The 72,089-nt window shown below is 46.8% G+C and overlaps 1 protein-coding gene across 3 annotated transcripts; it reads left to right on the forward strand.

Annotated features, from left to right (window-relative positions):
• The first annotated feature begins 6,007 nt into the window (after nucleotides 1-6,007).
• Nucleotides 6,008-56,525, forward strand: LOC119461322 (splicing factor, suppressor of white-apricot homolog). 3 transcript variants are annotated; one of them, XM_037722587.2, is made up of 13 exons: nucleotides 6,008-6,212; nucleotides 7,494-7,666; nucleotides 16,932-17,039; nucleotides 17,961-18,025; nucleotides 25,052-25,262; nucleotides 29,107-29,180; nucleotides 33,872-34,043; nucleotides 41,959-42,150; nucleotides 42,846-43,232; nucleotides 43,991-44,188; nucleotides 52,074-52,278; nucleotides 52,759-53,037; nucleotides 56,041-56,525. In XM_037722587.2, exons 1-13 carry the CDS (start codon nucleotides 6,028-6,030, stop codon nucleotides 56,120-56,122), a joined length of 2,331 nt encoding a protein of 776 aa, XP_037578515.1. In that variant the 5' UTR covers nucleotides 6,008-6,027; the 3' UTR covers nucleotides 56,123-56,525. The 3 variants fall into 3 exon arrangements, with proteins under 3 accessions (XP_037578515.1, XP_049528422.1, XP_049528423.1); XM_049672465.1 differs by having other exon boundaries at nucleotides 6,070-7,362; XM_049672466.1 differs by having other exon boundaries at nucleotides 6,070-6,274.
• The last annotated feature ends 15,564 nt before the right edge of the window (nucleotides 56,526-72,089 follow it).

A 72,089-nucleotide genomic window follows, 5' to 3' on the forward strand; every position in this document is an offset into this window, starting at 1 on the left:
ACGTCATAACATCGGCAGAAGAAATGGAGGCCTTTCTAGGAGTCAACCTCATTACGAGCTATTACGTCCTGCCAACTCAGAGAAGGTAACGTATACGAAGTGGACCGAAGGTGAAAAATGAAATACTGCCTTCGAGTGTTCTTTAAATTACTGGACGTTGGACTAAACAATGCCTACATTATGCACGTCAAACCGCAAGTTGTCGAGCCCACTATGCCCGCTTTGACCTCGCTGCAGTTCTGCCAAACAGCCACACGACGGTTTTCGAGCCGAGAGTGGATCACATGAACAGGCGCAAAAGAACATGCGCAGGGTAAGAAGCTGCCGCACAAAAACTTACAAGTGCTCCCACTAGAAAGAGTGCCGCTAATTGTGACAACTCAAAAGCTTGAAAACAGCACATTTACCCCCTGCAACATTTGCAATGTTAGCTTGTGCTTCCTTACCACAAGAAATCGTTTCATGGAATATCACGGTGAAAGCAACTAAGAATCCCACGTATCACGTCCTGAACCACGTTTTATCGAAGTGGAGAAATGCTATCGAAGTGAAAATAGGCTACTTCAGAAATAATTTGCCGCAAGAAGTACTTCAATGCGTTCGGTAGAAGCGGAGCTATTGGCAATCAAACACGGCCTCCGCTGTGCTCCCGTTATTTCTTCAATGCCTTGCACTGCGAAGGCTACGGCAGAGTGGGGCGTGCCCACAACCACGGCCACTCGATGAATGTGTTTTTCATCGAGCGGCCGTGCCACAACGCTCCGCCTTCTAAATCTCACCGTGGCGCGCAGTTCGAATTTCATTTTGGATGTTAACATGGACGCCTCGACTTTCGATTTTGGTGCCAACAATAAACACGGTTCTCCTCAGAGAGCCGCAGTGCGCTTAGCCAGTGGACTTGTAGCGACACCCCGCGGCGGTCGCGGTATCTACGCTGAGTAGCCGACCACACCTACGAATAGCAGCCGCGTATGGGAATGCGCTTTATTACGAAATAAAGCATCCAGAAGAGAGTGAGGAGCCGGCTCTTGTTTGAAAAGAGAGCGTTTGAGACAAAGGTGACTTCGGGCGCCGCTTGCGAGCTCCACGCACTGCGTACGACAGCAAAACTTGGCTGAGATGTTCACAGCGGCGTATGCTACCCGTGCACTATGTTATTTCACCAAGCCCAGGGGGGGGGGGTTCAGGGCCCCTTTGACCCATTAGGGACTAGCATGCATTTAAAAGTACAGTACCATTTTCATTTTTAAATAATTAAAGAAGAAATATACTGTGTTCCTTAGTACGCCATTTTGTTCAAAGGGGTCCTGCCAAGACGACCACATTGTAGTTCTTTTTGTCAGCTGCATGATGTATTTGATTTATTCATCACCAAACTTGGAGAAGTGCTGAACATGTGAGGTGCTGCTGTACATCCACCTTCTTTATTTTTTATCAAGCATATCATATGCTTCACGTTGCTGAGGTTTGTGTGGACGTTTTAGAAAAGAATGGCGTAAACAAAGCATGCATGACGTTCCATATACAATGCATATTTATAGCGTTGCGAGAAAATGAATGTAGGCGTACTTTGTGAAGTACACTTGGCCGATGTGTATGCTAGAGGGGTGGGCTTGTTCTCAAAGCACACACGGTGCCTTTCTTACCATTATTTTTTGCTTACAATTTTTTTCATATTTTCTTTTCTCACTACAAACAGTTCAATCACCATTGCAGGTAAAAATATATTAAGCATTACATCGAGATTGCTACTATTCCTCCTGGTTCCTTTCTTGCTGTCGAGAAAGATGACGATCTTATCATCAGAGTGAATAAAATAGCGAGCAGTGTTGCCTTAAATTTAGATAAATAAAAATGCATTTAGATATCATATGAACATTATTTACAACAGAAGAATATTTATGCAGGACTTTATTACAAATCGGAAAATAGGTGGGAGGAAACAGAAAACGACAAAGACGATCTATATTCCTCTGCCAATTGAGATGAGTTATGCAGTGAAAGTAGAGCAACCCGCATTAGGGAACTAGACGTAGATCCCATCTCTTGAAAGATCAGAAAATTCTAACAAAAATGTTGCCGACCAAATCATACAACAGGTCTGAAGTGCAAGAACAGACTGTAATTGGAGGAGATGCCACCAGGCTCTTGAATGTTTCAACTACCACTGAACCAAATGCTGAACACTTATATTTTGAAAACCTGCATTCATCGTAAGATATCACGTGTAGATCTGCATCAATAATATATTTTCATGCGCGCCTCTGAAAGCAACACCAAAGTCCTTCCCCGTGAAATCATGCTGCACACTTGAATAGCAAAAACACCTCCTAGCAAAAAATATTTTCCACTAAAATGCTCATTTTGCTACCGAGAAGGTTATGAAGGCTTACGCAAAGTTTTTTTCACTCTTCGCTGCAAGCCTATTTGTTTTTTGAAGCTCCAAAATATAGCATTTACATTTGGTGACCTACATCAGGTTTTGCTCCCGAAAAGGCCCAGCGGACTTTATAAAGTACACTATCCTAGCATTTCAAAGAATAAAGCGGCACTCATGAAACTTTCCCAATGTACTTGTAGTGTGAAAATATCATCTCACACGAAAAATCAGCAAAATGTAACTGGTATATTTTTCTTGGTCTTTAATGCGTTAAGGGGAGATGAGTGTCGAAAAACCAAGATTTCTTCCGAAAAAGACGATTTTGTGTTTTGTATTCCCCAAGCCTCCTCTATTATGAATTAAATAATCAAAGCTGAGAATCAACTATAGTAGGATACAACTTTTAAAAAAGCAGCAGTTGGCAACACACTCACACGGACCGCTCGGGGTTGTGTTAGCCCGTGTGCTTGCGTTGTAGTGCTCGCTTAAAGAACCCCAGGGCCCAGGTGGTCAAAATCACAACTGGTTTTGGCACGCGAAACCCCAGAAAGAAGAACTCCGCCAGCCAATCATCGAAGCAAACAAAATCGTCGTTATGCGACGTTTTCAAAATGGCGTCCGAGGCGTCGTACTAATTGATACGACTTGTCGTACTTCTACTATACCATACTTGTACGTTCCACTATAATAGACGAGTAAAAACGTATAAAATTACGTGTTTATAATTTCATTTTTGTGGTTACCGCCTTATTTAAGTAACAGGGAAAGTTTCAAGTACGAACTATTTGCGAACAGTGGCTGATGGTTATGAGGGCGTGAGCGGGTCTTCACTGCAGACTTAAGTTGTATCCGACTATAGAAGTCCGTAAAAAAATGCAAAAAGCACTCGCGGTGGCTCGCGAAAGTGCGAATTTAAATGAATTTCGCGCACGTGGCATTTCGCTCCGCGGCATTGCCTGCTCTTGAATTTTCGAGTGGATGTAGGCCTAACCCACGGTGCCTAACCCTTTTCTCCCAGAGCCCATTTCGGCAGCGCCGCATTTTTGCTGAAAATACAAAAAAAAAATTGTTTCCCCGCCGAAGTCTAGCGCCACGACTTTGTTTTTTTGCTTGTTTTTTCAACTTTCAAACGTGTTTTTCTCAGTTCCTCATTTTGTATCATTTTTCGAGTTTGTGCACTAACATTTGTGTACTTTATGTAGTCTCATCATAATGAAATCTGGCATGCTTATGCTTTAACATGTCCTGAATTCACAGAAACAATTTTCAGAGCTTTCCACAAGCATATTCACTAAGATAATTTCTAAAGTTTCTTTGTTGAGAATGGTAAAACAAACTCAGCGTTGGAATGTTTTTCTTGACTAAAAGACAAATGTTACACGATAACGTTTTTTTTTTCTTTTTTTTGCTTTACTGAAAACTACTATTCATTGGGAGCAATAAGAGCTATTTGTTGTGTTTTTTAAGCTTGCACTAAAATGCATTGCTTTTACAAATGCATGGTGCGCAAAAAATTAACGAAGTGAGCTATCAAGAAACTAAGAACGTTTCATTGAGCTGTCACAAATATTCCAGGAAAGCGTTTCCCGAGTGTTCAAAATTAAGTGTTACTGAATTTTTAGAAATCGCCAGTGGCAGGTAGCATAATTCCTATCATTGAGCGAGGTTATTCGATGAGGCGGACATTGGTAGCACGAGAAATCGAGGCACATATTCAACTATTAACAAAAATTCACTAATTATCAATTCTTAGTTAATTACTTTACGACACATATTGCAAGTTATGTAATGTAGCCAGTGAGCTTCTCAGGCGTATCCAGTTGGAATGGATTTCCAGAATGACAAAAGTTTGGAGATATGCGCCATCAAACTCGCCGTAAAAATGCACTGTTATTCCACTTTTTTACAAAAATGCTGTTTTATAGATTGAAGCACTAAAGTAACTGGAGCGTCCATGTATTTCGTCCCACACTTTGGGAAATAATAGCTTGAAACTGGTGTCATCCTAGAAATTCATTTCAAGTGAATGCGTCTTGCAAACTCACCGGCTACAATTCGTAAACTGCAATGTGTGTCGTAAAGTAATTAACTAAGAAGTTAATTAGTCAATTGTTGTTAATTAGTTGATTATGTGTTTCGATTTATCGTGTTACTAATGTCCGCCTCTCGGAATAACCCAGCTCAATGATAAGAATTATACTACCTGCCACGTGTGATTTTAAAAAATTCCGTAAAGCTTAAGTTTGAACACCTGGTATGTCCCAGAGAGTAACATGTAAGCTATAAGAAATATATTTTTGCAGAGTGTTCCATGATTGTTTGGCAGGACCAAATACAGAAAAAAATACACTACATCAATAATTTCTAGGCTCATTGGCTTATGTACAAGAGGAGGTATAACCCCTGCAGTAATAGGTCTTTCCAACGATTGCTGCGAGAGGGTTCCAAATACCGTGGATACCGGCGCTTGCATATTTTTCTGAATTAGAATGCTTGCCTTGTGACATCTATTCTTGAATCGTGTGACTTCAAAGTATAGAATACAAAATTGTGCGTGCGGTTCAAGGTGGTGGTTGGGGCGGAAGATTATGCTCGAGAACAAGTTAAGCTCGAGAACAAGTTAAGGACCGCACAAAGAGCGATGGAACGAAACATGTTAGGCCTAACGTTAAGAGACAGGAAGAGAGCGGTGTGGATCAGAGAGCAAACGGGGATAGCCGATATTCTAATTGACATTAAGAGAGAAAAAAATGGAGCTGGGCAGACCATGTAATGCAATGCGTAGGATGGATAACCGGTGGACCATTAGGGTTACAGAATGGATACCAAGAGAAGGGAAGCGCAGTCGAGGACGGCAGAAAACTAGGTGGGGTGATGAAGTTAGGAAAGTTGCAGGTACACTTGGAATCAGCTAGCGCAAGACAGTGGTAATTGGAAATCGCAGGGAGAGGCCCTCGTTAAAGTGTTCTACTTTACCTTCGTCCTGGAGTGGACATAAATATAGGCCGATGATGATACACGAAGTTAATATGTGCGGCGAATACTAATGCCAGTAAACGGATGGGTACGTGCACCTCCTCTTCTGCATATTAATAATTAAAAAAAAGTTCCTGCATTAAACCTTAACTTATAATGTCGGCTCATCGGTATCCCTAAAGCACACCGATTTCCTAATGGCATAACGCATTATATAATATATTCAATAGAACGTCTGGTTTGTACCTATGTACCTATGGCCCATTCTTGGTCAGTCGTGGTACAGAATTCTTAAATGCAGCAAGGTCTGTGTTGTACTTTTCCTTGCGTAAACATGTCCAGAGAGTAACAAATTCTTGTATATTGTTGTGGTTCTTGTATAATATAGTTCACCTCACTTTTTTTTTTTTTTTTTTTGCGAAACATATAAATCTAACGAAACCGAAACTGATCAACCTAATTTGTTTTTGTGACTCTGAGTGGTTTAGAAAACAACATGTGTATCATATTTTGTACATCTATAAAAATTACTTGATGGAATAATTATTATTTATTTTATCACTGAGAACTTTGATAAGCTACAAGTGACGGCGACGCTCCCAAGGCGCCACAGTTGACGCGATCAGCTTTGATAAAGCTGGCCAACATTGTGCGGAGCGTTACATATCAAAATGGCGGTCTCGTCTAATGGCCGTACGTGGGCCGCGAGCGGTGAACGCAGTGGAAAATCGGACGAGGACCTCTTAGTATTCGGTTACTCGTGCAAACTGTTCAGGGACGACGAAAAGGCGATGCATATTGACCGCGGCAAACATTTGATCCCGTGGATGGGCGACGACAGCCTAATGATTGACAGGTCCGTCTCCAAGCAAACAATGCCTCCCTTCACTTTCTGGATTTTTCAATCGAAGAGTGCAGGTTTTTACCGATGTTTTGACCTATCAGCATGCTTTTTTGCTTTTTCTTCAAGTCGCCGCTAACGAATCTGCCCTAGTTGTTCTAGCGTCCCGGCGGCGGCGCAGGATGTGGGAAGAAGCCAGCTATGGAGGCAGGAGCGAGCACTCCGGCGCTTCGAATCAGTTTGTTCTAACGAGGGCTGCGCCCTACTGGGTGCACTTTGCGCTGTGATTGTGTGGCTCGAATGTGTGTGGTGGCGTCCCGGCTTTGTGTGGGGACGAGAGAAAAAGGTATATACGACGTGCTGTTTTCTTGCACTTAGTGGATGTTTGTGATCGTTCTTCTTTCGAAACCTACCGCTGCCTGGCGAGGTGCGCAGTAAACTGTCCCGGGTTTTCCTGTTATGTTCACTACGTCCACTCTTCGGATTTCAAAGTTACTTTCTTTTTTTCGTGTTTGGGCCATCGTAGCTCAGTAAACGTTATTCAAAAGCACAAACACCGTTGAAAACGTGACAGGTAGGAATTAGGTGTCGAGCTGGTTCGCCACGGCTGTTTTGCTTTCGGTTGGGAAGGTCGCAGCTGGCCATGTTACGCGAAGTCAGGTCGAATACTGCGATAGAGTAGGGTACACGTTTTGAAGTTCCTTATAAGTAAACTGCTTCTGAGAACTTAAGCCAAAAAATTATTGCGAGTTTTTTAGCGTCGACGTGTTGGTTTTATTTTATCAGAGGATGCTTGTCACATCATATGGCAGTGCTCATTAGAATTATGTTTGCCGAGTGTAACGCAGATCGATGTGTGTTCATCTAGCTCAGCTGTGGAGAATATCGCACCCGTTTTCGTGTTTGACTTAGCCTTCAGCTTTCTTAGAGAACAGGCGCGCCAGTAGTTGAAAAGGCTCGTGACCAGTTTGCTGCAGTGAAGCGCGACCTTGTAGATACGCGAACTTTCCTGTAAGCCGAGGCCCAGCTTCAGTGCGTGAGCAAAACGAATCGGCATTGTCATTACTCAAACGAGCCGTGCAGCAGACAGAGGTGGCAGAAATTCCAGCACGATCCACACGATGTAGCATCAAAGTAACAGAATTCAGTTTGGGGGCCTTTGTTGGTAAGTCTGCCCAGATGTTGTTACCTATTAAGCAGAAAGCAACACTTGTTTTCGCTTAACAGTCTCCAGTTAGTCCGAGCTATGTGATGAAGTTCACAAACTAATTTGTATCCTTTGTGTGTGCTGGTCAGGTACGATGCAAGAGGCTACTTGCACAGCATCCACGAATACGAGCCGAAGCCTGGAGCAGCACTTCAGTACGCTGCCTCACTTACAGAAGAAGAGAAAGCCTTGGAAGAGCTGTGTGAAGAGGAGCGGTTCCTGGCACTCTTCAGGGACCTCCATGAAGAATCCATCTACCAAGGTGATGTTGCATTTCATTTACACAGCTGCAGCACTCCATGCCTCTTGCTTGTGTGCGTGCAACACAGCACATGTTCTGTGATTGGCCACAGCTGTGCAAATCAGTGTGTGATCCCCCACAGTTATAAGTGTTAATGCAGGTTAAATAATAGCACTTTTCCTAGAGAAAAATTAAAACCTTTCTTACAGAACTTTTAGTAGCAAGATCTTGTAGTCTTAAAGTCTGTGTCTAAAGCAAGTAGCGGCAACATTTCCTAGAAAGCAGTGAAAAACAAAGAATTCCTCCCCACTATCATGCAGGAGAGCTTGGGCATCAGTCATTTATGGCGATCTATTGTGCTTTGCCATGCTTTGCAGTCTATGTATACACGTCATCTTATAAGCGTCGAATAGCAGCACACTAATCCTTGCTTTTGGCCATTTGTGTGGACCTACTTTGGGGGCATGATGGCTGTACCTTTGCTCTCAAAAAAGACCCTCCTGTTGATTGTATTCCTACTTTCGGCTGCAAATATGAGGGCAAAGTGGTTCTGTACGTAGCGTTCCGGCGCCTGGGTTTGATGATTGTTATAGCTGCCATTTTCTTGTGACTGAGGCCCAAATTCTGAAGCCTTTCTCAACGTAGTAAAGACGCCTCCATTGCAGTTAGGCCAGCTTACATGAACTCTGAAAGCTTCGTTATAGAGCTTACTTACCTAGTGGAGGGTTCCTTGGTGCTCCCTTACCTTAAGACTCCTCCATGCCCTCTCCATGCTTCCTTTCTGCGTCTTTTTTTTTACTGTATCAGGGCTTCTTGACAATGCTTGCCCACGTGATTCTCTACGTGAGAGCACTTACTTTCTGCTGGCATACGGGAAGAAAATTGCAGCTGCATGCTGCATGTTTCACCAGACGGGAGTGCCCTCTATACAAAGTTCAAAGTATAAGCAAACTTCTGTGTCTGTGGACTCCAATGTAGCAGTGCAGTGCGCTTTGCATGCTGCATGCACCGCCAAATCTTAAGGCCATGCTCCGCAAATACAACCGCTCTTGATAAGCCTACAGCAATGAAAAATTGAAAACCAATCTGGAAGAACAGTGCCCAACTGTCACCAATACCTTGCTGTCGAAGCATCATGAGAGAAATCTAAAGCAAATTCAACAATCGGTTGAGAATGAAAGAGCGAAACAGCGCAGCATGGGATACACTAAAATCATCTGCAGATGCATTGTAAGCTTCGAGATTATTTTTCTATCAGTCACCCAAAGATGTGGAAGTCTTGGCCATGTTGTTGTGTAGGTCTACCGGGAACATCAATCAGTTTGAATTGTTCTCTCATTCTTGTTTGTGCTTCAATAGTTTGCTGCATGTTGTAGCACTGTAATGCACAAAGAAAGCTTCCCATAAATGGCTAATGCCGTAGAAAGCATTTGTTGCACACACAGATCAAAGCATTCAAAAACTTCGGTTGTTTTTTAACACCTGCTTGTTAATATTGCAGCCGCTTTTTAGGATTTCACTGTGTAGTGTTCGGCAAAGAAAGACCCATTGTCATAGCTGTAGTGGCAGTTAGTTTCATGTTCTAGCAAGAAACACCTATATAGAAATGACATCTGTTGAGTGCTCCTCTGTGTATTTTGCAGCATTCTGAAAGGCATTTATCATTTTGCTTTTCTGGTCCATGTGTTCCTTCTTGGACAGGAAATTTTATCATGCTAATGCGTGAAACTGTGATACCCCATGTCATATAATTTGGGATTATTTAATAATGTTTGTGGGGGACATATTATGTAACAACTCTTTTCATTTTAAATTCCTTTTTTGATCACACAAAGCCGCACCCCCAGTATAACTGGGATCAGCCGCATGGCTATTTGGTTGATGGTGAAAAACGCATACCTGCCAACTCCCGAATTTTATGTAAAATTTACCAAAAATAAATTTTGCCTGAAAAAAATTTAAATTGTCAGTCTCTGTCCATATGCTTGGAAGTCTTCTGATGGTGCAAGGATGCATTAGAAGTACTTGCTTCGAGCAAGTTTTGGCAGGCAGACAAGTTCCCAAAGCAGGCGAAATCAGCCACAGCAAAATCTCTGGAAAAGTCACTGCAATCTAACGACAATGTGTTATTTGTCTTTGCATTTCCAAGTTTGCTCCTGCTTATGTGCTATGTTTAAAGGTAAATCATTGTAAATAAAGTGCATGCATATCCCACAGAAGACGTGTGCGGAAGGCAAACTTCTAAGAAGAAATTTGTTGTGTTCCCTTCCTCCCCCCCCACCTCGGTGTTGTCTGTCTCTATGAAATATTTTTCAAAAGATAAAGTTCACAGGTTGGCTTGTATGGATATGTACAGAATCGAAGCAACATAACTCTTACAGAAAAAAAAAAACAGTTGAAGTGTTATGTCCGGATTATTACGAGCAATGTACTTGCAACACTGCATTCCAGACTTTACCGAATTAAGTGGCACGTGGACAAATGCTTCTGATGCCATGGAATGCTGCAGATGTTTGGACTAGGCTGCATGTCAAAATTATTCAATGTCCTGATACCGATTGAGGTAAAGAAAAAGCTGCAGGACACAGCAATAGCCTCAGTGCATGCGTAGAGAAACGTGAAGAAGCAACCAATCGAGGTTGTGAGCTTTCTTGTCTTAGGTGTTATGTTGTCATAAACTGCGATGGCCCTGTGATTTGCTCGTTGAAACCACCAGTGGTACGTGCTTATAATTTTGTATTGTAATCCTGTCCATTGAAATTAAATGCTTTGAAGTTGCTGAATGCTGCATTTCACACAGGAGTGAATTGCTGGATATAGGATAATAATAGACGAAATATTTCAAATTTTGAATATAAACAAACCCACTTATAACAATCCCAGATATAACAATCTATTGGTTATAACGACCACATTTCAGTGCTTTTATAATCGTCCGACCCTGATTATTGAAACTGCTTCTAGCTATAACGGACGTTTTTAATTCTTTCCCTATAGGTGCTTTTTGTAGGTTACGCCAAATCCTTTTTTCTAAAGGAACTACTGCACTGAATATTTTATGTAATACTTAAGCAAAAAGCAGGTTGGACGCACTTTTCATGCATAAAATATTTATTAACGAGATGTATGTCATAAAAAAGATTAGATGTATTGCCATCTAATAGGCACTGTCTCTGAAAAAATCGAAATTTTTCATTGAAGAGGTATACCGTTAAAAAAATTTAACTGCAAGCACTACAGTTGGGCATGCTGGGATGCGGCTGTCGATGTTCTGGGCTGGCTTGCGTCATCGCTCTCAGAGTCAAAGTCCTACTAAAAAGCAGCATCTTCAGACTTGCTGCTGCTTCATTCATTGATAAAATCAGCCGCAGACGCAGTGGAATCACAAGATCTGCAATATTTCGAAGCATGCACGCCGCTCTCGGAGGCGGCCATTTTTTCTTTCTACTTTGACGATTGTGAAACTTCGGAGTGCGTTCAAAAATTACCGCCTGGTAGGAAAAAAGCAATCTGCTTAAAAAGCAAAAATATAGTTCTCATTCACGTCCAATGGCACAGTGTGTCCGTGAGCGGCATTTCAAACCATCAATAGCAGGCAGCCATTTTTGCTTTCTGCTTTGACGATAGCGAAACTTTGTAGTGCTTTCAAAAATCACCGCTTCGCAGGAAAAAAAGCGAACTGCTTAGAAAACTAAAATATACTTCTCCTTGATGTCAGTGTGTCCATGAGCGGAAGGTCTCAAAAGTGGCATTTCAAACCATCGATAGCGGGCTAACGATGCCCAGTGGGCTCAGTACGAAAAGAGTTAAATCACCGCACTGGTATAACGAATTCTTCAAATCCGGTCACGGCAAAAAGAGGGCACGCGTGAAGTACCAAAGCACGAAGCACGACCAAACTGGGGGCGTGGCAGTGTGTGCCCTGCTCCAGTCCAAATGCGACAATGACGGCCTTCGAGAGAAGCGAGCAATTGCTGTGCACAGATTTCGGAAGCCGCGAAAAAGGTCACGCAGGATCACGGACTTTCAAGGAACTTCTCCATAGAGGAGGCGTACAGCATAAACAGCATGGCGCGGGGCATGTGCCAGTGCAATATCGGATGCCACAATGGCGTCGCCTTGTGTGTTACACCTATTTAAATGATTTGGAACAATCATCTGTGTCTTTCCACCATGGGAACAATGGCCGCTCAAGCATTCCTGTAACGTGGCCAGAGTCGGTGGGAACGCTGCACCACGCAATGCTTCAAAGGATCGGTGGTTACTATGCTGTTACCAGATCACGGTTTGGTGGCACTTTGTTTACGCGTTGCCGATTGCGGTTCGCTGTGACATTTTGCCTTTCGAATATGGCATTTCTTTTCGCCAAAAGCGACATAGATAACATAATTTTATAGCTCTTGTGTGGCTGACGCGCAGTTGTAATGCCGAGACTTTCGCAGAGTAGTGGCATGCAGCAGTGGTTTTTGATGATTATACTTCCGGCCAACTGGAACGCTTCGCTGTTGTGTGCAGAATGGTCATATCCTGCTGGTAGTAAAATATACTACAAGCTCTCAAATAAAACAATGGTGGCTGCGCTTGCAGTTTCAAAATGACCAGAACCAGATGCTGTTTGCACCACATTTCGTTCTTTAGATAGACGTTTCTAATGGAAGTTTGCAGCAGGTACGAAAATGACGCTGAAAATCTGGATTGCAGACCGAAGCGCTGCGGAATTGTAACTATACTCGCGGACAACTTTCTGTGGCAATGAAGGGAAAGCTATGGAGGCAAAGCGCGCACAAGTGTGAGCACTTCTCAGAAGAGTCCCGCATTAAAAATCTGCATTGGTTTAGGCTGGCGAAGAGAAAACATAAACAGCTTATTAGCAACAGTTAAATAAGACAGAACACACCACTGAGTGTAAAAGTTTACTTATTTTGTGGATTTTCCTTCCCGCGTCTGGGCAAATGCGAAACCGTCGTACGTGGAAGCTGCGTCGATTCAGCGTCTGTTTCGAGGAACCAAAAGCACTGAAACGCTGCCGGACTACTTGGTGCGGTAACACATGTGCAAGGTCCACGCGCCGGTGTTGCCAGGTCCGACGAGGCGGCTTAGCCAAAAGCTAGAGAAGTTGTAGCCCAAATTTAGCCAAACAGAAAAAAAGTGCTAAATATATTGTAGCCAAATATAGCCATTTTTATTTGCAATTTTATTTGTGTATACATTTTCACATTCGACTACGGCAATCCCTTTTTGCACAACCCGTCGTAAAAAAATGTCCGTGCCACCGTGACGGTCGGCCCTTTACATCAACAACAGCGACATGCTAGCACAGAACACTTTTTGGTTGGCCCCGGAAGCTCTTAAGTTCCAGTGAATCACTGCAGAGGGTGAAATCAGAGCTTTTATTTTATGACAGATAGTACTAAGTTATTATTTTTAGTTATTTACAGTAATATCAACTATGAACTCAGCTTTTTAGCTGTCGTGAGCACAAACTAATGTTCAGCGTCATCAATCACTCACGTTATCTCTGCCTATGGCGTAGAAGTTCAGCTGTCCAGCGATTTGCGACGGCGACATGCTCGCGGCTTCTTTTTTGATTAGCTAAACCAAGTCTTTCGCGCTCTGATATCTCGCATTATTTGTCTCATCGTCCTATTTTGTTTTCTCATTTTTTGTTTTTCAATTAGCTTGGCCCGGATTATCTGGGACACGCACTACCTATATAGTGCCAATTTACATCAACCTGGCCGCCATGTAAGGTCTATAGCATGCCAAGAACATGCGTTAAGAAAAGGGACCGGCAACAGATGCCACTCACTGTCTGAATCGGTGTAAGCGGAGCTTTAAAAGATTACTGCGCAAACCGGCACACTAGTGTAAGAAGCGCGCAGTCGTTTTCGCGACGAGCACGTCCCGAACTAACTCACTCGAAATGCTAAAAGCCGCGACGGCGTACAAAGAGCAATGGTAAACAACAAATTGATAACAGTGGTAATGCTGTGATAACCGGTTACTGTCAAAAAGCAAACCATGTTGATGGCTAATAAAGTTTTAGAATAGGGGCCCCTAAAGTTTGGGGCCCCCAAAAGCTTTGCGGGTGTTAGCGTTGGGGCATGCAGGAATGAAGAGTTTTGGAATAGGCGTTTTGCATTTGCGGATAGCGTGTTGAGTTTGCAGAGTCACTACGGCGTCAAAGAAAAGCTGTTATAAATATTAAAATAAAATATACAATTTTATAAGAAAAGTAATTTAGACTTTCGTGTTTTCGCCTTTAATTACAATTTAGAACTTATTCTGTTAGCAGCATGCAACTTGTTTCGCTTAGTTTTGAGCAACCAACCTTACGCACCTTCACCCAGCCAAGTCAATCCGTGATAGGCCTACGAGCCATGAAATCGACAAATGAGTTCGGAATCAGCGGCGTGTAATGAATCAATCTTGATTACAAATGTTAGTTGAGAGAAAGCGATAACCGCAATCACTTCTTCTAGCTTAAGAACTTCCCGGATTACCATGAATCGAGCCCAGTTTTGTGCTAAATTAGAGCCGTCGCTTCGATGGGCACGGTTCATCGCCATGTTTGTTGACGAAAGCTTTTGGGGCTCCCGCTAAATCAATGAAATAGTGTGCCCGATGCAAAACCCAAGCACAGTTTCCATCTTGCGCATGCGCAGTGGCTTCGACGTTATTTCTTTGGGGCCCCAATTCGTTTGAGGCCCCTATTCTAAAACTCTAATAATTGCTGGGGTTTTACGTGCCAAAACCACAATATGATTGGGAGGCATTACGCAGTGGGTGACTCCGGATTAATTTTGGCCACCTCAGGTTCTTTAACATGCACCTGAGCACACGGGTGTTTGTGCATTTCACCTTGATCGAAATGCAGCCGCCGTGGCCGGGAATCAAACCCGCGTCCTCGAGCTAGTAGCACGACACCTCACAAGTTAAGTTAACACGGTGGGTGAAGTTCATGTGACGTGATGCACTGATGTCATCGTGGCAAACATGTTTCGATATTAACAGAATGAGTATCTGCATCCATGACGTTACGGGCAAACCATCTAGAAGTAAAAGCACTAGAACCCACCTTTGGCTCGGGGTCTTGCTCCCATTTTTTTTATATCTTCTCACATACTTGGCCCACTTCCCCAATGTTTGGATTCTCCTCTCTGAGGAGGATCTGATCTTATGTCCAACCTATCGAAATGAATCTCAACTCTAAGCACGAAGAAAAATTCACCTAGCAGGAAAAGGAAAATGGCACTAAAGCTTCGCGCCAGAAACGTGGAGTAGATCGAAAGCTGTGCCCGACGCGATACTTCATCCGGAAGACATGGCCATGAACACACTGGAACGTATCATTTACCCGTGCTTCCCTTCTTTCATGTCGGCGCCACGATCGCCTGACGGCCCCGACCCTATGTTACTGCTCTCCCTTCCTGAACATAGCCATGTTAGTACAGTGTACTGTGAAAAACCCACTACTCCCAGGTTCATCCCGATGCCCGGAGATCGGGCGCCTAACGGTCAAGCACGGTGTAAGTTTAAGTGCATCAAAGATCCAAGCCACCAGCTCAGACAACAGCGCAGAGAGGGAAGGAAACGCAGGGGGGGGGGGGGGGTCATTTCGCGCACGCACACACGCACAGCCACGCGGCCAGCTCAGCCAGCTATAATACAGCCTTCGAGATTTGCCTCTACCCGATAAGAGCCACCTCTGAAGCGTGGATTAGGGCGCCACTTACAGCCCAAGCACAGCCAAGTCGCACATTTTCAGTAGCCCAAATATAGCCACATAGCCAATTCGTCCAAGGCGATGGCAAAAAATTTTTCCCGTAGCCCAATTTGGCTATATATAGCCAAACCTGGCAACACTGCCACGCGCCCGTAGCTTTCCCTTCATTGCCACAGAAAGTTGTCCGCGAGTATATTGATGCCAGCTGCAGTGCAGTTAACTTTTGAGTGTTTTTAAGGGTGAGTCCATATATAACGAACTACTGATATATAACGACCACTTTTCGCGTTACTGTCAAACGAGTTTGACTGTATTGAGTATAAATTTATAAATCAACCCTTCCCTGCATTGGAGCCTGAACTCGGGAATGGAAGCGAGGGAAAATGAATGAAAAAAAAAAACCTTCCGAAACATAGGTCATGACGCATAAATTTATTTGCTATGCCAAAGCTACACTTTTCATCACTACTTGCTATGGAAATTGTAGCCCTTGCCTGGGCCGCACTTGATGTAGCCATTGCTGCCAATGTTGTCTGGGTTGTCAAGAGCTAGCTTTTCGAGGGGATATCGAAATGGAGCATCTAAAACGCTGTGCAGATCATGTTGACTGGTGTCCACCACGCATTGTTCACCATCTGTGCCGCAGTAGCTAAAGTGGCATGCTTCACATATCCAATCGGTGCTCTTCAACATACTGAAGCTCCTCTACATCGTGAGGTTGTTTTCTGCTTCAGAGAACATCATCACTTTGCATTTAGGCTCTATTGAGGCATATTTGTTGCTTGGAGCACCTGGGGTGTTGTTCTTGACACTGTCAAATTACACTATGTTGACATATTTGCAATCTTGTCCACTCTGATTGGTTCTCAGGGTAGCTACACTGTATCTGATTGGCTCAGTACATGGACATGGTGGAATTGGTGGCGTAGAGATTAGCTTCCCACGCGCTCCTTCACCTCACCTCATACATTGTGAGTATTTAATGCTTGTGCAAGATGGCGCTTCTTTGTCTCCAGTAGGCCAGAAACCAACTCTGTAGTCAGCTATAGCTGAAGTTGGAAGTGTGGTCAAACATGAAGCAGGCGTGAATGAAATGGTGTGAAAAAGCACTTGTGTACAGTGAAACCTCGTTGATACGATTCTGTGCAATACGTTTTCCAGGATGATACGTTTTTTTTTTCCCCCCCGATAGTACAATTTGGTTGGATAATACCTTGGATGATGCGATTTTCAGATGATACACTTTATTTTCGGTTCCCGTGAAGATCGTATCAACGAGATTCCACTGTACTTAGATGCACATTAAAAAAACCCAGGTGGTCAAAATTATTCTGGCTACAGCAGGCCTCATAATGAAATTGTGGTTGTGACGTGTAAAACCCGAGAATTTAATTTTAATTGCATACATGACTCCACTTATAGGTCAGCCCTGTAATTCAGGGTACTGGTAATTAAAAAAAAAAAGGGCCACATTATATGTTGCATTATGCAGTAGATGTGCAACCTTGTATTTGACGAGACTGGTAATGATTCTGACTATTCATGTGCTAATGTTTACAGAGGAAGAGCTCAAGCGTCTCAACGTTGCCATGAATGCGGATGGCACCTACAAGGAGACCGCCTTCTCTTATGACTCCGAAAACTCTGCCCTGGAATCGCAAGATACGCGTGAGTATGGTTTGCTGCCTTTAGTTCATGAACTACCATATTTACTCGAATGTAACCCGACCGCGATTGTAATGCGAGGGTCGACTTTTCAGTCCGTGAAATAAAAAGGATAAAACCGTGAATGGAACGCGAGATGAATGGAAAGGGAAATGGTACCTTTATTCAAGGAATCAATATGGTAACGAGTCCTCTTCACTTATCATCTGAGAAGGAGATGAAGCTTCCCTTGGGCAGTATTCTCAGGCGATCACTTTGGGAGATAGTTTAACTTTCTCAAAATTTCGCATGACTTGGCATCAAAAGCGTCCCCGACAAGGGTTTCTGGTGCTGTGCTAATCTCACTATCAGTGAAAAGTGCTCGGTCGGCCTTATACCTTCAGGGGTTTGGTACCGAAACGAGCAAAGTCTTGTGAAAGCAAAACTTTTTGAAAATAATCGCCCGAGAATCCGCCTTTTGCATGTCCCGAGTGCGCATGCGCTGTACCTTAGCGGCGAGCGCCGAAAACGTTTTGTACGGTGTCGGTGGTTCGTGCAGCAGACGACGCACACGTATGCAATAGCGCGTGCCACTTGCACGCAGCATAGTCGTCGAGGACGCGAACTTTTTATTGTCGGCGCAGTGCTGGTCGACGACGCGGTATTTGCGCTGTGTTTCGGTAGAAACTTCAGCTGTCCTATGCAACTTCGTTACAAAGAATTTCGTGTTTACTTGGTTTCCAAAGTGTCCAGCTTATTTGACAGAAGACCTGCATCTAGTGCTGGGCTGCTGCTGGTCATATTTGCACCACCTATCTTTTGCATGGTCGAGAAGGCTCCGCCTTTCTTGTTTTCCCATACATACACTTTTCCCATGTCCTCAAGCACATGTGTGGGCGTGGCTTACTCTGTAATGCGTGACATGTAATTCCCTTCACGTTGCAGAAGATGAGATCGAGATACCATTCAAGGCACCCAAGGGCCTTCACATTCCAGTGTCAGTACCTACAGTGAGTAGCCCTTTTCTTTCTTTTAAGGGGGGAGGAGGGGATGAAAAATAACTTTCTTGTTTCTTGGCAGAAAGGGCTGAAATCTTGCACACACACTGTACATTGCAATAAAGAGGCAAATCTAAAATTTAATTAAGATATCTTCATTAGTTTTTGTTTTATGAGAATTTAGAAAAATTTACAAGTTCCTTGCTCATGGAAAGCCTGGCACAGTAATGAAACATGGTACGGAACTGAGAATACTTTGTATGTTTGCACAAATGTCTAATCTACATCAAGACAGTGTGAGTTTTTTTTTTTTAGTGCCCTCATAATTCTTTGCTCAACATGACATGCATGTGACTGTGTTTCACTGCATAGAGCCATGTAGTTACTGCGAAATAATAAAATAATTGAAAGATAAAGGAACATTTCAAGACTCTCTTGATATACAGCACAGTTTATGGATCACAGCAAACGAAACTGGATCAAGTCGGTCCAGCCATTGTTGCGCTATGCTTTTCATGAGCGAGGTGACCGACAAAAAAACACAATTGAGAAAACGGGCTGCAAGGTTTTGCAAGCAGCGCAGATTTATTAGAACGCATCAGGAATGTAATATTAGGCATCATTGCTGTCAGGCATCTTCTTGCACCTTTGCCTCTTCGTTTGGTGGGCTTTGAAAATTTCATAGCCTGGCTGGTCCATCAAATTTGCGGATACCGCGCGAATGCAGGAACGCTGCATGCTCGCGCCTCTGTCGTCGCCGCTGACACGAAACGCTGCTCGAGGCGCGTCTGAATGGTGCGATGCTCAGGCGACTATTTGTCCGGTGAATCTTCGGTGATCACACTGTAGCTTGTCGACGGTTGGGGCTCGCTCAGAGGCGGCGTGTCCGTGTTGCACGATGCATCAGAAGCTGAGTAGAGTCAAGTCCTACTACAATGAAATTCACGATACATGCGAAAAATTTCGTTGTGGAGGAACGTCATTGACGCGAAATTAGTATGTATATATGTACGCCAAACAGCAAAGCCACGAACGAAACCGAAACCATCGTCTGGGAAATCTTCGCGGTAGCGTGGGGGCAAAGGTTGAGACGTACCGAAGGTGCTGTAAAGTGCCAACTTCAAGAGAAAATGCATTTCGCACGCTGTTACAGCATTTCTCGTTCATTGCAGCCGACGCCTCACTCAACGCGCGTGCCCGGCCGATCGCGACACACTCATTTTGCAGCACATGCACCGTCGCAATGAAGCAGTTTGAATTATCACAATTTCATTGCATATTTATGACAAAGTCGACAAACTTGGCAAGCTTGCGCTTACCAGAAGTTTTATTTTCAGAAGTCGGTCAGCCTGGATTTCTTACGCTTCATGGCAAGTATAGGCGTTATACGAGTCTCACAGTCCAGTTAAAAGAGCCATCGCAATGTCCTTGTCATGTATAGCGGGTTGTCATTTTCTCCAGACGACGAGACGTTTACATTATGTTGACAACAGCGGCTGCGGCCGTATCTTGAAAGCAATTTGCGCCGTGCACAAAGTGCGCTCCCGCGTGGGCCTCGTCTTCAAAGCGACCTACGATGTGGGCAAAGTGCAACTAGTGCTGGTAGAGTCGTGTGTGCCGTGCTTTTGATGTTTAGTTCGTGTTGAAGCGAGAGACGACACGGAGGTCAATTCGCTTGCTGCTATTTCCGCACCTTCTCATTCCAGCGTGTTGACACAGAGTTTCCACAGTCATTGAGCGAGATGTGTTCATGTTTACCAGTGCGTGCGTGACACCGTGATTGGTAATTTAGTTAGTAAGCAAATGTTTACAAGTTTATACGGCCGATAAAACTATGATCCTTAGTTCGTATAGCTCTGCTATTGCAATCAATGCTTCGCCTTTCGGGTCGAAACTTCCAAATTTCTTCCTTCCGCTTTCTGCCTCGGCGATCATATGTGCCTTCTCGAGAGAGATAAATTTACGCTTCTTCATTTACGTAGACATTTCGACCAGACAAACACACCACAGAAAACGGCAGCGATTGTGGTGATCCCGTGCAGTCTCGCATAGGCGCGAGACTGCGCGAGACTACTCAGCAGTTCCAATTTCAATTCAGTCCCAGTTTTGTTCTCGAAAAGTTCGTTGAATCGGAAATAGCGAATAAAGCGCCTTCGTTATGGGATACTTTTTTGTATTACTTTCTATGGGCAGCTGACGGGGAATCGGAAAATCTTCGTTGTGGCGGAAATTTTGTTGTAGCGACATTCGTTGTAGGGGAATTCGACTGTACACCATCTTTGCCGGCGATGGTGACATTCGACCCGCGTCGCCTCTAACAATGCGCTCTCGGTTGATTCGCGCGGCCATACGCTGAGGCGCCGGAGCCTCCGTTGGCGCATCTTCCGTCAACTGTGTTATTGATTCCGATGGCACAGGGCGATTGTCGGTTTCGCTGCTTGAGTCGCACGGTGCAAGATAGCGCGGCACGTAATCCACTGTGCAACGTAGCGCGGCACGTTCAGTCAGGTGCTCCTCCGCTTCTCCCGCTAGTCGGCATATTTTTCTTGCCTGTAGGAAGGTTTGCGCTTCAGTATTCCGAAGGCATGCTTTCACGAAGATTTTTTCTCCAACAACCGACGATTCATCGCTAACCTGGGAGCTCTTAGAAATCCGAATTCTGCGTGTCAAGTGAAGACGCCAGCGTGGTTTGCGTAGCAGACAACTGTGGTTGCCATCTTGCCCGCTGCCACAGCAGCAACCAATGGGGAGACACCTTTCAGCACGGCAGCCAATCGGAGGCCCGCTTTTATCGGAGGGCCCGTGTGACTACCTCCAGTAGACCCGTGCTTCTTTTGTGATTGTACGTTTGTTACAAAATGGCGACGACCGATGAATTGAAAAGCAGAACAGTGAAACTTTGAGCTTTCAAATGATACCAAGATGGCGGCGCTCGGTGGCAGGAAATACGAGATATGGCTCCATGAACTGTGGGGATTTTGCGCGATTCAAAGCTGTTTTCTCGCCCTGCACACTGACAAATTAAATTTTGGGGGGCACTTTTAGTGCGTTTTCAACCAAACCATTTTGGTACAACGTAGATTAGGCGTTGCAGATACCGAAACGCGTGGTTTCCAAAAATAGATTTTTTTCTAGATTTTCGCGATCTGAGCCCTGCGTCCTGTTACAAGTTCACTCCCCGCGATCTGATCCCCGCGTCCTGTTACAAGTTCACTCATTTCAGGCCATGTGCATAGGCAGTGCTGCAAAACCACCTAACTTGCACAACCTTCATAGTTTTGGGTATCTGGGAGGACAGTGTCTTGTAGTCAGCAGTCATAACAGTCTTATAGCTTTGAGAGTACAGTCAAACCCGTTCATAATGAACTCGATAGTTCCTCGAAAAGTGGTCGTTATATCAAAAGTTCATGATATATGGACCTGCCCGAACGCTCAAAAATTAACCACATTGAAGCTGGCGTCAGCAGTTACAATTCGGTCACACTTTGGTCCGAAAACCAGATTTTCAGTCTGGTTTTGCTGCACCTAGGTGCAAACTTTCATTAGGAACGTCCATCTAAAGAACGAACTGCGACGTTGCGTAGCTCTTTCAGAACAGCGCCCGATTCCGATCACCTGTCATTTCGAACCTGCAAGCACAGCCACCGTGTTAGTACCAGCAGGACATGACTGTATTCTGCACACGAGAGTGAAGCGTTCTAGTTGTTCGGAAACGTAAACTTCGGAAACTACTGTGGCATGCCGCCATTCTGCGAAAGTGTCGGACATCATGATCTCGATATTATGACTGTGCATCAGCCACACCAGAGGCGTAAAATTACATTATCTAAGTCGCCTTGGGCAGAAAAAAAAATCCTATGTTCGAAAGGTAAAACGTCACCGGGAACCATTATCAGCAATCGGCAAACGCATTAACGAAACGCTGCCGAACGGTGATCTGATAACAGCGTATATCCGCCGACCCTTTGCAGCATTGCGTGGCGGCAGCATGTCATGCAGCATGCTCGCTGACTCGGGCCGCGTAGACAGGAACGTTTCAGCGGCTGTTGCTCCCATGGTGGAAAGACATGGATGGTCATTCCAAATCATTGAAACAGGCGTAATGCACATGGTGCCGCATGGACAGTTGCGCAACAATGAGAGTGATGCGGTCGTGGAATCCGATACCGCACCAGCGCACGCGCCCCGTGCCATGCTGTTTATGCTGTATGCGACACACCTCTGCCCTGGAGGCTTGCCTTGAAAACTCGTGATCTTCTTGTGACCTTCTTCGCGGCTTCCCAAATCTGCGCGAGGCGGTCCCTCACTCATCTCAAAGGCCGTATCATTGTCGCGGTTAGTCTGGAGCTGGGCGTGCACTTGGCGTGCTTCGCGTGTGCCCTCTTTTTACCGTGACCGGATCCGAACCAATTGTTGTAGCAGCACGGTGATTCAAAAAAACAGTTCGTTACATCTGGAAGCAGTTTTCATAGGGAGGGTCAGGAAATCGAAAATGCACTGAAATGTGGACATTATAATTGATAGATTGTTATAAGTTAGTTCGACTGTACTGGCGAATAATTCTACTGCAGGCACATTTCCTTTAACCCATTTCTTCAAATGCCACAAAACTGGTCTCTATGCTAGAAATTGTGAGCAGCATCATTGTCATTGTAAAAGTGGACCTAAAGGGTCCAAATGGTCCAGTGGCGCATTGCAAAGTTGCGGGGTTGAAAGGTGATTTTAGTGGAAGTGAACAAATCCATCTACAGTAGGCTCCGCTTAAAAACAAAACTCGAAGAGACACAGAAATGTATTCCGTTTATCCGAAGTTTTATTTAAGTGAGGGCCCAAAAATTACCAATAATTGTTTTATTCGAGCAGCGTCCAAGTGTTCTAATATTATAGCGATGAAAAAAAAATACTTTATTGCGCTCAGATTCTAATATTGTAGCCTCTTTTCGCAAGGCTGTGTTCATGCGTGGAAGGATTTCCTATAATTCTGCGCAGTCTTAATTTGCAAAATATCACTGGAAACTTTAAACTGCATTTCTTGCTGTCTGGTTTGAAACGGCAACATACACAGAAAGACGCCGATGTCATGAACTTCAATATAACAAAGTTCTTTATACAGCGAAATGTTTAGCTTTTTATAAATTGTTGTCTCTAGAATGCCCTGTATTTAGAGCTTCAATTTAACGAAGTGTTTATACACAATTTCAATATAATGAAATTTCCCTGCTTCTGTGAAGGAATACCAAGACCGTAGAACCATCAGAACTTCCACGGACGCAGATAGTGAAATGGTTGAATTACAAGCGGTTACTTACGAACGCACCTCTCAAATCATGCACTGCACGACCATGAGTGCGGCCTTCCCGCACAAGCGCTGTCAAAAGGGTTGTTGAGCTCGTGTAATGCAGTCAAGCACTTGTGAGGGAAGGAATTTGGGGGCAAGCTAGCATGCGTCTCCTTTTTAAGCGCGGCCGTGGCTGTGCATTGCTGTCAGTGCAGCTGAGCCCATACGCAGTGTGCGTGTCCTGTTTTAGAGATAATCTGCCGCGTGTGCAAAGAGTGCTCGTATCGAGATGGTGTGGCATCATGTTCGCTTTCTTCCTGCGCGTTTAGTACTGGAGGTTGCGTAATCTCGTGTTTCAGAGAGGCAGACAAAGCATTCGCTCCCTACTGCCAGCGCTTTTCCTAATAGCATTGTCCTACTGAGGGCGACACTATGGACGCGAAGGCATGGTTGGCTTCCTACCGTTAATGTGAAAATATCATCGACACAGCATGAAACCGTATCTTTCATTGCCAACTCACAAATTCAACAAAATTAAATTTTTTCTCATTCAGATTTGCTTTTCCGATTCCCTGATAATTTGGAAAATTTTGTGGCCGCTTCCATATAAGAAAAATCCATCAGCGACTGTGTTTATTTGCATTAAAAGTCGAAACTCAGTATCAGCGGTGGTGCTTGCAAGTCTGTATTTTGATGCATATAACTCGCACCTTTACATTACTGTTTACTGCTAAATTTATGGCGTTTTTGGTGCGGGTTATATGCGCCAAAATACGGTACTTGCAACAGTAGACCTGTGCAGCAACCAACACACGGCCAACTGTCGGGTTGGAAGTGCCGCAACGCGATAGCGTTATTGGATGCCATTGACGCCGACACCGTATTTTCTGCGACATGGGGCCCGATCAAAATTTAGAAAGGCTTAGTTTTCAACATTCCCCTCAGTGTTGCCTAGAACCAAAATACAGCGAAACACCATCAGAATTGGAGGACACTTAAGCTTCGCCTTTAAGAGTGGAACACGATTGCATTCAAAGATCCCTGGCTGCTTATCGGGCTTTTTTCTTGTATATTCAAATTACAATCCGACGCTATCACGTCCTGTAGGTTGTGGTTAAGTCGTACTTTACGATTTTGCTGATGGATTTTACTTTGAGAAATTCAATTTTTGTTCACTAACACCTTGCGCTCACGCAAGGGCGCGCCCAGTCGGGTTTATTCGGCATGATCATTTCCGCCAGACGCCAATGCTTACGCCGACGCCAGAGCGACACATGGCCCTTAACGCTATCGCGTTAAAATGCTTTGTGAGGGCATTGAATGTACAGTGAAACTGCGTTGATACGATTCTGCGTAATACGTTTTCCGGAATGATATGTTTCCTTTTTTTTTTTTTTTTCTTATCCCGATAACATGATTGTCAGATGATACTCTTTATTTTCCAGTTCGCGTGAAGATCGTATCAACGAGATTCCGCTGTAATTGAAAACCCTTGACTATTTTCCGCAAGGGCTGCTACCAACCGTGAGTGAGATAGTGGTAGTGTCATCGTAGCAACCAGCCATTAAAACAAGTCATTGCACATACCAAGCATAGGAACAGCAACCCTTTTTTTTTTTTGTACAGGCCCTGAGATTCTGTTTCAGTGATCAATTGCAATCCTTGCCCTGTCCCCTTTCCCTCTGCAATGCTTCAGCTTGAGGAGCAGCTGGCAGTGAGCTCTTAAAATCATTGGCCTCGTCTGTTTGTGTTTCTTCCAGCCCCCCACCATGAAGTTGCACGCCATCATTGAGAAGACGGCCCTGTTTGTGTCCCAGCACGGGGCCCAGATGGAGATCCTGGTGAAGACCAAGCAAGCGGGCAACCCCCAGTTCAGCTTCCTTTCGTTCGACCACCCGCTTAACGTCTACTACCGCTTCCTCGTTGAGCAGATCAAATGCGGCACCTACGTGCCCGTCGAGGAGTCGACTGGTGAGTGGGCCAAGATGGTTGAGGATACTTTTCAGGCTTTTCCATGTGAGCATTTAAAGGCGGGGAAGTTAACTGAAAGAAAGTGTGTGTGTCATGAAGTGACTATAATTGGGAACAAGCTAAGGCTAGGGGTGTGAATATCAGAAATTTGGTATACGAATTGAATAGTCATTGTTGTTTGATTTGTCCTTTGCAAGAATCACAGTAAAACTCCATTAAGGGGGGACAAGGCGATCAAATCGTGAGAAAAATTGATTTTTGGAAACCACCCGTTTCGGTATCTGCAATGCCTAATCTGTGCTGTATCAGAATGGTGGGGCTGAAAACGCACTAAAAGTGCCCGAAAAAAAAAATAATTTGTTAGTGCACAGGGTGAGAAAACAGCTTTAAATTGCGCAAAATCACTGCCGTTCACGGAGCCATGTCTCATATTTCTCGCCACTGAGCACTGCCATCTTGGTATCGTTCGAAAGCTCAAAGTTTTGCCGTTCCGCTTCTCAATTCATCGTCGTCGCCATCTTGTAACAAACGCAGCAAACACAAAAGAAGCGCGGGTCTGCTGGAGGTAGGTCACACGGGCCCTCACTATGAAAGCTGGCCTCCGATTGGCTGCCATGCGGGCCTCCATGAGATTGAATCCCGGCCGAGGCGGCCACATTTCGATGGGGGCGAAATGCGAAAACACCCGTGTACTTGGATTTAGGTGCACATTGAAGAACCCCAGGTGGTCGAAATTATTCCGGAGTCCACCACTACGTCGTGCCTCATAATCAGATCGTGGTTTTGGCACGTAAAACCCCATAATTTAATCATCTTTATGAGGGAGTTGCACATTCTTAAAGCAGCGAGTCTTCTCCATTTAGAGATGATCAACAGTGGAAGCTTGTGACTGCTGAACATATTTGCGCCGATCAGGACAGTTATTCTGTCCTTGGATTGTCTTATTTCCCGTGACGACTGCACCCTTTGGGACAAAAGTCTTGATCGGTAGTGTTTTGTAAAATAATGCAGCTTCATCCAAGTCATAAACACCGTCCTTCATGTACTTACCAAGCAGCAGAGCCAATGGCAACTGGAATGTGACTGGAACGTCCACTCTGTCGGCCTGACAGCAACCAGTGTTGGTGTGCCGGGAACTTCTCACAGGCCCCACCCAACATCGCACAGTCGCCAGATTGTTCGTATCATTCGCCGCGGCATGAAAAGCGGTTCTTAACATTGGAAATTTAGCACATTGTAAGCTAATGGACTTGGGCTGGGACTTTAGAAAAATTTGTATCTTTCCGAAATTCAGTATCAAACATGATCGTATCATCGAGGTTCTACTTTAGTGCTGTAACAATTCGCACTGAGTGGAAATGTCAAAACTTCACACAAAAATGCCCTTTTTGAAGAAGCTGTTGACCCAGGCTGAATTTGACGTGTGCAAATGTAAGCTTGCCGTAACCGCAAGAAACAAGAATGCGCATCTCTGGTCGCTTGGGCCCCTCCAGCTCGGGGCACATTGACGTCTCATGCTTGCAATGATTCGCGGAATGCTTCGCATTACGTACATGCCAACTACAGTCAAGTCTGTCAAATTTTTTTGGTGACTTAGGATCGTACGTTCTCCTGGTTAGTACGGTTTTTCTCAAATTTTTTTTCCCCAGAACATGTGAATGATGTTCTACTGTATCTGCGTTCAACCACATAAGTCGTTTATTAAAGCAAACCCTTCTTTGCCTCTCTTCTCGAGGTTTGGCTTGTTGGCTCCATCGTTTTCTCGCCGAGTAAAGTGGGTCGATTCTGGAGGCAGTGTAATCCGCAGTTGTGTGGGTCACATCGGCACGTGGGTGGGAGAGCGTAAGTATGCCTGAGCTTGGCCCGTCAGGCTGAACTGCAATATCGTTTTTATTAAAATTAAAAGTTGGCGTCCAGACGTGCCTGACTGGTGTTATGTACGTGGAATTGCCCTACTGGCATCACGGCACTGGCAGGGCTGCAGTACATGCACTTTGAACGTTGTGAAATTCAGTTCAAAGCTTTCAATTCATCAGTACTTCCACGAGCCATCAGATTATGGAATAGCCTACCCGACAACATCGCATCTCTGTCTAATCCTGATACATTCCATCACCAAGTCATTACGTATTTCACTGAAGTCGGCGTTTAGCATGTCTCAGTTCATATTTTGATGCGTTTTTTTTTTTTTTTTTCTGATTTCCTCTTAAGCATTTCGTTTCCCTTTTTTTACATTTTGTTTGCCTTAAGTCGTGCTATAACACGCCTTGATGAATTGTGCACTTATCCATGCACCATGCGCTTTTTATTTTATCGTGTGCTTTAACCTGTGTACCATATTTCTTCTTGTTATTTCTGTATTGTTTGGTACAGTTAAACCTGGATATAACGAAATTAACAAATTCCCGAAAAATTTCGTTATAAAGAGGATTTCATTATATGCAGGTTCGGCACGAAAACTTGAAAAAGAAACGCTTGCCTGTATTTACTCGATTCTAACGCGCACCCGTTTTCCGTTTTCGTCGAAGCACTCATCCTTGGAATGTCACACCAGGTACTGGATACGTGTACGCGTGTTATTTCGCACAAGCGCGAGGCATCGGAAACCAAGAGCGAGCGTCACGATGGCGTCGTATAGTGTTACAGTAGAACCCCGCTGTTACGCTCCCGGGTGCTGCGTTTTCCCAGCTGTTATGTCGTTTTCGGCCGGTCTCAGCACAGCTCGCATAGAACCCAATGCATTGGTAACCCCGCTGTTGCGTCGCAACTGTGGGACCGTTCCCGCATCGTACGTTGCGAACTGCCACCCCGCGCGGGCCCCAGTGGCCATTTTGACTTTTCATGTCGCTTGGCTTGGTGGCTTGAAGATGGCATTGGCCGCCCAAAGTGCCGGGGGCAACAACTATGACGTATTTTCGGTTTCCGCCAGCAAAAGTATGGCCCTTGAGATCCGTATTTGCTATCTAAAGATGGCGTCTATGACGCGCTGTGTCCCTAAAATTGGTTTGGCTCATAGATGTTCTGTATACAGATTAAAGGCGATAACGCAGTTGCCACGTGCCGTATGCTGTATGTGCGAGTGAAAACGTGCGAGGGGAGCCGACGACGGTGTTTAAATCTTGCCGAAAGAAAAGCAGGAAGGAAGTGCGCCTTCTTCCGTTGCGCTCAAGGCACCGGCGAGGGAGCGAGGGTGGGCTAGCGGGCGGCGTTGTGCTGTACTCTGGCATCAACTGTGTATTGCGCGTCGCACGGGCCGTATCTTGAAAGCGATCTGCGTTGGGGCAGAGTCTAGGCAGTGTAGGTGCGTCAGCGGCTCGTAGCTTTGTCCGTGCTGTGTGTTCTCGGCGCTCGGTTTGCGTTGAAGCGATAGACAACAGCAAGAAGGTGACTTCGCTCGCTTCTGCAGCGGCACTTCCACACACCGCCAGCGTTTGACAGCGCGTGTCCTGCGCTCATCGAGTGTGATGCATCACAGCATCCGGCAGTACATCAGCATTATCAACTGGAAAAGGAGAGTACCGGCTTGGCAGGCTAGGCCAGCTGCAGCAAGCGGCAGGATCAGGTTTGAATGAAGGGAAGGGGAAAGGTCACTTCCGTGGCGGCAAGATCGCCGGGTCGAGGGATGCAGGCCTGCCTCGCACACGCTCGCATGCACGCACACGTGCGCTCGCTTCGCATTCTGTCGCGGCGGAGAAGGTGCTTCCGGTTGCTGCCAAAATGACAAAAATGACAAAATTTGGGGCGAAATCTCTAGGTCGTCAGCGGGGAAAATTCGTTAATAAATTGGTTTGTTCTAGACATAGCCTAAGCATCTTCCACCTCCTTTCACTTCTGCTTGCTGCAGGCAATGAAGAGTCCGACGATGAAGACGACCACTACCTCCACCCAAGCTTGTTTGCGACATCAGCGCCGGCTGTGGTGAGCTCCTCTGCACTTTGCTTTCTTTTTCTTTTACTATGAAACGGAAATTGAGGGCATAATTGTATCTTCTTTGTCAGTTTTTTTTCCTCTAGAGCTGTGCATAGTGGAACCCTTGAGAAGAGGGTCAGTCTTTTCTTGGCTGCCCTGCATTTGGACTTTATTTTCTGCTGTTGGTCATCACAGAGTCCGTAGTGATTAAGAGTGGGGAAGACAATTCGGATTACATTGCCATCATTAGACATTGTTGCTGGATACTTTTCCAAGATTGTAGAACCGGGACATGAGTTGCTGGTTCTAGTTGAGTAAATCGTGCTGTGCCTTCAGATGTGTGCTTACAAAGGAGAAGTCTAATGGATTTCTCTGAGGGGCAAACACACTCGATGTCAGCACCACTTAATGTTACAACTCTTCTCTGCTGTCAGAATGAAATGTGAAAAGTGGCATTGACATTGCGGGGACATCAGTGTTGCTGCACAGGTTTGGCACGGCGAGAACGCATGAGGTGCTTGAATACAGCTGCAGAAGCCCATTTCAGTTCCAACATCCGAACACACCTTGTTAACCCAGGCACATCATGATCGCGCGTGTGGGAAGTTCTATGATCAGCTGGGTCGCCTGGTGCCAGCTACGTGCGCACTAGCTAATGCTGACACTAAGTGAACTGCCATTGAATCGAGCCCACCCGTGGCACGCATTTGGAGGGTTGTCACAGCTGTGTGAGAAATGTGACCTCTAATACGAAATGCTGAGTCATTTGCAGTGCCCCAGTGGGGCGAGACATGTTTCTCATGGGAAACAAGCCCCTAGGAGAAATCCGTCAGAGTTCTAGTCAACATGACAATGGTGATTTGTTAGCGTTAATGAAGTACCTTTTGCATTGTTGATATTAGCTTGAGTAATGCACATGGTAAACTCTGAGTTCCATACAGTAGAACCCCGTTGATACGTTTTTCAAGGGACCGCGAGAAAGAAACATAGCTGGGAAATCGTAACCGCAAGGAAATCGCAAACCGAAATCGCCCCACAAATCGCCACAGCAACATCAAAAATGGCTCTCGGTGGCTGCCAGTTCAGTTGTTACACGGCTGGGCGGTCATACTGTGACTGGGAATGGCATGTGTGCATGCGTATAAGGGATGCATACAGTGTTCCGTGACAGTGACCCCTTACAACTCTTGATGCTCTTCACCCTAATATTTTGCATATGCTTCACCGCATTACACAGCTCTATTGCGGCGGCGCTGACTAAAGAAAACTGGCGATTATGCAATGCATATAAGAACCATGGAGACCCCGAAATAAATGTAGCCCAGCACTCAGTGGATCTGGCTTAGTGGGCCTGGGTCCTGGTAGGTTTTAACTAGAGATGCAAGATTTCCAGAAATATTGTGTGGTAGAAAAAAAAAAGTTTCTTTTTTTTTTCCTGGCTTTGTTTCTTTTCAGGAAATTTTAGAAATTCGGAGAACTATTGGAACTCCAGTAAAGCTCCAAAAATAATAGCTTATATTTACTATTCCACCAATAATAATAATTATTATTAAATACATGTGAAAATTACACAGAGAACGCAAAGACAATTGAATGAGTGCCTTGTATTCTACAATAGGTTGGCAGTCTGATAACTGAGAAACAAGGTCATTCAGTGTCAGAGTCACTCTCACTGGACACACTCTCATTAGAATCAGTTGCGGCTGCTTCCAGAGTCATATTTGATTTACATTTGCTTGTAAGTCTGTTGCAAAGCTTGTTATGAACATTTCCAAACAAAGACCAGTTTCCTTCACAACTGGTAGATGGCGAAGGTCTCTGCAGCAGCCTAAAAGCTGTAGCTGTCATCGTCTGGTTAGTGCAGAGCATAGAGTTCAGTACAATTACTAGAGCGAACTCAAGCAGGGAGGTTCAGCCAGCGTGAGAATGATGATTAGTACGTGGATTTGCCTAGCTTCGTCCTTCTGGCTTTGAACGGCTTCACAACTTGGCAAGCTGACTGTGTACAGTAGAATACTGCGCTATAAATAATTAAGGAGACATTACTAACATTGTCCATTGGCAGAATTGGAACACAGGGCCCCTAGCACAGAATTCCAATTATTACACCATGGACACATGTACAAGCAGAACCACTGCAATTAGCAGCGATTATACGCGTTTGCAAAGTCTTATTGCCTTCTCCATTAAAAGAAAAGATGTCTAGATTGCTTTGCAATTTAGGCCAATGAAAGCAGGCAAATTAAACAAAGCCACAAGCACATAGACAAATCGATGTACTAATCATCGTTAACGTAATGGCTGAACGATCGCAGCGCCAGAGTTCCCTCTAGTAATTACAGTAAACGTCCAAAAAAATTGGGCAGTCCGAAAAAATTAATGTATGTCTTTGACTGCGCCCAAGGGCTCAGATTGCCACAGGCATGTCTGAAATAGCTCTGAAGGCCTTCCAGTACACTTATTAAGCGTATCAGGTGCTCGTATTGCGACAGGAGATGGCGGGTGCACCATTATGAGTTACAAAATGGGTACCAAGAGTAAGGGAGTGCAGTTGAGGACGGCAGAAAACTAGGTAGTAGTGATGAAGTGGAAATTTGCAGGCGCAAGTTGGCATCAGCTAGCGCAAGACAGGGGAAATTGGAGACCGCCTTCGTTATGCAGGGGACATAAATATAGGCTGATGATGATAACACTGTGCCCGTGACAATTGCCCCTTCCCACTCTTGGTATGCTTCACCGCTATACTTCGCGTATGCTTCACCGCAATACTTCGCCTATGCTTCATCGTGTAACACTGCTGTATTGAGGCGAAGCTGACTTTTGGGAACTGGCATAATGCGACGCGTTGTGCTCTCCGAGCTCTAAAGCCATTGGCAAGTAAGGCGGAGTAAGGGTCATTGCTGGCAGCGGCGAATTCTTTCAATGAAAAACACGGCACCAAGCAGCAAGAAGCTTGGTAGCACACGTCGAAGCAGGTAGGCCTAGCAGTTGCCATAGTGGTGACTACGGCTGCCAATGGATATGCGTGCAAGTGCGCCTGTTGGAGGCAGCGAGATAAAATGGTGGCAGTGGTGGCTTCGATAACGCTGTTTCGGACCTGGGGTCATGGCAAGAAGTCCAGAAAATCAGTACAGCGAAGGGTTTTTGCGTCCGAAAGTTGAAGCGCTCTTATACTACATTAACTCTATGGGGTATGGCAGTGCCGCTAAGGTGTCTGAATTATCAGGAATGTCTGAAAAATTGGGCTTTCGGAAAATCGGTCACTGGCTGTACTGTAGGAAACTCTACGGTCGCTTCTAGAAGCATATGTTGCATTAGAGAATGGCAAGTATAACTGTGAAAATCTTACTGTTCTTTTTTTTTTCTTATTATTAGTTTGTTTTTTTATGCTGAAGAAAACAAAGAAAAGAAAAAACGGTTTTTGCCCTCAATATTCTGCGGTTCACCTGCAGAAGTGTGCTCATTTTCTCCTAATATGCTTGTGCAGCACCTGGTGTAAGCAATTTCATCTGCTTATTGCAAATTTAAATCATTTTTTGCAACGTGCCATTCGCTGGATACAATATACCGGCTAGCTGCAGGCTAAATTTATGTGACTGCTGTGTGCAAACGCAACGTAAGATGCGGGAACATTAAAGAATGGCAACGTATCAAAGGGGAACATAACACGTGGGAGTCGGTAGGACATGGTTCAGTACTGTGAAAATGCGACATAGCCGGGAAAACAACTGCAAGGAACGCATCAACAGGGTTCCACTGTACTCATGTTCATCTATATTTAGGAACTGCAGATAAGTTAAGAGCGCATGGTAGCGACGACCCTGTTCTGTGTTTATGAGAACAGCGAGTGTATGTGGGTGTTGTTAGCTTGGGTGTAAACAAGGTACATGTTGGGACATTTGTACTAAGCCTGACCTTCTCATCCATTCTTTCCCCTCTATTTTGCCCTGTGCTTATGAGTGTTGCTGTGTGTGCCTGTGTGTCTTCAAGATCTCAAACCACATTGTGTTTGCCTGCCCTAGGAGAAAAACCCTGCACGAACGAAACACCGCCAAGGAGGCATTGCGTGAGTTCAGGTGACATTGTGCTCACACAAACGGGACTTTCTCGCAGGAGCTTTCTTTCTTTCTTTCTGGCCAGCTTTAGAATGTTTGGTTGAGCTCGTGGATCAGGGCCCAAGTAGGGCAAATAAATTTCTTCTCTGTCAATGTTACATTACATCTGCAATTATTTTTCTCTTTTTTTTGCATCTGTCCATAGCATCTTTTGATAGCAGACTTTGTAATGTGTTTTATGCTTAATTAAGAGGCAGGAAACTATTGCTGTGTTTGGTATGTTGTTCCACGTTTATTCCACTTATGATGTACCAGCAAACACACATGCAAGCTGCATCTTGGTAGATTACACATGCCCGATAGCTTTTAAAAAAAAGTGACTGCCTTTATGTGCAAAAGCAGATGCATTCTTGCAGTTAACCTTCATGATGCGTTTGGATAATTGACAGCCTTGAACAGCAATCCCCCTCGTAATAGATCTCGTGAACAAGTGTTAGCTGTAAAGCAGTTTCTTATGTGAAGGAAGTGAGATTTGCCGTACTTTAGCTTGGGCAGTCTAATTTCATTGTTAAGCGTCGGGTGTTTGACGTGTCCCTGATTCCGTCTGTGGGTTCTTTCTTCTTTCCTTGTTTGTCTTGTGTGCAGCCAGTTGCTGTTTCCAAGGTGTTTCTATCCAAGGAAGGGGAGGAGAATGCGTATTCACAGCTGATCAAAAACCTCAAGCCACAGTTGGACAGCCCCTCCGGGGGTGCCTCACCATGCCCTCCTCAGGAAGCGGCCAATCACGGCTCGGCGTATGGCTACACTGATGGTGCAGGTGAGTGCGCCATCTGAATTTCTTTGGTGCACCATGGCTATCGTGATAATACCCCTGTTGCTTTTGAGGGCTTGGTGTCATTTGTGTCGAATGACAGTTTAATGTCACAGCTAAGCGGGGTATTCAAAGGGGCGCTAAAAATAAAAACAGTTTGAGCTGTATTAGTATAAATGACCCTTCTGGAATGCCAGAAAGGTGGCTTTTACCTTGAGAGGAGGCTTGTTAAGCCAGATAAAATGCAAATACAAAAGACAAGTGGCCACGCTGCCTTGACGGCATTTGATTGGGCATAGTAAATTGTTTACTGATAAAAATGGAGTGCATTGTATTCTCGAGGAGCCACATTCTGAACTTGGGAAGTTTTAAGAACTGGGGTTCTGTATAAGCTCTGGGGTTTTCCTGTCTAGATTAAGAGGGAGCTTTACATGGTTCATAGCGGTCCTTAAAACCCTGGAATTTTAACATAGCATTTTCAAGGCCTTGAAAGCTTTGGAATTTTTTGAAGTCCTTAAATTTCATTGAATTTCGTCAGTAGACTTTTGTTCAGCCAATTTTTAGTAGATGTCTCTTGCCTGGCAACTACGTACTCGAGCCAACAAGGCATCCAATCCAATCCGTTCCTGTAGCCACAACGCAGTAGCGTGGTTACAGTGGCAGCAATGACCAATGCTAAGCCTGCCTTTGTTGTGGGAAACATGGTGCGCTGATGATCGCAGTCGCGTCTTTCACAGCTGAAATATGCTGGAAAGTGCAATTTCCAGCAGTCGTGTTTAAGCCGTGGTGCTTATTATAAGGAGTGAATTTCTCTGGAAACGTCAAAACTTGCATCGGGTAAAGTGCAAGCCATGTAGGAAAACCTTTGGCATATCATCAGAGGGAGAGTCGGCCCTCAAAAGTCGCATGAAGAGGGCAAAGCACATAGTACCATGTGGAGCTACCTGACAACAACTATTCATGAGCAATGCATCGAGCCAGCTCCATTGTCGTTGGATGTGAGCAGCCTGTCCAAAGCGCATGGGTGTGTGACCTATACGGAGATACTGTGGACCCTGAAAATGGTAACATTGCCATTTTCCTAGAACTCGTCGTCACACACAGGGAAATTGTTCAAGAAACTATTCCTGGATAGCGAAATTTCTAAGGCATTTTCCTGTGGTGAAAAGAAATCTGCATACGTAGTGTGCCATGGTCTGAGACTTTTTTTCTCTGGTGCCTACAATGTGAATCAGAGCAGTCTGATGTTTGCACTATTCTGTTTGATGAGTCTTTGAACCGACAGACCTTCAGAGAAAACAGATAAAACAGATGTCCATTTATTTGAGGTGCTTGAGCACAATGCCCGAGCATGTGACCATGAGTAACCACTGCTGTTGGCCAAACTGAAGCTTGCTCTCGGCATCACAGTGATTCTGAAACCATTTGATACCAACTGGACAAACCACTCATGTACATTTTGAAAAGAGATCTGGAATGTCTCGTGAGGAAACTTCGCGCAAGATTCATGAAGTGCTCAGTGCTGTCAGCGTCCACGGGAATTTTCGGCATGCTCAAAATGGGCCTCGTATACCCAAATAACCATGTATCCTCGGAGAAAGGTGCGATTGGGCATGCTGCTGAGTCAAAGCAGCGAAGGTGAGCACCAAAGACGTATTTGCCCTGAGGATGGAATGCAAAATCGCCATATGATTATGAGGCATGCTGTAGTGGGGGACTCTGGATTAATTTTCACCACCTAGGGTTCTTCAACGTGCACTCAATGCACGGTACACGGGCGTTTTTGCATTTCGCCCCCATCGAAAGTCAGCCGCCGAAGCCAGGATTATCCTGCACCCTTGGGCTTAGCAGCGCAACACCATAGCCACTACACCACCACAGTGGGTGTAAAATGCCACCTGAACCCTAGATTGATAAGTCGGCAACTAACACAAAGAAAGTGATAAAATTCGTGTATGTTTTAGGGTTTCGGCAATGTTTGGCCACGATGCACAGTGGCTAGGCTTGTGCAAATAGTAATATGTTGGTTCGAAGCGAATAGTCCTTGGGGTCGAATACTTTCGAAGCGAATTCGAATAGTTGTCAGGTGTCTGAAGAACAAAACTGAGCAGTTTAAAGTTGTTTTATACCAAAATTCTTTATTTTTGAGGTTGCAACATACAAAGGCATCACAGAGAATCCTGTGATAACTTATCCTAACCAGTAAAAAAATTTGATGTATATAGACTAGTTGTAGAAGGGAGATACAACCTACAACACACACACATGCATAAAACATCACAGAAAATCATTTGGTAATATATTTTAAGTAAAAAAAATAATGGCATATAGACTAGCAGCTCCACAGGCAGTGAAGAAGGTGCCACCTTCTACTAGTTGAAAGTCTACATCACACACAGAAAAAAAAGATTGTTTGATAACATGTTTCAATAAAAAAAATATCACAGCTCTACATGCAAGTAAAGGTGTTCCCTTCTACAGTTAATAAAATGAAAGTAAAAAATTCTCATGCAGAAAAACTAGTTGCTCCACATGCTGGGGAAGAAGGTGCTGCCTTCTGCAGGTTACAATGGCACCTGCTGTCGAAAATAACCTTTCACTTGTTGTCTGGGTTGCTGGCACTGAAAGGTGCCTGCGGGCTACCCTTACAAGGGATGGGTGAAGGTGGCTGCCTTTGCTCTTCCACCAATCGAGTGGGTCCTCACAGCAAGAAAGGAGGGGAGCTCTCGGGTAGTTCTGAACATCAGCTTTGATGGAAGGACCAGTTTTCATAGATCCACCTAATGCAAAGCTAGCAAAGGCCCCCCATACAGATACATCTTGGGAGCTATCTAAACCTGTATCACTCTCACTTGATGCTTCGCCGCATACAACTTGCACTGTTCCCTCTGCTGCTTTGGTAAGAATAGTGCAGGCCCACTTCTTCTCTGCCCTTTCCATATACAGTAAAAGCTCGATGATGCGAATCTCACGGGGTCACGAAAAATATTCGTATTAGCCGAAATTCGTATCATCGAAACACAATTAAAACTACTGTCGAATCTCGATAATTCGAACTCGAAGGGGCCCGAAAATTTGTTCGAATTAAAAGGACGTATTTTTGAAGTATTCGTGCACCATAGCAGGATGCACGAACGGTGCGAGTCGTGAAATATCGCGGCGCGCAACCGCATAGCAAGCGCGGGCCACGAAACTGTCCACGCCGGCTAACGGTCGCTGCCCGATAACGACAGAAAATGAAGCTTCAGGGAGCCAGCGGGCGGCGCCGGCACACGGGTGCGCGCGGAGACCGTCGAAGGTGAGGGAGGAGGGCGGCAGGGAAGCGGATATGGCCGCGTCAAATCCGCCGCTTCGGTGGCTCCCCTCGCCCTCCCTCTCAACTCCCTCGTAGCTCTCTCACCTTCGACTCCGCGCGCACATCTCCGTGCACGCCCGCCGCCGTGCTGGCGCCAGCTTATTTTAGCCGCCCCCTGAAGTTTCGTTTTCTGCCGTTATCGGGAAGCGAGCGTTTGCGGGCGTGGCAGTTTCGTTGGCCCGACTGTGCCTCCGCCGCTGCTTTCCTCTGCGCTGCTGCCGCAGCGTGCAAGGTCAACATGTGACTTGAAAATAGAGGAGAAGGGTTCACTGCCATTTTATCCGCGTGGCTGAGACGTCGGCACTAGTGTGTGCTAGAATACGGTTGTCTAGAACACTCTAGTCGGCACGTACACGCTTGTTCCGGCGCGATGCAGAAACAGCGACCTTGCAATTTGAGAGGGGGAAATTTCCGCCGCGGTTTTTTTTCCCCGTTCCTTCGCGCGCGGCATTGAGGGGTCTCTCCTGAGCTTTTGCTCTATGGCGGTGTCGGAGCAATGCCGGCCAGAGGCGCCGCTGCGTTATTTGGCGCGCTGCTAAGAGCATTGTCGGTACGCGGTATGTTCGAAGTAAGCGTGTTCGAATTAATGAGATTCGACTGTAGCTAAATTAAAGAGTCAGAGGTGAACTCACTCAGGCACATGTACGTAAAAAGCATTTATTTCTTGAAGCGCCACCGCTTCAAACTCTTTGCGCCCAGTCGCGGAGTCCGCGCTGTCGGGCGCCGCGCCTCCGCACCAAAAGAGAAGGAGAGAAAGCGCGTGACTGCGCGCTGTTCTCTTTCGCGGCCGTCGGTGGGGCGGCGTTTATTTGTATCAACCGACGCAGGCTGAAAATCGATTCGTAACAACCGTTCTCTAGCACGTTGCAAAGTAATGGGGCTCGGCCGGGACGACAGAAAAATTCGTATCATCCGGAAATTCGTATTAGCCGTGATAGTATCATCGAGCTTTTACTGTAGCAGGCATCCTTAAATTTTGGATCTAGCAAGATCGCTAGGGCTGTGTCCTCAGATGTCTTGACACCAGGAAACCTTGCCTTGATGCTGCGTGCCAGACTTGAAGCAAATGCCGATGACTCATCTGATTGAGCTGCGTTTTGAGCAAATACAATGCCAGTGCACTCCAGCAATGGAATTACTTGGGACAACGTGGGCTATTTGTCCCTAGATAGCTCTGTTGTGGCTTGAGCAAGTGGATCGAGTACCTTCACAGCGGCAGTCATCAGCTTCCATTCAGCTGCAGTGAGGTTATCAACCGCATCACACTCCAAAAGCTCCACGGTGATCGGTTTGCGAAGCTTGAGCAGCCTTGTCATCATCTGATGCTTGCTATTCCAATGCGTCGGAACATCTTGCACCACTTCCAGGGCATTCCGCAGCATTTCCCTTAGTACTTCCATAAGGCGCGGCCGAGCCTTTGAGCTTTTCTTATAGCGGCCAACGATAGCCCTGGCCTTCGTGCACAGTTGGGAAAATCCAGGTATATCCGGCTTGACATCACTCACACACAACTGCAGCGTGTGCCCGAAACATTTTATGCTTATCCAAGGCGACTGTGTAATTGCTGCAGTGAAATTTCTTCCATTATCTGTAACAACATACACTGGCACAGTACCTGGATCGGGAAGGGCCCACTCCTCCATCACGCTATTTAGAAACAGCACCAAGTTTCCGGCTGTGTGAGCGTCTGCCATTTCTGTACATGCCAGTACGTGCACATGAAGTTGAAATGAGCTGTCCATGACGTGGGCATGTTACCGACAAGTAGCTTTCATTAACACGCGATGTCCAATTGTCCGTTCTTATTGAAATTGCCTCGACTCCACCATCAATCACCGCCTGAAGGCTGTTTATCAAGTTTTGCTTCTTCAAAGCGTAAAGCGCCCGAATTATTGCTCTGGAAAACGTTGTCCACGACGGCACAACATACTCGGGCATAGCAGCGTTCATAACGGCCACAAAGCCCGGCTCCTTAACAACTCTGTAAGAATGCATCCCGGCCTTTGTCATTTGCTGTGCTTTTGGCGCCGTATGTTTCAGCTTCGGCTTGAACCGGTCAGCAACTGAAGGCTGTTGCACGTCAGGCTTAGCACTAGACTTCACGCTTTTCCGCGCACAACATTCCTCTTCGTATGTCACGAAGACATCCGGGGGCCTCTTTAAATGCGTCGCCAGAGTCGTCGTAGTCATTAAGAGGGAGCTTTACAGGGCGTCTTCAGAATGGAGTGGCACTTAAGACACTGAGTTTCTTGGCCAGGCGGGACCTTTACAAAAAAGTTCCATATCGGGTTGGCACCCGTAGACACATTGGCCATGTCACTTGACTGAAGTAACTAATGCACACTGAATTTCAAGCGCGGAGTGCGATAAACACCTGCGCACTGCACGTGTGCCACACGGTAACCAAACAATGAAACGGGAGCCTTGGCGAACGTGCGCGTGTAAGATTGCTACGACAATGCGCTGAATGTGGCTTAGCTTGTCTTGGCTCCACATGTAGTCAAGATGTAGGCCTGATATCAATGGCACTGCAGCTTGCCTAACGAAACCGAAACTCCTGATAGTACTTGCATGCAGTTTTGATATTCGTTCACCCCGAATACTTCGAAATATCAGAAATTTTAAATTCGGGTCGAAGCAAATTCGAATACTGTAATATTCGTTCCAATGTTCGAAGCGCTCGAATATTCGCACAAGCCTAGCAGTGGTGCATCACGTGCAGATCTCAGATATGCAAATGATTTAAGTCGCTGTGCACTTTGCTGCCAGCCACCGGCATTATCAGCGACTTAGGCGTAGTGGGTGCAACGGCTCGAGGCATGTGATCTGCACCCTGAAAAAACACTGCTGCATGGTTCATGTGTGACAGTCGGTGCCTGCTCAAGAACCACTGTGTCGCGATTGCTGTCGCCTTAACCTACTGCAGATAGAGCATGCATGGACATAAGGCTGGGCACACTCTGGCTTGAATGTGGCACAGTGCATAGGAGAAAAAAAGTCAATGTTCTTGTAGTTCTTTTCTGAGCAACGGTCATAACAAATAGTACAGCACCACTTCGTTTTGGTTGGGTGTGGGCACAGCTTCTGCCTTGCTCATTTGTTACTTTTGCATCGCCACCACCAATCCTGAGCTTATTGCTTGACAGAAAATGCGAGGAGTGGCGGTTGGCACAGGGTCAAATGCACAACCTTCAGCATAACAACTTATTGGCCTACTGTATTTACTCGAATCCAGGCCGACTCCGATTCTAAGCCGACCCCCCAAAAGTCCGAAGCCAGAAAAAAAAATAACTTACCTTGAATGTAGGTCAAACAAAAAAGCAAGGACAGTATTCAGAAAATGAAACGGCATTTATTAAATATGAACATGCCAAGCTCATTCTATGTCACCATTGCTGCTATCCTCGCTGCTATATTCCTTATCGCTGTCATCTTCAAACAGTGCACTATATTCAGTACCATCAAGCGCATTAGAGATGCTGCACTTTTTGAAGGAGCGCACAATCAATGTTCCTGGGTAAATGCCATTCTCGTTGCGGCGCACGCAAAAAGCATCTCCCGTGGCCCTTTAAAACGACGGACGTTTTTTTCATCGATGCCGAAGTCCCGCCCGGCTTGAACGTTTGACGATGCCTCTACGGCTAGCACAACTATTTGTTAGCAAGCGACACTATAGTGGCATCACCTGTTTGGTGCCATTACGAAAACGCCACGCTGCGCGCCGGTACTACGCCATACCAATACGACACAGGTCAAAATGGCGATGTCACTCGTGTGCTTCAGTTGGCTACTGGCGCGGCTAGTAGCGGCTGCGATACTGACTTTTCTAGATGGCGCTAACTATGCACAATATTTATCAGTTTCAGTTAAAAACTGGTGCGTTTTTTAAAATCCTCGAATCTAAAAATTATCGTGTTTTACGTGCCAAAATCACGATCTGATTATGAGGCACGTCGTAGTGGGGGACTCCAGAAATTTGGACCACCTGGGGTTCTTTAACGTGCACCTAAATCTAAGTACACGGGTGTTTTCGCATTTCGCCCCTATCAAAATGCAGCCGCCGTGGCCGGCATTTGATCCCGCGACCTCGTGCTTAGCAGCCCAACACCATAGCCACTAAGAAACCATGGCGGGTTCCTCGAATCTACGCCAGCCCTAGAGTTTCGTATATGATTATTTAAAAAAAAAAGAACTATCGGCCTAGATTCGAATAAATACAGTATATTTTTACTGTTGACAATGTAATTGCAACACTCCAACATATTGTAAGATAATCAAACTTACTAATAAATGCATGTGCATATTATGAATCAGTATTTGATTTGATATTCGAAGGTAATATTCATTTTCTATTTGTATTTAAGAAATTGTTATATTTTTACACTCCTAATTTTACTGAGGGCAGGGTTAAAGAAAATGCTTGCTATTTCCCCTCTCCCTTTTTCTGGTTGTATTTTTTGTAAATTTTGAAGTTTGCAGGTGCGCTCTCGTTTCAAGAAAGTGTTTCTGGGCTTATTTAATATGGCCAACCGACTGTCCAAATTCCCTCCACTGTGTTCTCTGCAGGCTACGAAGCCCCTGAAGACTGTTCAGTACCGCCGCCACCTCCAGGGCTGGAGCCCATTCTTCTGCCCTCTCAAGCTGTGCTGACGGGCTATGCAATACCGCCGCCCCCGGATGTGCAGCCGATCATCGACAAGATGGCCATCTATGTTGCCAAGAACGGCGAAGACTTCGAGACCATCGTCAAAAGCAAAGGTCTGTGCATTCTGTTCTTGCATGATGGCTAGAGCATAACGTATAATCAGCTGCCGAGGTAAAATAAAAAATAAGCTAGTTCAGAAGTGCATACAGAAAATCGTGCGTTCACAACAATGAACACAAAGCAATGCTTTTGAGTTAACAGTGCAAATACAGTTTGAGTGCCATCCTTGGATGATGGCTTTGACGTTCCTTTGATGTTGGCGTTGCCAGCAGTACGACCGCTTCGGAGCCTTTGTTTTATATCTGACTGTAAAGTGCAAGCTATTTTCGAAGCCATATTCTTGGTGAAAAGGTGCACGTTAGAACTATGTAAATGTGGTATGCATATTCTAAAGTAGCACTAGAGCCGGTGTTCAGCACTAAAGGTAGGAAGGAGTCCGAGACGTATATCTTGGAGCCTGAATCAAGCCACTGTTACAAATGCAGGAAAACTTGGAAACAAACACAACATTGCATAATAGTCGCTTTCGACTTCTCCACGCTTTTAATATGATGGTATAGGGCCAACAGCACCAATATTTGTGTGATTTTTTGTTTCTTTTTGCCTACGCTTATGTACTGTACTCCTTTTGCTTGTGCACAAGCGCTAACTTGACGCATCCAAGTTTGAGAACCACTGCTCTTACCATTCCCACTTGCTAACTCAGCGAGAGAACTTGACCTTGGCATAACGTGTGCTTACTTTCTAGGTGACAAGCGCTTTGAGTTCCTGCTGCCCGACCACGAGTACCACCAGTACTATCTGCACAAGAAGCAGACATACCTCAACGAGCGAACTCAGCAGCAGCAACAGGAGCAGCAGCAGGCCCAGGAGCCAGGTGCCACGCAGGCTGAACCAGAGGACAAGCCCAAACCTGCTGAAAACGACGAGGAGACCGACTCTGTTGCTGATGCTGCAGAGCCAGCTGAGGAGCACTACGACGTGGTGGGCCCCAAGTTGGAGAATGGGCTCAGCGTTGGGGATGACGGCGGCGTGGTGGACTCCCGCTCGGACTCTCCCTTCTCCAACATCGACAGCAACGACACAAATTCCCAGTCAGGGTTGGCGACTCCCGGTGACAGACCTTACAACAAAGGCAAGCAGTTCGGTGGTGCATCGCACGGCCCTCTGATGTGAAATTTCGTTTCTCATGTCGCATACCTCAATTTTCATGTTACGAGTAAAGTGTGGAAACATTGCAGCCTGCAGTTGTGCAGTTGAATCAGTCAATCGGTTGAACCAATAAAGCATTTTCATGAGAGGGGGTCCAAGTCGTGTAAGCCAAGCTCAAATTCAATTCAATTGAAGCGCCATATGCTACGGCTTTACTTTGAAGCTGGTTCGGCCTAGCAGCACCCGCGGGACTTACTCGGCATTGAGCCAGCACCATTGAGTGGCGGTGGTTTGCTTATGTGATCGACACAAAAACTCTTCGCCAGCGGGGGCTTGCACGGCATGCCTTTGCGGGAAGCTTGCTGCTAGTGTATTCGTTTCATAAATGCTATTTAAAGTGCTGTTTGCAATTTCTGCAAGTGGCCGGAAATGGTTGCATTGTATTTACACCATCCAGACAAAATTTATCAAAACATCTGTCTGTTGTAGCCAATAGTCCGTTATGGCCGCGTCTGTTAAAAGCGGAATTTGTCGCATTGATAATATAGGCAGACCAAACAAAGTGAGAAGAATGGTCTGTTATTTCCAAGAATATGTTGTATGCGAATACATTGTAACAGGCATTGACTATTGTGGTTCAGTGCTTATACTATCGGTGTTCTCCGCCAAAACAGTGCTTTGAAAAGTAGTTGCTCCAGGCTCATTTCATGGGTCCTTATGCCCTACAATGCTTGCTCCCAGGTCCTGTAAGTTTTACACTCAAGCTTAAGGATTTGGAAGGAAAGGATAAGAAGCGGTTGCCACTTAATGCTGATGAATCAGACTCGGAAGGACCAACTGAAGCTACAGCCCCAACTGCACCAGCAGCACTGACTGCCGCTACACCCACCGAGGAGGCAGCGAAGGTGGCGGAGAAGACTGTCAGAGATAAGCATTCAGGTATGAATGGTGTTCTATGTGTGTAGCAAACATGTTGACACCCTTGCAGAAAACTTGGTTTTAATTTTGCAACCAAATGGCTTATAGGGACACAAAGAGGAATAAGGCTGTATCGGTAGATTACCGTAAAAACCCGCTTATAATACGAGGTGTTATTTGGGGATAGCAATAAGGGGGAAAAAAAAAGTTTTCACCCGCACATAATGCTAGCGAGGAAAACCCACAGAAAGCATTTACAATCTAATCTCATTAATTCGAACTGACGCTGCGGTCCCGTCAAAGTTATGTGTATTGCTATGGGCGAAAACGCCCAGTAATTCGAACGCGAAAGCATTTGCGATGGTTAATTCGAACATGCGGCGCACCGACAATGCCCTCAGCAGCGCTCCAAATCACGCGGCGGCGCCTCTGACCGGCATTGCTCAGACACCGCAATAGAGCAAAAGTTTAGGATAGACCCCTCAACGCCACGCGGAGAAAAAGAAAACGAAAAAAAAAACGCGCGGCGGCAATTTCACTCTCAAATAGCAAGGTCGCCGTTTCACCGTCGCGCCGGAACACGCATGTACGAGCCAACGTCTCGACAAACTTCCCAACAACGGCAGAAAACAAAACTTTTGGGAAAGGGCTAAATTGGCGACGCGCTGGCAGGAGTGGCAGCGGGCGCACATGGAGCCAGTCGAAGGTGGGGGGAGCTACGAGGGAGTTGAGAGGGATCGAAGCAATGGCGTTACCAAGGCCAAATGCGCTTATCTGTCGCCGTTGTAACTATGCAAATGGGATGTCATCCGAGCGGTGAGTGCTGCCCTCAGTGACACCGAAGTGCCGCCCTGCGGCGTAATTTCCAATGGCCTTGGCAGCTAAAATAACTTTCCTTTTAAAGGCAGCTGGGTACTACTTTCGTGGTCCCTGATCGTGCCCATATCGCCATCGGCATTTCAAAATGGCCGCCTCGTACGCGCTTCAAGCCTAGCTGCCGTAGCTCCCTCCATTCTTAGCGTGGTCAAAATGGCGCCCGTTGAAAGCAGCAGCAGCCCACCGACGCCACCGCAAGATGACGCATACTCCGCTAGGAGTTTTGATGATGATAGCAGTGAGCAAAAACAAACCCGAAACTGCAAATTTTACGCTGCAAACTTTGGGATCCGCATATAATATGAGGCAGAAATTTTACATGGTAAAATTTTGAAAAGAAACCTCGTGTTATAGGCGGGTTTTTACGGTACATTTCGGGAATAATAAGTGCCGTATTTACTCGAATCTAACACGCAATTTTTTTTTTTCCGATAAAACGGGTCCAAACATTAAAATTGAGTACGACCCTAAATCTGCGTTACCATATCGCCATCGGCATTTCAAAATGGCCGCCTCGTACGCGCTTCAAGCCTAGCTGCCGTAGCTCCCTCCATGTGCTGCAGTATGCGTGCTTAGGCATTAGTCTACCGTCTGTCGTCCCGTTTTCTGCGTTTGCTCTATCAGCACGAAGTGCCGAGTTCATCATGATGCCGCATTTAAAAAGAAAGTGATCGTGTGTGCGGAGACAGACGGAAATCGGGCCGTATCGCAGGCATTCAGAGGACCCGATACTTGCGTGCAGGACTGGCACAAACAGAAGGAAAGGATTTTCGCCAGCAAAGCATCACGAAAGGGTTTCAGTGGACCGAAGCAGGACGTATTCTGCGACGATCCGCTTCTGTGATATGATTGCCTTGGCCCTATCCTGAAAGCAATCTACAACGGGGAGAGTCCACCGCGCACTGTTTTCGCCGCTTAAAAGTTCGCATTCAAGCGAGAGGCGTGCTAGCACGAAGGTCAATTCGCTCGCCAGTGCTGCCGCGCTTCGTCACTCAAGCGTTTTGACAGTGAGCTTCCGTGGTCATCGAGCAAGTTGTGTTCATGTTCGCTTGTGCGCGCATGACACCATGCTTGTTAATTTAGTTAGTAAGCAAATGTTTACAAGTTTATACAGCCGATAAAACTACTATCCTTACTTCGTATAGCTGTCTAATAATTTGTAGGGATGGGCGAATAGTGAAATTGAGGTTCGAAGCGAATAGTGATTTGGTCGAATAATATTGAATCGAATAGTATATATCACATATTACAGTAAAACCAAGTTAATTCGAATTTCACGGGACCAAAAAAAAGAAGTCCGAATTAAACCGAATGCCGAATTATCAGGGTATCCAGAAAACAATAAGCAAATGCTTACTACGTCAGCACGATTTTATTAGTGTAATGGATGAGCAAATCCTTTTGCTATTTTGTACAAAGGCAGTGCGGAAGCTGCGATTGTCATCTCGTGACTGACTGGCTCTCGCAGCGGTGATCGAGGCCTCGCGACGTCCTTCGCAGCACGGCCGCGGCGCGCACCATCATTTGCGACACACTTTGCACCACCGCGCGCACATCCCGATTATTTTTTCACCAGTAAGATGATCGCCAACAGATCGCACGTCCATCGCGATGTAGGCAATGCTTTTCATCCTCGACAGCTTTGCACCGAGTCAAACCGAAACACCTGTTTGTCGCAACCGCGGCTGCTATCGACGCGATTATGAACTGCGACTTTGCGGTGCTTAAGGCACGCGGCCGACGCACACAGATTCAGAACGAAACTACCGTTCGCTGCAACAAGTGCAAACGAAATCGCGGTCGCTATCTATGCGCATAGATCATGGATGGCCACTACGCAAACTTTTCAGGCACGCGGCGGACGTGCGTACAATAGAACCTCGCTGATACGTTCCTGCTTAATACGATTTCCCGGCTCCTACGTTCGCAATCGCGGAAAATAAACATAACCCCATAGAGGAATGTGTTAATACATTCCGGTTAATACGTTCCCGGAAAATACGATTATTCGGCAGCAACGCTCAGCATTGCGGCAAACTGCGTTCGTATGATACGTTCTGCAGCGAAAAATTATCATTCGTTGTGCAAAAAGGCCGCTCTCACGTGCTTGTGAAGAGCTAAGTGGCAGACAGCCACGCGCTCCATCCCTCCCCCCCCCCCCCCCTTTCCTCCGCGACTTCTGTGCATTGCTCGTTCGCCCGAAGTGACGAAGCGTGGCAGCAGCAGCGAGCGAATTGACCTTTGCGCTACCTCGCCCCTCGCTTCAACGTGTACTAAGTGGCGAAAACAGGCGAACGCGGCGCGCAGGGCGCTACGACTTGCCGAGATCGTAGCGGAGGTGGTGGCGGATGAGGCGGCGCCTGAAGACTGCTGCGAAAACAAAGGCTTGCGCCCACCGGCTACCTTTGCCGAAGCCCTTGCTGGCCTGGAAGCCTTACAAAGCTTCTTTCGCATGAAAGACAACAAAAATGCGGACAAGGGTCTGCAATGTGCGCAAAAGGAGTTGTTCCTGTCCAAGGGTGTGACGCACCAGCAGAAAATAGTCGAATCTCGATAATTCGAACTCGAAGGGGCCTGAAAATTTGTTCGAATTAAAAGAACGACTTATTTTTGACGTACTTGTGCACCATAGCGCTATGTACGAACGGTGCGAGTCGTGAAATATTTCAATATTTGAAATATCTTACCATTTGAGTGAGGAAATTTTCGCCGCGGTATTTTTTTCTTTCTTTTTTATTTCTCCGCGCGGCGTTGAGGGGTCTCTCCTAAGGTTTTGCTTTATGATGGTGTCGGAGCATTGCCAGTCGGAGGCGCCTCCATGTGATTTGGCGGGCTGCTGAGAGCATTGTCGCTGCGCGGTTATGTTCGAATTAACTGTCGCAAATGCTTTCGCGTTCGAATTACCGAGCGTTCTTACCCATTGGAATACAAATAACTTTGACGGGACCGCAGCGACAATTCGAATTAACGAGATTCGACTGTTACTATGTTTTGCAAGAAATAAATGTTTTCTGCCTTTGCTCCTCAATAATGGGCTTGTCAGCTTCAATTTTTGCTGGATTCGGATTGCACGTTCTCCCGGATCGTACGTTTATTTTTCGCGTATTTTTTGAAAACGTATGAACAAGGTTCTACTGTATTGAATCAAAACGAAACCACTTTTTGCCGCAACTGCTGCGGAAGAAACTACGGCAGCTATCGACGCGATCATGGATGGTGACTATGAAATCCCGCGGCCAACGCGTTGTTATGCGTGGCGGTAAACGCAATAAAGGCACAAATAGGCACGAAGCGTTGTGTCGTTGCTGTCAATCTGTAATTCCCGTACATTTTCCATTGATGACTATGGTGATGCGGACTCCGCAGCTTCGTTTCGGTTGTATGCTATCACCGTTCCTGCTTTTTTGCGTTGCACATTTCTGGCTCTCTAATGCAAAAACATATAGCCTTCGAGATTTATGGTTGATGTATGGCAGACATAATGTGAAGCATAGCCTTCGAGATGTGTACTGGCCGTCAGTGGCTTCTGGCTGCCTATTCGGTAGCGCCGAATAATTCGAAAATATTGAATGCCTGAATTCTAATCGAAGCGAATAACGAATATAGAATTATTCAATCGAATATTCGACAATACCAAATATTCACCCATCCCTACTAATTTGCAATGTCAATCGATTCTTTGCCTTTCAGGGGAAACTGCTACTTTTTGTTATTCATCCCAACTTTAGTGCATTGGGAGTAAATCTTTGTTTTTCCAAATGAGAGAAAGTTGTATTTCTGTATGAAAACATGAGGTGCATGGTACTGTAAAGTATTTTTTTTCTCTCTCTTTTGGTCACAGAACATAGGGGCGCGTTACTATCGAAGGCGCATTAGAATAGAGCAAATACAGTATTTTTTGCCTTTGGTGGGGGCTTCGTACGCCAGAAAGGATAAAAAAATAACAGATCAACACAAATGGCTACGCCTCCTTCAAATCTGTCCATGCAGAGAACACTTATTGACACAACACCGCTATATCGGAAAATGTATATGCCAAGTGCCTAACATAATTACTTTTTGTTTAGTTTCTTTTACTTATGATAGGAATTTATACTTATTTGAATTGGTTCATGCAGCATCATGTCAGAAGCCTCTCCTGTGTCATGTGTGCCTCTGAGATCTGTAGTTACATACAGTATAGACCGCTTATAACGTAAGTCGCCGGAGTCCCGAATATCTGTACTATAAGCGGCACCGCACTATAACCAAAGCAACAATTTTCAAGGCCCGCACATATACAAAACATTTGCACCGAGCCGCCACGCGTATGCAACAGTCAAAGAATGTGGCTAGAACGTTTGCATTCAATTTACAGTCGAATCTCATTAATTCGAACCAAATCACGCGGCGGCGCCTCCGACTGGCATTGCTCCAGCACCGCCATAGAGTAAAAGCTTAGGAGAGACCCCCCCAATGTCGCGCGCGAACAAAAAAGCGCGGCGGAAATTTCACCCTCTCTCAAATGGCAAGGTCGCCGATTCTGCGTTGCGCCGGAACATGCGTGTATGTGCCGACGTCTCAGCCACGCTACTGTAGCCATGCGTAACAAATGGCAGTGAACCCTTCTTTCTCCTTTATGCTTCCTCTACTTTTTGGTCACGTGTTGACCTTGCACGCTGCAGCTTACGGCGCAGAGTGAAGCAGCGGCGCTGTCCCAGGCCGGCCAACGAAGCTGCCCACGCCGGCAAACGCCCGCTTCCCGATAACGGCAGAAAACGAAACTTCAGGGAGCTGGCGCCGGGCCGGCTTGAGAGGCGGCGCCTGCGGGCACGCACGGTGACAGTCGAAAGGGAGGGAGCTATGAGGGAGGGCGAGGGGAGCCACCGAAGCGGCAGAGTTACCGAGGCGAAAACCACTTCCCTGCTGCCCTCCTCCCTCCCATTCCACGGTCTCCGCGTGCGCCCTTCGCCGTGCTGTGTCGGCGCCACCCGTTCCCTTCCTTAAGTTTCGTTTACTACCGTTATCGTGAAGCAAGCCTTGGCCGGCGTTGGCAGTTTCGTGGCCCTCGCTCGCTATGCGCACCGTCATGTTTCACGACTCGCACTCAAGATTATGGTTTCAGCCTTACTGGCTGTTCGTTCGCACCACATGCCCTTCTCCTTCACTTCATCTTTCTTCCTCGAGCACTCCTTGGGGCACCCGTTTGAGGGGAGCGTTTGCCGTCTCCGCTGACTTCCGTACTTCCAGGCAGCCGCACTTTAACGGGTATTTCGTTTCCCACAACTGCACTATAAGCGATATGTGTATACATGGAGTGCTATGGGAAAATTAACGGGAGTCTGAAAAGACCGCACTATATCCGGTCCTGCACTATAAGCGGTTACATTATAAGTGGTCTATACTGTAGTTACACAAAGCAAAATTTTACTTTGGGTTTCCACTGGTTTATCATCTTATTTTACAAGCCCGCTGCGCGGGAGTCAGATACTTTACCACTGAGCCACGCAAGCGCTTGCTATCAGGCAGCAGAAAAATGCCCTATAAGCGTGCCCTATAGGCAGGCGCAGACGACCCGAGCCTCCGCCAGTATGGTGGCGCCATCTAATTAAAGTGCCTGCAAACGCTGCATGCGCAGGCGAAGACAGCGAGATGCGATTCAGACAATTCAGCAATCAACGCGATCCCAATGTGAAATGTGCGCCACGTATTCTGGGTACCTCTTCGGTACACGTTGTGGTGTCTCCTCGCAAGGTACGAACCACTGCTGAAGAAGCGAATCGTAGAGCTACGTGCGCGGCTAGAACCAGGCATTATTGGGCTCAGCAGACTGCTGTGCAGAGAGCATTACAAGCCGCAGCTCGCCGTCGACGCCAGGCGGACAGTTCAGATTGTTCTCGTCTAAACAAGGCAAAGAGACTTAGCCACGAAGACCCTGTTGTGAGTGGTGCCGAAATTGGAGCTACTCTTGCGCCGCTTAACCAGCTTACGTTGTGACTGTTCTGCATGTGTCGCGCAGGCCTGTGACTTTTTTTTTCTGAAGGAACTACTGCACTCAATATTTACTGTAATACATAAACAGAAAGCAAAATGAATGCACTTTTCTCGCATAAAAGTTTTATTAACAAGATTTATGTCATAAAAAAGATATAAATTGTTAAAATCAAGATTGTGCGATAAAATTGAACAAAGTTTGTAGAGATACACTTGTGTCTACAAAGAAAAAATGTTATGAAAATTGTGAGATATGCAAAATGTATTGTCATCTATCAGGCACTATCTCCGAAAAAATTGAAATTTTTCATGGAACAGGTATTTCTCTACAAAATTTTAACTGCAAGCACTACAGTTGGGCGTGCCAGGCTGCTGCCGCCGATTTTCCGGGCTGGTTTGCGTCGTCGTCACTTTCAGACCAAAAGTCCGACGAAAAGTCACTGTCCTCTGGCTCGCTGCTCTTCAATGTATCGATAGGATCAGCCGCAGAGGCAGCGGAATCGCAATATCTTATCTCCCAAAGCGCGCACACCGTTTTCGGAGCCGGACGTTTTTGTGCTCTGCTTTGATGAACACGAAACTACAGAGCGCGTTTAAAAATCACCGCTTGGTGGGAAAAATGCGAACTGCTTAAAAACAAAAATCTAGTTTCTTCTCTTTCACGTCCGATGGTGCAGTGTGTCAGGAGCTGGCGCGGAAGGTCTCGAAAGCGGTGTTTCAAACCATCGATAGCGGGCGGCCATTTTTTCGTTATTCTTTGACGATCGTGACACTTTGGAGCGCGTTTAAAAATCACCGCCTCGCGGGAAAATAGCGAACTGCTTAGAAAACTAAACTATAGTTCTCCTTCGGGTCCGATAGCGCAGTATGTCCATGAGCGGCGCGGAAGGTCTCGAAAGCAGTTTCAAACCATCGACAGAGGGCTAACCATGCCCAATGGGCGCGGTACGGAAAGAGTTAATGTGCGAGTTGCTCAGATTTGCATACACCTGCAGAGGTGTTTTTTCCCCTTAGTGAAACCTCCTGTAAGGGATGTTGCTCTCTTAATAATTTTTAGAGGGTGCATCATCGAAGGACCGGCTTTCCCCAGCTCGTCAGCTGCAGCTGGAACGCAAGAAACGCCTTGCCAAATTTCTCAGCATGATCAAGGACTCTCAAGGTGTTGGTGCCACGGGCTCTGTCACGGCAACATCAGCTGGACATCAGCACGATGGCTCCAAAGGTTCCAGTGGCACTTCTACGCCAAAGGAGCCCGCAAGCAGGTCAGATTTTGCTGTCAACAGGAGCTTTTCAGCTGGCAAACTGCATTTGTGGTGTCCGAAAACATTCATTCAGCAATTTTATGAGACACTTACAGCCACAAATAAGTTTGAATGAATGAATTTCTGCTACCACAATGTAAAATCTGTTATTTTTGGCAGACTTCAGCTGCTAGGAATATCTTACACAACCCTGTGAAATTATCAAGATTCTACTGTGCATATTTCATTTGGCATCCCATTTTCTAATATAAAAGCGTCTCTTTGATAACAAGAATTTAATTGTTGTCTGACGAGACACATAAATGCACTGTAATAATGTTCGTGCTTTACATTTTGTTATGGAGTTGTTCAAAAGTTTATTACACCTAATTGGCAGAGCAATAAAAGCATTTTACATTGTTTAGCATCATTATAAACGAATAGTACTGTATCATTCTTTACTCATCAAAAATATGGAAATGCTTCATGTATGACATGCAGGCTTGCGGATGTCTCACGAGCTCCGACCGACTCGCTTCCTGCTTCGCCTGCTTCCAACGCTGCGCGGGAGCGGAGCAATGACAGGGCCACTTCACCGGAGGCAATTTCTCCGCGGCACAGGTCACACAAATCGTCGTCCAAGTCACGCCATCGATCACGATCCCCCACCAGGCATCGTCACCGCCACCACCGCCATGGCAGAAACACCTCCCGGTCGCAGTCGCGGGAAAGACACCATCACAAACATCACCGGTCACCGCGTCAAGGAGTGTCTAAAAGGTTAGCTTGGCCAGTTTGTGATGGCCCCCGCCACGTGACCACTGGTTCGGGTTTTAAGCAATGACTTCTTGGCCAGCCACTTTTCATGGTTCTTGGTTGGAAATGGTGCTTGTAACGTAAACGTAAATCGACGAATTTATCAAGATTTGCTGAGTGTGTGACGGGGAGTGTGCGTAGGTTCAAAGCAGGAAATGGTGGGGGAGCTGCGGAGGAGTGTGAGGAGAAAGGTTGGTGGAAGCATGGAAGAGCGGTACGAAGAATGAGCATGCGCTATTAGTCAGAGCGCCGTGGAGGAGCGGGAAGGTGAAAGCAGCGGCTCTCACTGTTGGCTGGAAGCAGTGGCAATGTCATAAGAAAGAGAAGCGCTGACTCAGCAGAGATTGGCGGTGCCAGCTTTAGTTAGCACAAGCGATTGAGTCACTTGCTATCATGCCACTCTTCCCGGATGTGTTGTGCTCTTGTCCTTGCTGTAGCTGTCAATGTTTGGCCCTTTGGGTGAAACTGCAAGATTGTTTTATGAGAGAGGTGTCATTCCACTTCAACTGTGTCTCACACTGTTTTGAGATCAGTTCATATTCTTCTGAAGAGGTTTATGTTTATGGATGTTTATACCTGTGTCACGCGGGCAAGCTTAGTGTCAAACTGTGGGAGTGTTACTTTGCATTGGTGTCATTTACAGGCTGTCATGCCAGGAAGCTTTTGTGACTAGTGCGTAGCGTTGACGGCAGCAGTTACTAGAGTAAAGTGCAGCGCGAAAAGAAGAAGACACTCATGTTATTGCGCAAGTAATATTGCTTTTTTGTTTTTCAGCAGAGAAGCATGTGTCTGATGCTTTCAATGTTGGCTTTCAGCAGCCATCACTATTGCATACCTGCCAACTCTCCTGATTTGTCCGGGAGCCTCCCAAATTTTTCTCGCATCTCCCGATTGTACGGACGCGGCCTCAAATCTCCTGAAAAGTGGTCACCACTTTTTTTTTTCCGGCCAGTAATATAACCATGAAAAAAAGCGGCGCGGGAGCAGTTCGTCACTAACATGCACCGTGAATCGTGGTAGCGGCCGCCGGCACCACACCGAACGCGAGCAGCCGGCAGGCGCTGCCTTATTGGATTTTCCAGATTGGCTCGTCTCAGGCTGGGTTGAGTGTTTTTTCCATTTGTTATATGACCGTGAGTTCGCTAGGCTTCAGTTGACTTTGTCAGGTTGTCGAGTGAAGTGCGAATGCTGAACTACTCTGTTTCCCTGAGTTTCGTTGGAATGATCGATGGCACTTTCAAAAGCCAAGAATAAGTACTGTATTTTCAGGTCTATAACTCGCACGTTTGTATAAGACGCACCCCCCCCCCCCCTCCCCTCAAAACGGCAGTTTTTCCGGAAAAAGACGTATATATGTCGCACCGGTGTATAAGACGTAGCTGTTCATTCGGTAAGTGATTTAAAAAATTACAGTGTCGTTTCATTCTGTGAACGCGGGTCACGCGCAAGCGTATGAGTGCCATATATTTCTACTCTAGGCTCATTTGTGCCGTCATGGCTGCCGCGATGCTCCGTATAAAGTCCAAGGGCAATAACATCCTCCCCGCGCGCCGTATGCTGTATGTGCGAGTGAAAGCCTCCGACGGTGAGCCGAAGCGCGCACAAGGGAGGAATGCTGAGCGGCAAGGCACGCTGGCGCGGAAGGGTGGGGGGAGGGGGGGGTGAGCTTGTACTCTGGTAGCAACTACGTAGTTTGCGCAGCCTGCGCGCGCTGTATCTTGATAGCGATCTGCAGATGCGACGATTTTGGGTCCAGTCGTTCTGCCGCCGCTTGCGTTGCTGCTCCGTCTTATCGCAAGGTGCTCGGGAGCACGATCACGAAAAGAACCCGGCACCTTGATATCGCACACAAAACCCGGAGCAGTTAAGTCAACCAGTGTGCTTCACGTGGCCATAACATCGAATATGATTTTGACGGCAGTTTTTCTGGAAAAAAACGTACATGTACATAAGTCGCACCATTCTATAAGACGCACGGACGAAAAATTCAACAAAAAAAAGATGCGTCTTATACATGGGAAAATACGGTACGTACAAGTATTTCTGAAATCATACACGACTGAGTTTCTGTGCTTTGTCACTTCGCGGAGGCGTGACAAGTATGGACTCTGTACCACGTGCGCCGTTTCGCACGGTGGCACCATTTTTTTGGGGGGGGGGGGGAAGGGATGAAAACTTTTTGAACCCCCCCCCCCCCTCCTCGCGTGGTGATCTCCTGAATTTTCATGTTGCGAGGTTGGCAGGTATGCTATTGCATCTGCATGCCTGTCTGACATGTAGTTTGTCCTTTTACCCTAGTTGGTTGGAGTAAATCTTAGGTGGCCTGGAGGCACTGTGATTTTGCTGTGCATTTTCTACATTCACTTTTCCAGGAAATTTATGTTGCCGATCATGGCAGTCGGTTCTGAATGACTATTCCTGTCAATTGTCGCTGTGCTACCAAAGTGGCACTCACTGCATGGTACCCGAAATATGCCCGTCTGAGTGGGGTACGACGGTATTAATCTGGCATGAAAGTAGTAACCTGCAGATATCATTTGCTGAAAAAGTTTTTATGCTAGAACAGTGAACTTAGCACTGCACTGACAGCTGCTGTATGAACATTACCAGAAGAATGTTCATGCGGACTATTTTGCAGCTTATTTTATTTAGTATAGAGACTGATTTGTGATCAGTTAGTTTAATAATTTTGTTGCATTTTAAGTTGCCTTTAGCTATGCTTTTGAAATGCTAGCCAAATGTCTTTTTTTTTTTGGTCAGAACTGAATGCAGGGCAGAATGTCGTGTAAGTTTCACAATGATGCCTGCCATATGAAATGAAATACAACTTGCTATTGTCTTTCTTTTTTTTACGTACCATTCAGCTTTCTTTAGCATCTATGGACAACTTTTTTCATGATGAATTTTGGCTTGCCTGTTCTGCTGTTTATTTTTTCTTATGGCATTTTATTAACGTTCTGCTTCCAGGTCACATAGTAAAAGCCCATCCCCAGTGAAGAGGTCCAAAACAAGGAGATCGAGGTCAAGAAGTCCAGTGAGAAGAAAGTAGGAAATTTTGTAGAAATCTTGTACAGTAGTCCCATGGTTGTAAATAATACATTTGCAAGCTGCTGGTATTTGCAGTGTTCATTGTTTCATTTGCTTAACATGTGAGGTGACAATCGGGTGCGAGGGAATCGTGGGGTATTGCAGTCTGGCTTGTAGTATTTACTTGGTAACGTTTAAAGCCTGTTAAAACTGTAGTCTTGCAAAAAGGTCCTGGCTTTTCTATGTGCTTCTGAAATATTAGTCTTTTGTAATTAGACCCAAAACTGCCTGTTGATTTAGTTTCCATCTCATTTCTGGTTTGGAAACGGAACAACATGATTGGCTAATAATAGAGGCTGAGACCTGCTAGTGTGTGGATTCTTTGAATTTCTGCATCATGACTGTTGGCCAATAAACTGTTTGTGAAATTTTGTGTCACTGTTGACCGAATTTATTGCACAACAATGTGAGAAACATTAGGGCACGGGACTGGTTATAGTAGTTTCACAAAAAGATAGAACCGAGTGCTGAATAAAAATGTCACAGTTTCGCCCTAAGGGCGAAGCAATGAATGCGATAGCAACACAGCAATGTCATACGAAGTAAGGTGAGCGGCTTTGGTAGCAATATGAATTGTAGTAAACATGAGCTGATTAAGTAAGCAGGTGTGCTGCGGCGTAAGTAGACCGACATGAAGAGAGACTCGATGACCACGAGAAGGCGCGTGTGAAACGGTGGTGTTGATGAGAAGCGCTTCCTGTGGGCAGCGCGTGCCAAGGGACACACCTGTAGCGCTGCACTGCCGATCCAGGCAGGATTGCATGTGTAGCGTGCGTTGGAAAATGTCGCCCGACTATTACTAACTGAATGAACAAGCGTGGTGTGAGCGCGCACAAACAAACACGAATAGATCACACTGAATGACTGCAGACAACGACTGTCAAAACGCTGGCAGCAAGCATACGCCGCAACGGGCGAAGGTACGTGCGGTCTATCGCTTCAACGGAAACTGAGCGGCGAATGCACGGCGCATAAAGGTCAGATCCGTGTGGAGATAAGAGACGGTGCGGACGAGCGACGAGCGCTGTTGTTGGCAGAGTAGAAGTGCGCCCCCCTCCGTTCCCTCCGGCGCTGGCTTCCTTGCTTGCGCGTGGGAGATGAGTGCGTTCGCTCTCCGTGATAGCGCGCGTCCCCGCACGCTTCCGCTCGGGCATACGGCGCGCGGCGAAGATTTTATCTATAGGGAACCTCACGGCGACGCCGACGGCAGAAATCCGGTTGAAGTGTCCATATAATTGCTATCGCAATAAAATAAGTTGAAGTACTTGCTGAACACTGGTGTTCATGCAAGTGATAAGGTGCAATGGTAAAGGCTGAAAAGAGAGCTTTAGGTGAAGTCTAGTTTCCTCATTCAAAAACATTTAAATATGCTTGTGCAAATATTCAAGACTGTCTTTGCTTCGGCTCAAATTTCAGTATTTGAAATGAATGAATGCAGTTAAACCTCGTTATAACAAACTTCAGTATAACCAAGTATCAACTTGTCCATAGAACACCATGTATTTATAACGTCAATATAACAAAGTGTGTTTATACATAATTTCAATATAACGAAATTTTACTGCTGGCCACGAAGCAATACCAAGACACTAAATGGTAACTTCCGCGGATGCCGATGGCTGCTTGCGAACACAGCTCTAAAATTGCGCACTCGACCAAGAGCGACAGCAGAAGCGGAGCATCGCCATGTTCCGTATAAAGTCCAAGTGCGATGAAATCCTATTGACAGCTCGCGCGCTGTATGCTTTGGTCCGAGAATGAGCCAAGAGCGATGGTGACTTAATAAACACAGTCTTCCAGTGCTAGCAAGGGGGGAGCGAGCTAACGGTAATGCGATCAAGCGCGCATGACGGGAGGAAGTGGGGGGCAGGTTAGCGGCGTTTCTTTTTCTAGCGCTGCCGTGGCTGTGCATGGTTGTCTGCGCTGGTGAGCGCATACGCAGCCTGCACGCCCTCTTTTAGAGGTAATCTGCCGCGTGTGCAAAGAGCAGGTGTGGCATTATATGCACTCTCTTCTCTCGCGTTTAGCAGTGGAGGTTGCGTAATCTCGGGTTTCGAAGACTCATTGAAACGAGAGGCAGGCGAAGCAGTCGCTTCCCGTGTTTTTCATAATGGCGTCTTCCCTCTGCCGTCGACAATATCAGCAGCGGGGCTGAAGTGGAAGCGAAAGTGTGGCTGGCCTTCACCGCTGATGGGAAGATATCATCGCAGACTCTTAAATTCAACAAACTGAATTTTAAAGCGAGAGCGGTAAGGGCCCCGCGTCGCCGAAAATCCGGCGTCTGCAGCGGAGAAAATCACCCGAACCACCCTAACTGCGCAGGCCCCCCACAAGGTGCAAGGTTCTGGTGAACAAAAATTTAATTTCTCGCAGTGAAATCCGCCGGAAAAACAGTAAAGTACGACTTAACCACAACCTACACACATGGTGGCATAGGTTGGCGCACTCACTCATGAGTGCACTCACTCACACTCATTTCAAAGGGGTTGAGTGCCAGTGAGTGTGAGTGCAGGTGAGTGGGAGTGAGCACCAGTGAGTGCCAGTACGAGTGAGTGAGTGCCAGTTACTGTGAGTGGGAGTGCAAGTGTGCGTGTGTGAGTGCCAGTGAGTGTGAGTGGAAGTGAGAGCCAAGGAGTGTGAGTGGAAGTGAGTGTGAATGTAGTGAGTGCCTGTGAGTGTGAACGTGGAGAGTGCTTCTGGGTGTATAGGGGTGAGTGTGAGTGCAGGTGAGTGTGAACGTGGTGAGTGCTTGAACGATAAGCAGAGGTGATATCGGTTCACCTTGCTTGCGGAAACATGGAGGTGCGTTGTGTGTACAAGCTCACTCGCGGTGATGACTTGTCGCGTTAGCAGATTGTGCACGCCAAGATAGAAACCACTCACTAAGGTTGTAATAATCCAAGGTTCAGGCATGAGTGAGACAATGTATAATAAAATGAGCGGATATATTGTATTGCGATAGAAATTATATGGACACTCCAAGCGAACTTCTGCCGTGGTCGTGGACGTCGTCGTGAGGTTCCGTATAAAGTCCAAACACGGTAAAATCGTCGCCGCGTGCCGGCGGTACGCTGCGTGTGAGAGTGCAAGCTTGCGAGGGTCAGCCGACACTTGCTGCTCAATCTCGCGCGCGCGAGGGAAAAGGCGGGGCGGAAGCGCGCTGCTTCGGTCGTGCGTCAGGCATGGGGAGGGGGGGGGGGAGGGGTCGTCTTGCTCTGGCGGCGGTCGCGTGGGCGTCGTATCTCGAAAGCGATCTGCGACGTGGAAAAAGTGCGCGCCCGCGCGGGCCTCCTCTTCAAAGCGATTTGCGATGTGAACTCACGTTCCATATCTTGCATAACTATCACAAAGTGTCCCAAACACAAGGGGTATACTGCCGCTTTGATCGCGTTAACATTTGTTATAAATGTATCTAGACATTTATAACAAATGTTTTGGGTGAAGTTGGAGAAAGATCGATATACTACTTTAAAGCATCGTTAACCCATGCCGACCACGTGGTTAACGTTTGGTTATTAAGCATGATCTATGAAATATTATCAGTAACGTGGACAGCAAGTTATTTGACAAAACAACGAATGCATGATTCATATATAAACGTCGTAAAAGCTATAAAGGTTCGCTGTAAAATGATATAAAATTCCTAGTATGTCATACCAACTTGTCCAAGCATCTACGTTATCAGTGGTATAAAAGTTCGAAAAGCTAAACATGTGGAAGGTATTTTTTTTTAAAGGAAAGTCAAGGTTCTTAGCTGTGCACTGAGGAGAGGTATGGCGCGCCGCCGTGAGCGCCATCTCGTTTCTCTAAAACAAACTGCTCCGCGAAAAGGGTCAATTGACCCTTTTCGCGGCGAGATGGCGCTCACGGCGGCGCGCCATACCTTTCCTCAGCGACCGCGCACGAATACGAAACCATTACCGATTCTACCTTGCTTCTGTGCAGTCAGCTGTCGGAAATGCAACTGAGTTTTCGCTGACACACTGTGCTCCAATCATGCTAGATTGAATCATGTGGACTGAAGACGTGTGCAATAGTTAGCTGCAAAAATAGTGACTGGCATGTTACGGAATAGAATGAATCTGTGTGGCGAAGTTCGCGGAGCGCTGCTGCAACTGTCCGAACGTGTTACCGGCACTTCGTGATGTACGGCTTTCCTCGAGGATACAGAAATTTGCTCATCCGCCAGCCTTGTATCGATAACCTTCAAAGAAGGCTTCATCCCAGGAACGTCGACAACAGTGAGTACCGCTCGTTAAACAATGACGAAGGGAGTAGCGCCGCTTCCTGTCATAGTAGGTTTCGCGCACAGTTTCTGCACTCATTTACCCCAACTGGCACGGAAACTTACGCCCACTGTTTCACCAACGTGTTAAGAATAAGTGAATGGGTGCACACTTGAATATATGCGCACTATATATATACGCACAATAAATGGACTACACCGATGGCGCACGAATGGTCGAAGCTGAATGTTTCGTGACGGTCCACAAGAGTAAGCGAGTTACTAGCTGTAATATATATTTGCTACAAGGTATTACAGTGTACAAAACCGCTACGTTTCAAGCCTTGTGCGCTGCAAGAACAAATCTATCGGAACTGAGCACACCCGCGAGCGATTAGGCAGAAAATAATCAGATAGTGACCGCACCGACGAACTTCACTCAGTCAGAAACTGACAAGCCACTGCTTCAAAATATTTGCCGAACAAAGAGCAAAACACACTAATCCTGATTCATAAGCGCAATGTTTGGATAGCTTGGAATACATATTTAGCCCCGCTTTTAGAACAAGCACCATATACGCTGCTTGCTACGTTTGGATATAGCTTAATCAGCCCCGAAAGCGTTTTTGCATGTTCTCTGAAGCTGTGATCAAAGCTTCGTGTCGTCCACCTAGTCACCGTCTACGATATCTCCAAAAACAGAGGTTTTCTAAGCCGCTCCGGCGTCATACACTTCCATTGTAAACAAGAAGGCAACGGGGGCAGTTGAGGCAAGCAATGGACGCGTCACCACGTGATCAAACATGGCAGCGCCCACGGGATCGCCGCGAAAAGGGTCATCTTTATGACGAAATAAAGCGCACAGAAAAGAGCGAGGATCATAGGGTTTTTAAGACGAGAGCGTTTGAGCAAAAGGTGACTTCGCGCTCCGCTTGCGAGCTCCACGGACCGCGTACGACAGCAGAACTTGGATGAGATGTTCACAACAGCGTATGCTACCCGCGGACTATGTTATTTCACCAAGCCCGAGGGGTGGTTCAGGGCCCCTTAAGGGGACCCTGAAACGATTTTGGACAAATGCACTGAGTCGTTAGCATAGGTTCTTATGATAATTAAGGGACGCATTTAATCGCTCCGCGTAAGGCGTGCAAATTATGAGGTTTAAAAAATATCACAGTTTCGCCCTAAGGGCGAAGCAATGAATGCGATAGCAACACAGCAATGTCATACGAAGTAAGGTGAGCGGCTTTGGTAGCAATATGAATTGTAGTAAACATGAGCTGATTAAGTAAGCAGGTCTGCTGCGGCGTAAGTAGACCGACATGAAGAGAGACTCGATGACCACGAGAAGGCGCGTGTGAAACGATGGTGTTGATGAGAAGCGCTTCCCGTGGGCAGCGCGTGCGAAGGGACACACCTGTAGCGCTGCACTGCCGATCCGGGCAGGATTGCATGTGTAGCGTGCGTTGGAAAATGTCGCCCGACTATTACTAACTGAATGAACAAGCGTGGTGTGAGCGCGCACAAACAAACACGAATAGATCACACTGAATGACTGCAGACAACGACTGTCAAAACGCTGGCAGCAAGCATACGCCGCAACGGGCGAAGGTACGTGCGGTCTATCGCTTCAACGGAAACTGAGCGGCGAATGCACGGCGCATAAAGGTCAGATCCGTGTGGAGATAAGAGACGGTGCGGACGAGCGACGAGCGCGGTTGTTGGCAGAGTAGAAGTGCGCCCCCCCCCGTTCCCTCCGGCGCTGGCTTCCTGCTTCCTTGCTTGCGCGTGGGAGATGAGTGCGTTCGCTCTCCGTGATAGCGCGCGTCCCTGCACGCTTCCGCTCGGGCATACGGCGCGCGGCGAAGATTTTATCTATAGGGAACCTCACGGCGACGGCGACGCCGACGGCAGAAATCCGGTTGAAGTGTCCATATAATTGCTATCGCAATAAAAAAATGTCACAGTTTCGCCCTAAGGGCGAAGCAATGAATGCGATAGACGAGAAAACGATCGCCTGGTGGCGCTGCTGCGCCTCCTGACAGCGCCCCCAATGTGGAAATTTCAAGCAGCGCGGTCGCTCCGCGGTGCAGTCTCCGCTTTGTTTACATTGTTTCACCCGCGCTTTCCTTCGCTGCTCGTGCTCACGGCGCTCCGTTTTCGAAGGCGGCAGATCGCGTGCTTGCTGAACAGCGATGCAAAGACTGCAGTGCGATTTCAAGACGGTTGCCGACGCCAACAGTTTTTTTCGTGGCGGCAACCTCAAGAAAGGGGAGCGTCTGCTTCCACACGTGTGTGGTGTTGAAAAATTGTGGGCGGTGATGTGACAGTGAAAGCCAAGTGCGTGTCGGAGGTGTCCAACAAGATTGTATACGACATCGAGTTAGAGGTACACACCGAGTTCAGTCATTTAGTCACTTTTATTTCTCTATGGTGCAGTCACAAAGCGGTCATGCATGCTTGCAGAGATGTGCAGAGACGGTGACGATTGCGGTTCGTTTCGTTGGTCGCTGGGCGCGCACACACGGTTTCTCTCAATTTGGCTCCCAGGGAGTGGCATCAGCACTGTCGGAACAGAAAGAACGCATGCATTAGGCACCAATAAGCCAATAAAATTAATTAACGATGTAAGTACTACATATGTGCATAATGCCTTATATCATGCTGTATAAATATTTAATGTATATCATGCCTTATTCAATGCTAGAGTCATGGCAACTCATTGCATTATTGAGCAAGGTATCTTTTCACTGGTCATGAGAAATCACTCGTACAAACTGCTCCGCGAAATGAACCCAGGTCACGGTAACCAGCAATTACCTTGGGACCAGCAGCACGAGCGCAAGAATTAGCGATACATGCCTCACCAAAGCAAATCTAGTTTCTCATCGGGCGAATGCCCCGCCGCAGCAAAAGTAAGCTCACACCGATGGCCGGCTACTACACGAAACGATTCTTGGCGGGAAGAGTGAAGCAGGAAGAATGTGCAAGGTGGCAATTACTTTAAAACATGCTTGGATATTGTGAACCCAGAAAGCATGGCCAAGCAACAAACATAAAGCGCGCGTCTCGGGCAGCTGCTTTGCGATCTGCCGCTTACCGACGCATGCGATGACCGTAGCTTGCATTAAATACGGATTGCCACCACACAAAAGACAAGTAACGTGCGGCCCTATTTGTTGCCTGTACAACTAGGAATTTAAGTTGCAGCGTTTGGAAAAAGGATATAATTATCTTGAGCCAGTCTTTGCCTATCGCGAGTGAACTAACAGTACAATCAATTAAATTCGTAGGTTTTACGTGCCAAAAGCACAATATCATTATGAGTCACGCTGTAATCGAGGGTCTCAGGAATAAATTTGACCACCGGGAGTTCTTTAACGTGCACAAAAATCAAAGTACATGGCAAGAACTGTATTCTTGCATTTCGCCTCCATCGAAATGCGACCGCCGTGGCCGGGAATCGAGCTCGCGTCGTCGAGCTTAGCGTCGCTACACGTATGCATTTACCGCTAAGCTAACACGGCGGATTTCACTGTACGATTCAACTACGCGACACGTCTTAATAAACGGCCATGCGCTAAATACAGGCACATTACTATTGCGTTTTTATCGAGCGGCCGTGATATTGCACGCGAATGCGAAAGTACGTGACTTACTTGACTCGGTGCACTGCAGTTATTCACGCTTGTCGTCTGTCCTTCTCGTACCAACTCTCCGGAATTCTGTAGAACTTCACGGGCGGCTTTCGACTTTTCGAGGCTCTTGTGGCAATCAACAACACAGCAGTATGGCGTGCCACCTTTCCTGGTTGATGAGGTCGCGCTCGCCGTCACGAAAACAACGCACGCGGTCGCTCGCGCCGTAGAGAACACGGGCGCGCGCTGGCCCGGCGATACGCGGCCCGGCGGCGACCTTCGACACTTCCATTCTTCCGCCAGGGGAGTGGGCGGCGCTAGTGCCGCGCAGGCAAACTTTAGGTTGCCTCGTCTATAGCAACACAGCAATGTCATACGAAGGTGAGCGGCTTTTAAGGATTTTGAATTGTAGTAAACATGAGCTGATTAAGTAAGCAGGTGTGCTGCGGCGTAAGTAGACCGACATGAAGAGAGACTCGATGACCACGAGAAGGCGCGTGTGAAACGGTGGTGTTGATGAGAAGCGCTGCCCGTGGGCAGCGCGTGCGAAGGGACACACCTGTAGCGCTGCACTGCCGATCCGGGCAGCATTGCATGTGTAGCGGGCGTTGGAAAATGTGGCCCGACTATTACTAACTGTGGTGTGAGCGCGCACAAACAAACATGAATAGATCACACTGAATGACTGCAGACAACGACTGTCAAAACGCTGGCAGCAAGCGCATATACGCCGCAGCGGCGAAGTTACGTGCGGTCTATGCCTGCAACGGAAACTGAGCGGCGAATGCACGGCGCATGAGGGTCAGAGCCGTGTGGAGATAAGAGACGGTGCGAGCTTGCGACGAGCACGGTTGTTGGCAGAGTAGAAATGCGCCCCCCCCCCCCCCCGCTCCCTCCGGCGCTCGCTTCCCGCTTCCTTGCTTGCGCGTGGAAGATTGAGTGCGTTCGCTCTCCGTGACAGCGTGCGTCCCCGCACGCTTCCGCTCGGGCATACGGCGCGCGGCGAAGATTTTAAGTGCGAATGCACTTCTTAAGCGATGATAAGTGGTTCTTGAGGGAAAGGGAAAGGTTGGCGCTATCTTCTTAAGCGACCCCGAAAACTCCGCCGACATCCGCGCTCCTCCTCCTCTCCCCTAGCAACGGCGCGAGGAGCGGAGAGGAGCGTCTGTAGCAACGGCGCAGCGACGTCACGCCCCACGTGACTGCGCGCGCTCCGCCCTCCGCTCCGTGGCTGCGCGCGCCCCGCGCCGGCTCCGCACCGCTCTCCGCGCCGTGACGTCACGGCGCGTTGTGCAGCTGGCGCCTCCGCGCCGTGGCTGCGCGCGCCGCGCCGGCTCTCCCTCTCCGCGCCGTGACGTTACGGCGCCATGCAGCTGGTGTGCCTCTCCCCCCGTTAGGTTTGCACTCACCCTCGGCCGCCGCCTCTCCCCTCGCGCTGACAGCTCCCTCCTCGCCCGGTAACAGCCACTCTCCCCACCGCTCACCCCCTCTCCAACCGCCTGGCGTGTTTCGCTCCGCCGTCACGTGTTGTGTGTGTGGCGCCCGCGCGTCAGTCGTGCTCTCTCGCTGCCGTCTCCTTCGCTCGGCTCTGCAGTTTAGTCGCGCGCGCCCCCTCATAGCATCACCCCGTGCTTCGCACTTCCTCATACTCCCCTTCGGGGAAATGCGGGTTTTTTATCTATACGGAACCTCACGGCGACGACGACGGCGACGCCGACGGCAGAAATCCGGTGGAAGTGTCCATATAATTGCTATCGCAATAAAAAAGATCACCGCCCCTTCCACTCTGTGCAGATGGTCGAACGACGATGCTGTGTTATAATATAGTTACACCGAGTACGTCTTACATGAGCATGTGTTGCACGTGATGCAATTGCGTAAACACAATAAACACAGATCTACAACAGGAACTTATATTGAAACGTTGCGAGGCGAGAAGAGGCAGCGAGTCAGCGACTTCCGACGCTACTCCATGAGTGTCCAGTTCTCTGGTCTAAACCTGCCGAGCCGCCGCCAGAGGCATCGACTGCAGTCACGGACACCGCGCGCGGTCGGCGCGAACACGGAAAAACGCGGATGGCGTCGGCAGCAGCTCTTCGCGTTGCCTCGTTGGTGCTGCTACATATTTGCGGTTCTCTCAGTGTATTTTTTTTTTTCGCGTGAGGTTTCTCCCTGTGTTTTGGCGTGCTTTTTTTTCGTGTGCAAGTTGTGCCGCCCCTTTTTTGCGCGCCAGTAATGACAGCAAGCGACGAGCCCGTTCATGAGCCAACTCTGGCTGACGCTCTCGGTAGGCAGCCTCTTTCGCAGGAGTACGCACTACTCGTGGTCTTCTCATAATCGCATCGCAGCACAGCTGCGATGCGCGTTCGTTATCCGAAAGGGCGCGCCGTGCAGAAACACGTACCTTCTGCTTACTCATCACCTCTCCTCCTCGCGCCCAGCGCGGCCTCTCATTGGTCGCTTCCTCCCCAAGCGCGCCTTTCTCCTCTGCTGGTCACGTGCCCTGCGTGACACCGTAGTCCAGACAGACAGCGAAGACTCGACTTAGAACAGCGCCGCTGTTAAAATGAGCATCTCTACCGATCGCAGCGGCGCCGCTCCCCTGAGTTTTCAGCATCCTAGTTGACGTCAGTTAACTATTGGCTACCCAGGCTGCGTCATCGATAATTTTTCCAACTTTATAGTGAACAAATGTTCGTAATAGTTGAAAGGCTGGCTAATTTCTTTCGGTAAAAAAGTAACAGAAAGAAAATACACAACGGCAATTTATCACTAGACTCAATGACTTCCGGCACACAGCAAGTGTCCTCTGCTTGTGTTACAATGTTCTCGGTGGTTACGAGGGCAGCGCGGTCAATGTTGGTCTCGAGCGTTCTTTTCGCGAGCACCAAGTTACGCCCTTGTTACGTTGTGGGTTGCAAATCTAGCGATCGGCGACATGTCAAGCTGCGACATCATGTCCCTCTGCAGGGCAACATGAGAGCAGAGTGGATACAGCTCACAGGGCTGTCGGTGTCCAATCATCGCCAGCATCTACGTGTTTGCGGCCGTCACGTCACGCCGGAGGATTACTACCACAATAGGGAGTTTTAAATTGCATTAACCAAGTGTATTTCACTTTGCTCCTTGTGAAAATTTTCGGCAGCAACACGATTACACCGCTGCCGAAAATTTATGCCAGCAGCGAAATAGAATACACTTGATTACTGCAACATTAGCTGTGCTTGTATGACTGAGCTCTGCGCCACCAGGTGGCTGCAACATGCGTGCCGCTCACGTTTACGCCTCCGCCCCTCCGGTAAAACGCCCAGTCCTCCTGCGTTTACCGGTATACGGGAGACGCTAAAACTCTCTAATAGTTTTAGCGTGACCGCGCAAGCGGACTGTGCATTTTACCGGATGAGCGGAGGCGCAAATGTGAACGACCTGCACGATGCCCCCCCCCCCCCCCCTCCCCCCAGCCACCTGATGGGACAGAGCCCAACCAGACAAACACAGAACTATAATATAACATTATAACCGAGTGCATTCTACTTTGCTGCTGGTGTAAATTTTCGGCAGGAGCGTAATCGCAAACACGTCTTTTTAGAGGTTTAAAATGTTTTGCACTTGCTTACAGCAATATTAGCTTTGTGTTTGACTGGTTAAGCTCTGCGCCACCAGGTAGGTGCTTCGTGCAGGCCGCTCAGTCCACTCACGTTTACGCTAAAGCCCCTTCATCACAGGGGTAGTAGTGCGGATGAGCTTTATTTAACTCCTCCGCATATCCGTCAGAACGCCCAGCTCGCCTACGGCCACCGGAATACTGGACACGCTCGGCGCTGTGGCAGAACGCTCGCAACACACGCTGCTTGGGTAGCTCTCGCTGGGGATCGATGGCCAGGCGGCTAACAGAGAGGTTGGCGAGGCTTAGCGTGCTGACTCCAAGACAACCGGAAGTAAACGACGCGACGCCACATCATGAAGCAGAGCCAGTGAAGGCGGAGCTTAGCCCCGATCACTCGGCGAACGAGTTGAGGAGAAAAAGCATGGCTAGGGAGAAGGGTAATTTGTAATCGTCCGTAGCCCTTAATATGAGACTTCACTTATATACTAGCTGTGGCGCGAATGTTTTACTGTAGCTGTACCCTGTGCGTCTACAAAATTTGTTCAAACCGTTTCAGGGACCCTTTAACTCACCAGATTCTTGGCCAATTCCCCATAGTGGGTATAAGCCAGTCTTGAAGGCAAACAAACGAACAAATGCGTTAGTGCATTGCAGCAAACGAAGAAGACAAAGATGTGTGCAAGCGCGTGACCGACCGTGCGTCGCGAGCTATAGAGAAGAAGACAAGAAGCTGAGGAAGGCTGTTCGTCCGCTCTGGTCTGCGAGCACATCCTGAACCATGGGCGACAAGACCAAGGTGCTCGAGGAGCAAGTACCTCGAGGGACGCCGCAGACGGGGACCCGGCCCTCGCAGTCCGCGGTCGACGATCCGGCAGCTCGGTTATCGGACGATGCTTCGAGCAAGCAAGCCAAACGTGGCGATAGCTCCAACGTGAGTGGCGGCCGAGCATCCTGCACACTCCTGAAGTGTTAGTTTAAATTAAATTACGAGTCTTAGTGCCCCACAGCAGTTCACGCACCTGTCGTAGTTGAGGGATGGCTGTGCGCTATTTCTGACCACTTGGGGATCGTTGGGGACGTTGAAAAGAAAGTGTACAATAATTGCTTTCAGTGGCCGTATAATCCCATGGGTATAGAAACTCGGACGTGAACATATAAATTACCATTGATCCAATAGCGTAACAGAATGGGGAGTAAGAAATAATTAGGATAGATTAAACTAGAAGACGGCCACGGATTGGATGGTGTAAAAAATTGGAGAATTTGTAGGCATAAGGTGACGAAATACAGGGGTAATGGAGGTCGTTGGGAGAGTGCCTTCGCCTTGCAGTGGATGTAAATTAGACCTGTGATTACAGTGGTGGGAATATTTAACGTTCACTGCAGTGAATTGTACACGGACGTTTTCTTGTGTTCCGTCGCCATGGGAATGCGGTCTCCGCGGCTGGGAATCAAGCTCACGGCCACCTTTGACACCGTGCCCGCGACCTCGCTTTCCGTATCCGAACGCCATTGCGCCACCGATTGACCGAGGCGGGCTGACAACTTATGGCAGTCTCCAAATTAGTGCCGTATTGTATAGGTCGATCGCTTTAGTAGATACTTTCGATTTTGGGCGGCGTTACATCTATGGTGCTTGCATGGTAACAACGCAAATGCACGTACAGAGGACAAAGTAACAAGTGACGAGGACAAGTACGTTGTTACTTCGTCGCGTGTCCTTTATTTCCGTTGTTACCCGAGCACCACGGAAAGCCTCCAACTGGCCCAATCCGTCGCGCTCTATATTTATAGGTCATATCCTTGGAGCACGCACTCTCACTGGTGCGATATGTATCTCGTCGATGCAATAAAAAAAAGTTTAAAAAATCTGAAAATGGTGATGTTCCAGGCTCGCGATCGGTCAAGGGAGCGGTCCTTTAGAGTACGTTCCACAAGCGCCCGGCTGCCTCTTGCTTCTCTCTGCGTGCTCCTCTTCTTTCTTTTGCTCTTCTTATTAGTTTATTATTATTATAGCTTATTAGTTTGCCATCTGGATTCATCGAAGCTCCTTTTCTAGACAGTGCAGAAGCTTGAAGTCTGATACAGTTTTAGAAAATCTGGAGTTGTTTTCCATTTTCGCATTCCGACCGGTGATTTGCCACTGCAGAAGGGGATTTAAAGCTGTATAGTTTAAAGAATAAGAGTTTAAGAAAAGCGCTAGATTTCTAGCAAGTCAACATCGTATCATCACTCGGCGACGTTTCACTAAATATGGTGTGTCTGGGCCGCGACCTGGCGATGTTGTAGAAAAACTAAGCAACCAACACTCGTTCTCCAGCTGTGGTGCTTGCAACGAGGTCAGTAAGTAACTGCAGATCACTCGAGAAAGCCTGTAGGGTACGCGCTAAATAAATCCGTGATCCAAAGAAACGTCTTATATACGTGCACGCTAATATTTATATCTCCCTCTTTAGGCGCAAAATATTGTTATGAAAACAAGGTGTCTAAGTATCCATTTACATATAGCAAGCATGGTAGTGAGCTTGTCGAGTCTGATAAAGGGATGAGTGTTGTCAAGAGTAGCAATTTTATAGATAGCAATTTAATAGCAATTTTATAGACCTGTCGATTTTCTTTGCATTGTGCTGATTTAGCGATGAACGAAAGGAAAATCTGGCAATGTTTTGGCAAAGACAAGATTGATGATTTACGGGTCACCAATTTATTTCGTGATGTTCAGAGCCACAGATCACCGGCATGGTTGAGGCGCTTTATGTACCATTAATTTGGCCCCGTACTCCTCGCGCTGGCTCGGTGTCTATGACTTTCATCTGGTGAACACGACGTCGCGGGTCCGATTCCCTACCCCGGCGGGGATATCCCTTATGGAAATTTCTAGTACATTTCATTGAATGTTTGTCAGATATTGTTACTAGAACCTACCAACATTCAATTCAAATCTTACCAACAGCCTTTAGACTAGTTAAAACTTCCTAGTAACATTCTATCAACAATTCGCCACCGACGTTAACTTGAAATATGTTCATAGACTTCCTGTCAACTCCTTACTAACTGCCTATAAACATTTCTCTTTATACTTCCTAGTAACATTCTTTAAATTTTTGTAACGTTCGTAATAATAATTGACTAACATTTTCCTTGGACATCCTACAAACATTGTGCTGACAATTGGCCACGACATTGAATTGAAACATGTTTACATACTTTTGTGAACATCTATCCAGTGTTGTACAAGATTTGTTTAGGCACATCGAGACTTTGTCAACTATTTCAAATCTCCTATGAACATTTTCTCTTTAGACACTTTGAAAACATTTTCCTATGTCGGCCGCAATGTTTGAATTAATGCATGTTCACCACTACTTGGTATATTTCGCACTAACGTGGAAAGTTACAACTATAGATGCCATACAAGGTACCAGTATATCAACACGTGCACTGCTTCCTAGAACGCCGAAAGCCGCAACTGTGCAGTTCACTGCGCTGTGCCCATTAACATCGGGTCACCTTGCAATATAAAAATGCAATATGAACGTTCTTGTGATAAATTATCTAAGCTTTTGGCATACTAACTCAAACAAACGAGCATTTTAGCGAAAGTGCTGGAGTGGCTTCGTTTAACTGGCAGAATAAGGAGAACTGAAGTTCACGTTTTTATCTCCTTTTATTGCGATAGCAATTATATTGTTACACACGAGGTGTATAATGTCGAACCAGATGAATCTGATTGAGAGCGTTTCGAGCGCGGTCCCGAGGCAGCTTGGCTCACGTCGTTCTCGCTTCCACCTGGTTGTCTGTGCGGCAGCCGTGGTTCATGGCAAGAGCTCGTAACATTTCCCCGCTGGCAGACGAAGCCCGCCGGGCGAGTCAGTCATCTCGTGGATTGTAACACCTCAGACGCGCGACGTGTGTCACTTCAGCCTTGGCCGAGCGTCGTCCACTGCTCGTGAGACGCGCAATGCGATAGTTCACTTCGCTGAGGCACTCCAGAATAACATAGGGGGCGACGTAGGGGGCGAGAAACTTCTGGCACAAGCCACGCTTCCGCAACGGCGTCCAGAACCACACAAGGTCACCAGGATCGAAGTAAACGTGGCGGTGACGCCCGTCATAGCGTATCTTGAACCAGTCCCGCGATGTCAGGGTGTGTATAGCGTAGGGAGGCGTCGCGCTTCTTCTACTCGACAGAGGGTCTCATCAATTGACTCGTTGTCATGAGCGAAGTAGGGCAATATGGTGTCGAGGGTGTAGCGCGGCGGAAACGAATTCCTCGTGCTCAAACAAGAGCTCGCTGCGCTCCGGGCACAGAACGCGCAGCTTCTAGTCAAAATTACCACTCTGGAGGCAGGTAGTACGCCCTCCACCCCCGCGTCACCGCCCCCTCCCCTCCCCAAAATTACCGTCGCCGTTCCGGAACCTAAGCCCATGTGCGTCGCTCCGTCCGTCTCGGAGCCCT

The sequence above is a fragment of the Dermacentor silvarum genome, chromosome 8, assembly GCF_013339745.2.
Source record: "Dermacentor silvarum isolate Dsil-2018 chromosome 8, BIME_Dsil_1.4, whole genome shotgun sequence".
Taxonomy (NCBI): Eukaryota; Metazoa; Arthropoda; class Arachnida; order Ixodida; family Ixodidae; genus Dermacentor; species Dermacentor silvarum.

Excerpts from the sequence above, each read along its gene's own strand:
- LOC119461322 (XM_037722587.2), top strand. The coding sequence starts at position 6,028 with ATGGCGGTCTCGTCTAATGGCCGTACGTGGGCCGCGAGCGGTGAACGC. Across the intron at positions 7,667-16,931 it reads TGAAGAATCCATCTACCAAG|AGGAAGAGCTCAAGCGTCTC; the intron begins GTGATGTTGCAT and ends TAATGTTTACAG. Across the intron at positions 17,040-17,960 it reads CCTGGAATCGCAAGATACGC|AAGATGAGATCGAGATACCA; the intron begins GTGAGTATGGTT and ends TTCACGTTGCAG.